Source organism: Pistacia vera, unplaced genomic scaffold (assembly GCF_008641045.1).
Source record: "Pistacia vera cultivar Batoury unplaced genomic scaffold, PisVer_v2 Contig283, whole genome shotgun sequence".
Lineage (NCBI taxonomy): Eukaryota > Viridiplantae > Streptophyta > Magnoliopsida > Sapindales > Anacardiaceae > Pistacia > Pistacia vera.
Genome location: NW_022196094.1, coordinates 499389 through 563646, shown reverse-complemented (window position 1 = coordinate 563646; position 64258 = coordinate 499389). Strand labels below are relative to the sequence as shown.

At 36.7% G+C, this 64258-nt stretch overlaps 5 protein-coding genes and 2 pseudogenes across 5 annotated transcripts; 4 read left to right on the top strand and 3 right to left on the bottom strand.

Moving 5' to 3' along the window:
- Positions 1-17648: 17648 nt before the first annotated feature.
- Positions 17649-39203, bottom strand: LOC116134106 (annotated as a pseudogene).
- Positions 39204-39995: 792 nt separating this feature from the next.
- On the bottom strand, positions 39996-42834 carry LOC116134181 (annotated as a pseudogene).
- A 1023-nt stretch (positions 42835-43857) lies between these two features.
- LOC116134140 lies at positions 43858-44677 on the top strand. Its single transcript, XM_031419825.1, has 2 exons — positions 43858-44518; positions 44610-44677. Exons 1-2 carry the CDS (start codon positions 44002-44004, stop codon positions 44675-44677), a joined length of 585 nt encoding a protein of 194 aa, XP_031275685.1. The 5' UTR covers positions 43858-44001.
- A 353-nt stretch (positions 44678-45030) lies between these two features.
- Positions 45031-47730, top strand: LOC116134139 (30S ribosomal protein S9, mitochondrial-like). The gene is made up of 4 exons (XM_031419824.1): positions 45031-45045; positions 45141-45621; positions 47074-47154; positions 47347-47730. Exons 1-4 carry the CDS (start codon positions 45031-45033, stop codon positions 47436-47438), a joined length of 669 nt encoding a protein of 222 aa, XP_031275684.1. The 3' UTR covers positions 47439-47730.
- A 1443-nt stretch (positions 47731-49173) lies between these two features.
- On the bottom strand, positions 49174-52722 carry LOC116134176 (silicon efflux transporter LSI2-like). The gene is made up of 3 exons (XM_031419859.1): positions 51532-52722; positions 51184-51373; positions 49174-49573 (listed from the first exon to the last, which is right to left on the bottom strand). Exons 1-3 carry the CDS (start codon positions 52720-52722, stop codon positions 49311-49313), a joined length of 1644 nt encoding a protein of 547 aa, XP_031275719.1. The 3' UTR covers positions 49174-49310.
- An 867-nt stretch (positions 52723-53589) lies between these two features.
- On the top strand, positions 53590-56110 carry LOC116134137 (30S ribosomal protein S9, mitochondrial-like; the record flags this gene model as incomplete). The annotated part of the gene is made up of 3 exons (XM_031419823.1): positions 53590-54115; positions 55539-55619; positions 55812-56110. Coding segments are annotated over 3 exons (699 nt in total), but the record flags the coding sequence as incomplete, so codon positions are not given.
- A 508-nt stretch (positions 56111-56618) lies between these two features.
- On the top strand, positions 56619-58069 carry LOC116134136 (UPF0496 protein At3g49070). The gene is made up of 2 exons (XM_031419822.1): positions 56619-56677; positions 57006-58069. Exons 1-2 carry the CDS (start codon positions 56626-56628, stop codon positions 58067-58069), a joined length of 1116 nt encoding a protein of 371 aa, XP_031275682.1. The 5' UTR covers positions 56619-56625.
- Positions 58070-64258: the final 6189 nt, after the last annotated feature.

The window sequence follows — 64258 nt, the reverse complement described above, 5'->3', positions numbered from 1 at the left end:
AATGAATACCGATTTTGCTCAGTCATTTCTCTAGTCCTGTCAAATTCGAACCAGTCCTACATAAAATATGAAAGAGACATATCTGCAACTTAAAATTTTGAAAATACAACAGTGGATTCAGATGAAGAGGCTCATGAAATATAACCTGTTGTTGCTTTAATTTCAAATTGATATCCTCTGCAACTTGGTATGGTAAGCTCTGTTGTAGCTTGAAATTATGGCAATAATCTCCATAGCATGCAGTGACTTAATCAATGCAATATATTCTTATATTACCTCTTCTCTGCTATATTTTAGATGAAACTCTTTCTGTTGCATAAGCTCATTGTCTGCGCATTTAAAGAACAATGTGAATAAAGAATATACACCCTGAGATTGAAGAAACATATTCTTCAACAACCCATTATTAGTAAAGAAGAATACATACAGAAACAGAAATTCCCCACAATCAGATATTATAGGATTATGGCAAGTTAGGGTTGACACAAAAATGTTATCAGAACAAGACTATTCCAGCCCAATAATTATAGTATACAACATGAAAGATGGTTGTGCGGGATTTTCTATCAGTAGTCTAGTCTTCATTGTGTAAAACTTCTAGCCCAAACGTTTTACCAAGCAAGATGGCATAAAATAAAAGAAAGTGCACCATCGACAACAGTGTTCTATATCAATTCAGGTTTACCGTGCAGGTGTTCTCGTTCATGCAAGTAAGCTACTCAAGGGTGAAAAAAAGGAAAAAGAAAATGTCCCATAACAGGGATATTGTAGGCTTCCAACTAGAGGGTCATTCCAACTCCCGCACAAAGACACACAAAAATGATCTCCACGGTTAATGTGGAGAATCAGACTCCAGAGAAGCAATTTTCTCTGTTTTGCCGATATTTGTGCACATATCTGACCCTTCCTTGTTCTCTTCTCAGCTCTTCTCTCAGTAACTTTGTGTCAGACTTTGCTGCAAAAATAGTGGGAAACAGTTCAGCCAATCAAAGCAGCTACTATAAAGAACTAAATATAAATACAATTGTTTCCACAACTCTATAAATGGATTGAACCTACATAAATGTATCAAAATCATCCGAAAAATTGTATCATGTGGATATTAGAGGTAAAAGGCCTCTGAAAGCAAATTCAAATTTCTAATATCACTGAAAAAATTGTCCTAAATTTGCAGTGTACACAAAAAACTTTAAAGTACTAATTAAGGAGACATCAAACTCAAGGTAATCACATGAACATGCACAAGAAATGATTATTATTCAGATAAGTTTTAGAGTGCTTTCAATAGCAGCACTCTGAAATTCATCCACTCTTTTCCAAAGCAAAACAAAAGGCAAAAGGTTTTCAAATCACTTAATTTTTGTTAATGACCATATGAACAAGATTGATGTCATAAAAGCACCAAAAAAAAAAAAAAAAACACAATTGACCAGAAACGAGGTAGTTTCCATGGATAATTGTGGTGATCAGCATTTGCTCTTCAACCGTGACTTCGCGGTCTGATTCTCCACCTCTGTTTCATTAAATTCGATGAAAAAAAAAAAAAAAAAAAAAAAAAAGAAGGTTACAATTCGAAGCGATTTTGAAGCGTGAATGAGAGAAAGAGAGGGATAAAGCCCAAGCATTGCCATGTGGAGGGAGTTATGAAGCCCAAATATCTCTACAGCTCTGAAGGTTCTTGAGATCAAGTGATTATGATCTTTACTATATTTTCCTTTAAGTGTTTTATTCTAATCGTTAATGCAAAAGCAAGGATAAAGTATTATACTACAACTTGTGAGATATTTCAATTGTAAAGTACAAAAAATACTAAATATAGAATAATGTGGAATGTAAATTTGTGTACATGGCATAATTTCCTTATTAAAATCTTAAAAACAATCTTGAAATAACATTTCAGAAATATAAGCAAAAGATGTCTAAAGGTAAAATGCTAGACCAACCATATGATACAAGAGGTATAGTTTTATTTGCAGATGGTATGGCAAAACTTACCATTTCATCATATTAAAAGCATCATCCTGAAGTATTCTTTCAATATTAACAACAATAGATGAAGCAGTACTGTTTTTGCAAATATACTACTCAAAACAACTGAACTAGATCCGAGCTAACAACTAAAGTCATTTATCATATAATCCCTTCATAGTATAAGTTCTAAGGATCAATTCCTAGTTTTGTTTCACATTTGATTACCTGTCAACTACGAATTTGTTTCTTCAGCCTTTTGAGTTGTCTAAGTTTCATTGCTATTATACTTTTCTAAAATTAAAGATTCACTTCCACCTTGTATTCCTCTCCACAATCGCATTTCAGCACATAGGAAAGTCCCTATAACAAGCAGAAGCATCAATTAGAATATGATAGTTTGATATAGAAAAAGTAATCACACGTTTACTATAATTAGGAATTACTTTTAGCAAATGGAAGGCAAAAACTTTCCCAACCGTAATTGAGTTTGACAACCATGAGCAACAAAACCCCACAGTATTAAGAGTTTCATTTTAGCCACCAACTGAGGACCTTTTCTTTTTAAACCTTGCTTTGGTCAAAATCCAAAGGCCATTTCAGGTTTTGATCAAGTAAATCCTAAAATACTTTAGTTTCTGTATGATAAAGAAAAAGCTACCAACTGTATTTACCTTGACTTGCTCAATTTGGTCCTTTAGGCATTCCCAAAACTCAGATTCTCAAGCCTTACCTGATAGAAGATCAGCGTGTTCCTCTTCCAAGGTCTTTATATCCATTGCCAACATCTCTGGCTATAGTTACCAATATTTAAAATAAGAAGCCAATAATTAGTTTCTATATACGAGTATATGAAATAGAAAACTAAGAGCCACCACCCACCGCTCAACTACTATCCAAAAGATATGGATGTTGAACAATATTTCTATTGGGCAACCTGATCTCTCCGCAAAGAAAAACATTATATTTGGCCAATAGTTGATTTCATTCTATAGTGATAATCTGTGCACAAGCCTAAGGCCAATCACATGAAAACATTTACATGATACTGGTTAGAGAACTAACCTTCAATTTGTTTGCCCTGCCCTAAAAGACCATAATTGGTTTAGGACTTTATTAAGTAAAATAGGAGAATAATTTAATTGAAGAGTTCTAATAGAATAGGAATATGAATCCTAGTAGAATAAGAATTCTTATTTTACATACATAGTGAGTTAACCAATTCAAGGTTATGAGAGAGGAAGTATAGAGAGAGGAGAATGTGAGGATACAAGAGATTTTGATATAAGGGTGCTACTGTATCGAGTAATATCAAAGGGTATTAGACATCAGGAACGATGTCTGTCTAAGTAAGGTACTAGGTTGATGGTGTGATGAAACATTGTATCGTTTCCTAATTATTTAGTGAAAACCCTCTTATCGTGGATGTAAGCGAGTTATGCCGAACCACGTAAAATATCGTCCTATTTTATATTGTTATTTGTTCCTTATTTTTATGTTTTACTCTCCTTTCAACATAGATCAGAGCAGATTTAATTCTACTGACGATATCAGACACAATTGTGTGTATCTGTACGATTTTAACATTGGTAACCGTTCGAGTTTACGGGAGACAGGAAGCAATCAAAAGCTGCCCAGAATATGAAGATTTTGATGCAATAATATGCAACAATGGAAGTGAACTATATTACCTGTGGAGAGATACGGTGGCTGATTTGGACTAGAGCCCATGTAGAATCACAATGCCTGGTGAGAATGAAGATCAATGGTGATTAGGCTTGCAAAGAAGAACATGGAGCTCAGGTTTGATGACATTGCAGAGAACGTGGATGCGTGCGTTTCCAGATGCTAGTCTTACAGCAAAAAACTAGGAGCCAATGTAGATTTTTGTGACAATTTCAAAAATACTAATATAAATTGCAGGTAATACCTTGACAGATGCATTTTTGGTGAAAAACTAGGACGAATTAACATACAAATGGAAACTCGAAGTGTAGATGACCTTGCCGAAGGCTGCAGATGAAGGATTCCGATGCAACCTGTTCTACACACTGCAGCATCAAGGTTAAACGTGGTACCACATTGCATCAAGAAACAACCTCTAAGGTCGACTTCTTTTCACTGCATATCATATATTGTACAGAATCATAATATAAGACCAAACCAATCATTTAGTAAAGTGAAAATTGAAATCTCCAGTACGTTTGTGTTGCTACCATGTTCCGTGCAGTATCTTTAATCAGGTGGGGAATGATCTTTCAAAAACAGATGTTTTTGTGTAGATAGAGGGACACAGACTATGAAAACCTGCTGGTGGCCTCCAAAAGCTGTAATTGTAAGAGGCACCGTGGAATGTAGCAGTGAGAAACTTCTTCATGGTGAAGGAGTTCAAACAGAAGATTCAGTTCCACAAACAGCCCAACACATTGCCATACGGAGGGAAGTTATGAGCCCAGGATATCTTTGCAGCTCTGAAGGTTCTTGAATCAAGTGATTATGATCTTTACTATATTTTCCTTTAAGTGTTTATATTCTCATCGTTTAATGCAAAGCACGGATATAAGTACTATACAACAAGATATACATCCAACTTGTGAGATATTTCAATTGTACAAGTACAACAAATACTAATATAGAATAATGTGGAATGTAAATTGTATACTGGCATAATTTCCTTATTAAATCTTAAAAACAATTGAATAACATTCGGAAATACTCTATAAGCAAAGATGTCATAATTGTAAAATGCAACTCAAAACAATTGAACTAGATCCGAGCTAACACTAAAGTCATTTATCATATAATCCCTTCGCAGTATAGTTCTAAGATCATTCCTATTTTGTTTGCATTTGATTACCTGCCACAATTTGTTTCTTCAGCCTTTTGAGTTGTTAGTTTCATTGCTATTATACTTTTCTAAAATTAAAGATTCACTTCCACCTGTATTCCTCTCCACAATCACATTTCAGCACATAGGAAAGTCCCTATAACACGCAAGAGCATCAATTAGAATATAATATTTGATATAGAAGTAATCACGTTTACTAAATTCGAATACTTTAGCAAATGAAGGCAAAAACTTTCCCAACGTAATTGAGTTTGACACCGAGCAAACAAACCCCACTTATTAAGAGTTTCATTTTAGCCCCAACTGAGGACCTTTTCTTTTTAAACTTTGCTTTGGTCAAAACCAAAGGCATTTCAGGTTTTGATCAAGTATCCTAAAATACTTTAGTTTCTTATATAAGAAAAAGCTACCAACTGTATTACCTTGACTTGCTCAATTTGGTCCTTTAGCATTCCCAAAACTCAGATTCCTCCGCTTATCTGATAGAAGATCTGCTGTTCCTCTTCCCAAGGTCTTTATAATCCATTCCTCTTATTTGGAGCACACTACATTTTCTGGAGAATAAAAAAAAGGTAATCAATGAATTTAACAAAAGTTAGCAAATGAATACCGATTTATGCTCATGTCATTCTCTAGTCCTGTCAATTCGAACCAGTCCTACATAATATGAAAGAGAACATCATCTGCAACTTAAAATTTTGAAAAACAACAGTGGATTCAGATAAGAGGCTCATGAAATATAACCTGTTGTGCTTTAATTTCAAATGATACCTCTGAACTTGAGTATGTAAGCTCTGTTGTAGCTTAGAAATTATGGCAATAACTGTCCATAGCATGCAGAACTTATCAATGCAAATATTCTTAAATGTACCTCTTCTCTGCTATTATTTGATACGAAACTCTTTCTTGTTGCATAAGCTCCATGTCTGCGCATTTAAAGAACAATGATGATCAAGAATACACCCTGAGATTGAAGAAAATATTCTTCAACAACCCTTTCCCATAGTAAAGAAGACATACATACAGAAACAGAAATTCCCCACATCAGATATTATAGGATTATGGCAATTTAGGTTGCAACAAAAATGTTCAGAACTAAGTCTATTCAGCCCATAAATTATTTTATAGTATACAACATGAAAGATGGTTGTGCGGAGTTTCATCATTATGTCTAGCTCTTCATTGTGTTAAAACTTCTAGCCCAAAGCTTTTACCAAGCAGTATGGCAATAATAAAAGAGTGCCACCTACGAACAGTAGTTCTTATCAATTCAGGTTTCCGTGCAGGTGTTCTCGTTCATGCATAAGCTACTCAAGGGTGAAAAAAGAAAAAGAAAATGTCCATAACAGGATATTGTGCCTTCCAACTAGAGGGTCATTCCAACTCCCGCACAAAGACACACAAAAAGATCTCACCTGGTTAATGGTGGACGAATCAACTCCAAGAAGCAATTTTTCTTTTTTGTGCCGATATTTGTGCACATATCTGACCCTTTCTGTTCATCTTCTCAGCTTCTCTCTCAGTAACTTGTGTCATGACTTTGCTGCAAACATGTGGAAACAGTTCAGCCAATTCAAAGCAGCTACTATAAAGACCTAAATCATAAATACATTGTTTCCACAACTCTATAAATGGATTGAACTCTCATAAATGTATCAAAATCATCCGAACATTGTATCATGTGGATATTAGAGGTAAAAGGCTCCTGCAAGCAAATTCAAATTTCTATATCACTGAAAAATTGTCCATAATTTGCAGGTGTAACACAAAAACTTTAAAGTACTAATTAATAGACATCACATCAATAATCCACATGAACATGCACAAAGAAATGATTATTTCCAGATAGTTTTAGAGTGCTTTCAATAGCACCTGGAATCATCCACCTTTTCCACAAGCACACAAAGGCAAAAGGTTTTCAAATCACTTATTTTCTGTACATGACCATATGAACAAGATTGATGTATAAAAGCCCCAAAAAAAAAAAAAAAACACAATTGACCAGAAACGAGGTAGTTTCTCCATGGAGTTAATTGTGTGATCAGCATTTGCTCTCAACCGTGACTTCCGCGGTCTGATTCTCCACCTCTGTTTCATTAAATTCGATGAAAAAAAAAAAAAAAAAAAAAAAAAGGTTACAATTCGAAGCCGATTTTGAAGCGTGAATGAGAAAGAGAGAGAGATAAAGCCCAAGCATTGCCATGTGAGGGAAGTTATGAAGCCCACAATATCTCTACAGCTCTAAGGTTCTTGAGATCAAGTGTTATGATCTTTACTAATTTTTCCTTTAAGTGTTTATATTCTATCGTTAATGCAAAAGCAAGATATAAGTATTATACATACAACTGTTGAATATTTTCAATTGTACAATACAATAAATACTAAATATAATATGTGGAATGTAATTTGTGTACAGTGGCATAATTTCCTTATTAAATCTTAAAACAACATCTGAAATAACATTTCATAATATATCACAAAAATGTCATACCGGTTGAGTTAGAACCAATTCAAGGTTATGAGAGAGGAAAGTAAAGAAAGAGAGAATGTGAGGATACAAGGGATTTTGATGTAAGGGTACTACGTGTATCGAGTAAATATCAAAGGGTATTAAACATCATAGGAACAGGATGTCCGCCTAAGTAAAGGTACTAGGTTGATATGTAATGAAACATTTGTATCATATTCATATTATTATAGTGAAAACCCTCTCATCCGTGGATGTAGGCGAGTTATGCTGAACCACATAAAAAATCATGTGCCTATTTTATGTTGTTATTGTTGTTCTTTATTTTTATGTTTTACTCCTTCAATTTTAACATGGTATCAGAGCTTATTTTCTTAAGGGACCTATGGGAGAAGGGGCCTAAGGAAGATGAAGCAAAAATTGCAAGGTGATGGTCTGCAAGAATGTTGGGGACAGGATTGACGAGAGAAAGCCATCGAGACTCCAACCAAAGGTGGAGATGAAACTTGGGGCCTATCAGAGCCAAACTATCCTCGACCCGACTCATGCCAAGTGCCTCAAGGGAGAGGTCGACAGGATGACCATGACGACAAAGGTGTCATCGAATTTGGGTGGGAGAGAGTGTCACGCCGAGCGCCCGAAGCAGAAGAAGGTAGGCAGGGTGGTCAACTCCAAAATTCTCACATTGGGCAAGAAGGAGGTTCTTGAGAAAATGAACCTGAGGAAGAAAATGAGAGACTCTAACACGGGCTGGAGAGAAGAAGCCAGCACTAAGGATGGTAGGCTGAAGAAGAAAAAGCCAACACTAAGGGTGGAAGGCTAATGTTGTAGAAGAAAGGAGGAGTAAGAGAATGAAGAACAAGCTGAGAAGATGAATTACCAAAAAGGTTCAAAGAGAAGTGTTGGAATATGAACACTTTTTGGTAATTCATGAAGAAAAGGCAATCAAGAAGGAAAGGCAAGTAAGAAGAAAAGGCAAACAAGAAGAAAAGGAATTTAAGTTTTAAGCAAATTTCTAGTTTAGGAATTTGTAATTGAAGAATATTTGTTTTCCTTTTACTTTGAGTTTTACTATGTAAAATAAACGTAATGAATATTCACACTTCTTATTATTAGCTTAAAAGGATACATATTTATATACACTTGTAATGTTCTAAACTAGGTAGGTGATCAATCTAAATTAGGATAATAGTGATCCCTATAATCAAGGATTTTAATGTGATCCCCATCATCTAGGAAGTCATGTATATCTGTAACATACTAGAAAATAAGAATTGGTTTAGGACTTTATTTAAGTTAAAATAGGAGAATAATTTAAATTAGAAAAGTTCTATTAGGAATAGGAATATGAATCCTAGTAGAATAAGAATGTCTTATTTTACTTATAAATAAGTGAGTTAGAACCAATTCAAGGTTATGAGAGAGGAAAGTAAAGAAAAAGAGAATGTGAGGATACAAGGGATTTTGATGTAAGGGTGCTACGTATCGAGTAAATATCAAAGGGTATTAAACATCATAGGAACGGGATGTCTGCCTAAGTAAAGGTACTAGGTTGATGGTGTGATGAAACATTTGTATCGTATTCATATTATTATAGTGAAAACCCTCTTATCTGTGGATGTAGACAAGTTATGCCGAACCATGTAAAATATCGTGTGCCTATTTTATGTTGTTATCGTTGTTCCTTATTTTTATGTTTTACTCCTCCGATTTTCAACATAGTATCAGAGCAGATTTAGATTCTTAACATGGTATCAGAACAATGGGTTGTATTACTGTACGATTCTTAACATTGGTAACCGGTTCGAGTTTATGGGAGACAGGAAGCAATCAAAAGCTGCCCAGTAAATATAGAAGATTTTGATGCAATAATATGCAACAGTGGAAGTGAACTATATTACCTGTGGAGAGATACAGTGGCTGATTTGGACTACGAAGCCCATGTAGAATACAAATGGCCTGGTGAGAATGAGAGATCAATGGTGATTAGGCTTGCAAGGACAGAACATGGAGCTCAGGTTGATGACATTGCAGAGAACGTGGATGCNACCCAAGAACGTAGGATGGTGACCCATCTACTAAAGTCACATTCGAAAGGGTTTTTGATTGGTAAGTAGCAAAGAGACTGGGATTACCTGACATGTGATCTGTTGCACCAGAGTCAATGACGAATTTGGAGGATAAGGAAAGGAGACATGTATTTGGCTTACCCGAGTCAGCCATAGCCGTGACAGGAGTAAGTGAAGCCTGTAATGATTCTTGGTACAATGAAAACTTGGCAAATTCATCTGCAAAGATGAGAACTGACTGATCTGAAGTATCATTGGTGGATTCAACATGGGTAGAGGGATTTCTTCTATTTCAGTTCTGAAGCTTTCTATAATCACGCTTCATGTGTCCTAGCTTATGGAAATAGTGACACACAATTCCTCCCATATTACTATTTGACCCTCCTCCTTTGTTGCCACTTCCAAATTGTGATCGCCCAGATTCATAATCATTCTTTTGATTGACGAGAGCATTACTAAACTGAACCAGTGGGGTACCTTCTGTGCGAAGTACCCTACTAAAGACATCCTGCAATGACGAGATCTCTGGACTGGCTAGAACTTGAGACTTAGCAGTCTCAAATTCGGAAGGAAGACCTGCAAGAAAACTCATGACTGTCATTTGCTCCCGTTGTTTTTGTTGAACTTCGACATCAGCATTGAAGGGTAACAACATGTTCAACACTTCATAAGTCTTCTTAAACTCCATAAAATAAGCTATAAGAGACTTATCTTGTTTCTCTGCACGGTAGAATGTCTTACACACTTCATAAATATGAGAAACATTCCCTTTTCCAGAATACAAAAACTCCAAATAATTCATCAGTTCTTTAATAAACTCACAATAATTAATTAGGCCAAGTACCTCACCGTCAATAGAGTTCTGTATTTGTAGAATCAACCGAGCATCATCCTGAAGCCATGTCTTTTTCGAATCATCCTCAGGTGGATCATCAGTCATATGATCATCTTTATGAATACTCCGCAAATACAGTATAATAGTTTTACGCCAATCATGGTAATTAGTTATACCAATGAACTTATGTTCTGTAATTTTCGACATCGTCGGTATCATTTCTATCACTGGCTTTGTATTAGACATGTCTTAAACAGATGATAATCCCAATGCACACCAACAAATGGTTAAAACAAAGCAAACTAACTAAATTTCAGTGACACACCAAATCAATCAACAGTCACCACCAACCAGAGGCCACAGCAAGCAAAAAACCAATAACCAAACGAAAACAAAGTGCCGAAAGATCACAACTAAGTCCTCAGAAATATCCAAACAAAGAACAGCAATGAACTAGTAAGAGATTACCTAATCCAGCACGAAAATGTGCTGTAAAAGTACCGACGAAGTAGACGAAGAGAATCGGAGGAGAAGTCAACTGTGCATGTGCTCTCACGCGCCGACGCGTGTTACTGTTCACCAGAGTTTCGAGTGGCGTGTGGAGCTCATGCGCGGTGATTTTGATGGTCGGAACTCAGGGTTTTGTCGATTGGAGGCTTCTGAATCTCCCTTGGGTGGCGGTGTTGAACAAATCTCAACCTAAACAGGTTTTCCCAATTTGAAACCCAAACCAAAATTTCCCAATTTTGAGACACAAACCCTAATTATCTTTTAAGGCTCTGATACCATGTAAAATAAACGTAATGAATATTCACACTTCTCATTCCTAGCTTAAAAGGTACATATTTATATACACTTGTAGTGTTCTAAACTAGGTAGGTGATCAATCTAAATTAGGATAGAAGTGATCCCTATAATCAAGGATTTTAATGTGATCCCTATCATCTAGGAAGTCATATACATCTGTAACACTATTCAACACTTGAATCTTCTTTCTTGGAATCTTAGTCCTCAAAATGTGATCCACACAAGTCAAGGAAGAGAGAGCCGAGAGAGTGAGAGAGAAAATGAGAGAGTGATTTTGTTTTAATTGATTCAAATTGCATTAAAATTGTATAATACTTAATTTATATACCATGGGCACAAAGTGTAATTTTAAATTATTTTGGGAAGGCCTCAAACAATTTTAAATTAACTTGAGAACAAACATTTATGTCAAGTCCTTGGTTTTACATATTTAAATAAAGAATAGACAATACAAAGCCTTTGATGAGAAAAGAAAGATGGATGATTTGAAATAAATAGTTTAATTTAAAGTTCATCTAAGAATGTCAAGCCAATAGCAATGACATATCATGAAGGGAAGCCAAATTTGTGATGGTTCCAAAAGGTTAAAGTGTAGCCACTAGGAACAACTGGTGAGCCTGCTTGCAAACTACCAAGTTGGCAAACTGATCCTATAGTGACAGGTTTCCGGCACCGTGCTCACCCATGCCAAAAATAGCCAGCGCTTTTCTCTCACTGCCCCAAGAAATCATGGCTGCAACCGTTGCCATCCGGTGTTCCCAACAAGAGAATTGAGACAATGCAAACATATTCACTTTAATACATGATACAATGTTGGGATTCATGCATTTTGGACATGGAAATGGTGTAAAATGGGAATGAACAAGGATGGATGCAAGATAGAACACAAACATTAACACATAGCCAAAAAATTTCAAGGTAAGGATGGAATATACCTACTCCTTTGCTATTGTAAAATAAACGTAATGAATATTCACACTTCTCATTTCATAGCTTAAAGGATAAATATTATATTAAACTTGTAGTGTTCTAAACTAGGAGGTGATCAATCTAAATTAGGATAGAAGTGATCCCTATAATCAAGGATTTTAATGTGATCCTTCATAATAGGAAGTCATATACTTGTAACATCCCTCTCAAGCTGGAGTATAGATATCAATCATACCCAGCTTGTTACAAAGATAATCAACTCGAATCCAATTAGAGCCTTTGTGAAGATTCTCCCAATTGTTCTCCAGTCTTCACATACCCAGTGGAAATCAGACCTTGTTGTAGTTTCTACGGCACGAAATGGCAATCAGTCCAATGTGTTTGTTCGTTCATGAACACTGGATTAGATGCAATATGAAGAGCCGCTTGGTTATCACACCATAATTTCGCTGGTACTGAAGGTTCAAGGCCTATTTCAGTCAGGAACTGATAATATCCACATTATTTCAACAACTAGTTTGTGCCATAGCCCTATATTTCGGATCTGCACTTGATCGTGAACAACATTCTGCTTCTTGCTCTTCCATGATATTAAATTTCCTCCGACAAAGACCACAAAGCCTGATGTGGATCTTCTATCTACCTTGGAACCTCCCACTCTGCATTTGAGAAACATTCAATATGAGGTGATATGATTGGCATATAAGATACCGTGTCTAAGGGCTCTTTTCAAATAACAAAAGATCTGCTCCAAGCCACCCAATGTGAAATGATTGGGGAGGCCATAAACTGACTGACAACACTACTGAATATGCAATATCTGGACGAGTCACCGTAAGATAGTTCAATTCCCGACCAATCTCTATATTTCTCAGGATCTCAAATAGTTCACCATCTTCGTAAGCTGACATTAGGAACCATCGGAACACTACATGGCTTTGCCCCCATTTTCCTGTCTCAGTTAATAAGTCGAGCACATATTTTCTCTGAGAGAGGAAATATCGTGTTTGCTCCTTGTAACTTCAAACCCCAAGAAGAACTTCAATATCCCTAAGTCTTTTATGTGGAACTGGGTATTGGAGAAAAGACTTAAGAGATGTTGATGCCCACACTGTCATCTAGTAATAACAATATCATCCACATACAACAACTAGAAGAAGATGCCAGTTTCAAAACCATTTGTAGAAAACAGAAATGGTAGTTTTACATTTCAGCATACCAATTCTCAACAGCCTGACAACTTTCCAACAACATAGAATGAGACTCTGTTTATATCTACAGAGATTGCGAAGATAGCATATTTTCCATATCCCCTTGAGCAACAAACCCAGGAGGTTGCTCCATGTATACCTCTCTGAAGACGCCGTGAATAAAAGCATTCTTGATGTCTAGCTGATGCAAAGGCCAATCATAAGTAGTGCCATAGAGGAACATCCGATATAGAGGTAAACTTAGCCACAGGGGAAAAAGTATCAGAATAATCATCCATAAGTCTGAGTATATCCTTTAGCAACCAGACAGCTTTAGTTGAGCAACTGACCATCTGGATTAACTTTAAGTGTACACACCATTGCATCCAATTGCTTTTGCCTGAAGGTATAAATTTACCAATTTCCAAGTACCATTGTCATCTAAGGCATTCATTCCTCTATCCTTGCATTACGCAACCAGGATGAGAAAGTGCTTCATGAAGTTTTAAGGATAGTAATAGAATCCAGGGAAGCAATAAAGGAACATGAGTATGTGACAAATGATAATAAGAAACACAAGAAGAAACATAATAAGTACACTGTCGTTTACCTTTTCGCAATGCAATAGGATAATCATCATTGCAACTGGAGCGATGACGAAAAAGTTGGTCCGGACATGAAACAGGAAGGAGGTAGACGTACGAGAGTAAACTTACAAGAGCAGGAGCAGGATAAGAGATAGGAGCCGATGTAGGAAGTGTAGGAATAGTGACAGGGTCAGAGTCAGATGCCGGTTCAGATATTGGTGCGGGGGAAGTGAAGGTTATAAACCAACAAATCTCAGTATCATTCCTTCCGACGATCTGCAAGAGAAGAGGGCAAGTTATGGTGTCTCTAGAAAGGTAACATCATGGAAACAAGGATACTTATTAAGACTTGGACAATAACACCGATATCCTTTCTGAAGTCGAGAATAACCAAAAAAGACACATTTAGACTTGGGATCGAAATTTAGTGACGACTGGTCGAACATCCCGAACAAAGCAAGTTCTACCAATTATCCTAGGTTCAAGAGGAAATAATGCTTTTAGGGAAAAGAATATTGTACGGGGTCTCACCATGAAGGACAGAAAACGGCATTACGGTTAATTCAAAAAATAGGCGGTGGAAACGGCATCAGCCCACGAAGTTTAGGAACATCTTTTGGAATAATAAGGCTCTAGCAGTTTCAAGAATATGTTGGTTTTCCGTTTTGCTATTCCGTTTTGAGATGGAGTATAACACATGAAGTTGATGAAGAATGCCATTTGGGTCAGTTACTTTTGAAAAATAAACTGACAGATTTCTTTTGCATTATCACTGCGCAATGATGAATAGAAACATTGAATGAGTTTTCTCTTAGTTAAAAAAAGCACAGAAATAGAAAACAAATCAGAACGATTTTTTCATTAAGAAATAAACAAGTCATACGAGAGTAATCGTCCACAAATGTAACAAAATATCTAAAACCAGTTTTAGACAGAACTAGATAGGGACCCCAAACATCAGAGTGAACTAACTAAGAGGGAGAATTAGCTCTTTTATTGACTCTGGACTAAAAATGACACGATGATGTTTAGTAAACTAACATGACTCACACTCTAATGTAGACACTTTTTAAATTGAGGGACACATCCTCTCAGTGAAGGAGAGATGGATGGCCCCCCAAAACATAGCATAAGCGACAGGTGTAGATTTTGGTCTGTCGAGAAGTATAAAACCTCCAGATTATGTCCTTTACCAATAATCTTTTCGCGTAAGACATGAAAACAAAGCAATAACCAGGAAAGATAAAACACAACAGTTTAAGAGACGAGTAAGTTGGCTAACAGAAATCAAATGAAAGAAAATCTGGTAAAATGCAAGACATATTTGACAACGGGCAAGCGTGGAGTAGGGGTAACTGTGCAGGCAAAATGAAGAAGAAAATATTTTAATAATGTAAAGATATCTCTAAAAACTATTATTATTTCCATATTTAACCAATTTAGTTTGAATTTTGACTTTAAAATATTTATTATGTTAGTTATACTTATACAACAATTATTTTTCAAAGCATAATGTCAAAAAATTGCAGCTATTTTAATTACTTTGAAACTGGAAGCTAGTTGACTTTTATATAAGTGACAAAGACCAAAATTATGAAGTCTTATTGAAACTATTTATGTGACAACGTTATTTGTCTTTGTGGAATTAAATAAAGACGAACTTGACTAAAAGAGTAGACCAAATTGAGTGTTGTTCTAGGATATGTCTTCTCTATAAATATGGTGGTCCTAATTCCATACTAAATCAATAACACTAATTTTAAAACATAGCAATATTAAAGACGTAAATATCTCGTGTTTTAGTTAGATTTGTCTCGTGTTTCAGTTAGGTTTGTCTGAGTTATACTTATACTTGTGATACATTTAAAACATGTAAATTTAGATTAAAAAAAAAAAAAGGCTAATTTTGAATACTAGACTCATGTATAAATTGTTTGGTCTTTTTTTTTTTTTTTTTATATTCCTGTAATTTTATTTTATTTTTCACATTATTTGATAATAGGAAGAAAATAATTATAGGATTGAAAATAGTAAAATAAGGTAGGGAAATTTAGTAGAAAGAAATTTAAGGTGAGGTTGAAGAGGGGAGATGAATGTAGAGGAATTTAATCACACAAGCACGTGCCAAGTGGCCCACCTTTACTTTCTTATCATCATGTTTGTTGGCTTCGCAGCTTGACACGTTAATTTGCATATACTTATTCTTCTTTCTTCATCACATCATTACAATTTCATCAATTTTTTCTATATATTAAGCTTACCATGTGTTTCTGAGTTGGCTTTTTATTACAAAAGATCTTATCAAAATAAAGTTTGATATTAACAAATATAAAAAAAAAATTATTAACCAATAAATAAATTCCAAAAAACAATACAAACATCTACACAAGTTACCATATTAGTATGATTCAGGATTATTAATGAGATATTAAATGATAAAAAAAAAAAAAATTAGATTTCTATTGGATTATCTAGTTTTGTCTTTTTGTAGACAATGTAACTATCAATAGTCAATAATTTATCTCTTGCTACAAAGTCGGTAAGGTGTTTCCGTAAAGATATTTAAAAAAAAAAAAAAAAAAAAATCTTGGATGATGTAACAGGTTCAAAAAGTCATGAATGCGACGACTACGAGAGTCAGAAACCGAAGAAATTAAATGAAACTATGAAACGAACTCAGAATTAGCCTTGGTGAAAAAAGCCCACAAATTTAGGATCCGTTTTACATAGAATTTAAATACAATTTGTTTGGCAGAAATGTGTTAAAAAAGTTTTCGGAACAGTTTTAAGGTATATCTAAATTCATAGATTTTATAATTTTTAAATATTATATCGAACACATTTTCAAATATTAAAAAGATTAAGATACAATAAAAAAATTGAATTTTATTCTAATATTTAAAAATTATTTTTGGTTTTTTGGGTTTCGCCTTAATCATTTGACAGAGACTTAGGGTGCTTTTGTTTTAGTATTTTTGAAAAAATAAGAGTTAGGTGATAATAACGAGGTAAAATTTAAAAATAAAATAAAAACATTCCTTAGGTTTGTTAATTTAATAAACATTCCTGTAATAAAAAAATTAAAAATTATAAAAACACCCCCACCCACCCATTAAATACCGGCAGCTGACAACCACCGTCGGAGGGTTGTCGGAGTAGCCGTATCAACGCACGACCAACTGGATCTGGCTGGTTATGTGCCGAGATGGCCTTTTTCTAACTAGATCCATTGTGGATCTGGCCGCGTTTGGTCATCAACGATGGTCAAAGATATGGCCGTCGTTGATGGTCAATGAAGGTCATATCTTGGCCGTCGTTGACGACTAGCTACGACCAAAGATCTAACATTTTCCAACCAGATCCACTGTAGTTTTGATTGGAAAATGCTATATTGGTGCACAACCGGCTAGATCCAATTGGTAGTGCACCATTATACCAGATTTCGGCCACCTTTCGACGGTGGTGGCCGGAATCTGGCAAATGTGGTTGGATGGGGGTGTTTTTGTCAATTTCTAAACTTTTTGGTGTGTTTAATTAAATTAACAAACTTAGAGGGTTTAAAAATAATTGAATAAAATATAATAGTATTTTCAGAATAGAGAAACAAATGTGTATTTTGGAAATGATAGGAATATGATAAGGCAAAAATAGGGAAACAAATGCATCCTTATTAGAGTTTCCTTTGGGCTAGGTTTGGGTCATCTGTTAGGCTCTAAAAAACTAACCCGTTCAGCTTCTGAACATGGCCCAAATCAGACCCATCTGAAATATGGTGCAGCCACACAAATTACATAAAAATTCAATCTAAAAAGATGAAATCAAATTGATGAACTCCAGCTTCATGATAAAATTTATCAAAACAATATTTAAATAAATGAATAGACAATACAAAGCTCTTTGATGAGAAAAGAAAGATGGATGATTGAAATAAATAGTTAATTTAAAGTTCATCTAATGAATGTCAAGCCAATAGCAATGACAATTATCATGAAGGGAAGTCCAAATTTGTGATGGTTCCAAAAGGTTAAAGTGTAGCCAATAGGAACAACTTGGTGAGCCTGCTTGCAAACTACCAAGTTGGCAACTGATCCTAATAGTGACAGGTTCCCGGCCACCGTGCTCACCCATGCCAAAAATAGCCATGCTTTTCTCTCACTGCCCCAAGAAATCATGGCTGCAACCGTTGCCATCCGGTGTCCCAACAAGAGAATTGAGGACACTGCAAACATATTCACTTTAATACATGATACAATTGTTGGGATTCATGCATTTTGGACATGGAAATGGTGTAAAATGGATGAACAAGATGATGGATGCAAGATAGAACACAAACATAACACATAAGCCCAAAAAATTTCAAGGTAAGGATGGAATATACCTACTCCTTTGCTATTTGTAAAATAAACGTAATGATATTCACACTCATTCATAGCTTAAAAGGATACATATTATATAACTTGTTGTGTTCTAAACTAGGCAGGTGATCAATCTAAATTAGGATAGAAGTGATCCCTATAATCAAGGATTTTAATGTGATCCTTATCATCTAGGAAGTTATATACATCTGTAACACTCCCTCTCAAGTGGAGTATAGATATCAATATACCCAGCTTGTTACAAAGATAATCAACTCGAATCCAATTAGAGCCTTTGTGAAGATATCTCCCAATTGTTCTCCAGTCTTCACATACCCAGTGGAAATCAGACCTTGTTGTAGTTTCTTACGGACGAAATGGCACATCAGTCTCAATGTGTTTTGTTCGTTCATGGAACACTGGATTAGATGCAATATGAAGAGGCTTGGTTATCACACCATAATTTCGCTGGTACTGAAGTTTCAAGGCCTATTTCAGTCAGGAACTGAATATCCACATTATTTACAACTAGTTTGTGCCATAGCCCTATATTTCGACTCTGCACTTGATCGTGACACAACTTCTGCTTCTGCTCTTCCATGATATTAAATTTCCTCCGACAAAGAACAATAGCCTGATGTGGATCTTCTATCTACCTTGGAACCTGCCAATCTGCATTTGAGAACATTCAATATGAGAGTGACTATGATTGGCATATATATATACCGTGTCTAAGGGCTCTTTTCAAAAACAAAAGATCTGCCTCACAAGCCACCCAATGATGAACTGTTGGGGAGGCCATAAACTGACTGACAACATTACTGAATATGCAATACTGGACGAGTCACCGTAAGATAGTTCAACTTCCCGACAATCTTCTATATTTCAGGATCTCCAAATAGTTCACCATCTTTCGTAAGCTGCACATTAGGAACCATCGGAACACTACATGGCTTTGCCCCCATTTTCCTGTCTCAGTTAATAAGTCGAGCACATATTTCCTCTGAGAGAGGAATATACGTGTTTGCTCCTTGTAACTTCAACCCCCAAGAAATACTTCAATATCCCTAAGTCTTTATGTGGAACTGGGTATGGAGAAAAGACTTAAGAGATGTGATGCCCACACTGTCATCCTAGTAATAACAATATCATCCACATACACAACTAGAAGAATGATGCCAGTTTCAAACCATTTGTAGAAAACAGAATGGTCGTTTTACATTTCAGCATACCAAATCTCAACAGCCTGACTAAACTTTCCAAACCAAGCATGAGACTTGTTTTAATCATACAGAGATTTGCGAAGAATAGCATATTTTCCCATACTCCCCTTGAGCAACAAACCCAGGAGGGTTGCTCCATGTATACCTCTTCCTGAAGATCGCCGTGAATAAAAGCATTCTTGATGTCAGCTGATGCAAAGGCCAATCATAAGTAGCTGCCATAGAGATAAACATCCGAATAGAGGTAAACTTAGCCACAGGGGAAAAAGTATCAGAATAATCAAATCCATAAGTTGAGTATATCCTTTAGCAACCAGACAAGCTTTTAGTTGAGCAACTGACCCATCTGGATTAACTTTAAGTGTAAAACACCATTTGCATCCAATTGCCTGTTTGCTGAAGGTAAATCTACCAATTTCAAGTACCATTGTCATCTAAGGCAATCATTTCCTCTATCATTGCATTACGCCAACCAGGTGAGAAAGTGCTTCATGAACAGTTTTAAGGATAGTAATAGAATCCAGGGAAGCAATAAAGGAACATGATGTATGTGACAAATGATAATAAGAAACACAAGAAGAAACATAATAAGTACACTGTCGTTTACCTTTTCGCAATGCAATAGGATAATCATCATTTGCAACTGGATCGGTGAGAAAAAGTTGGTGCCGGACATGAAACAGGAGGAGGTAGACGACGAGAGTAAACTTTGACAAGAGCAAGAGCAGGATCAGGATAGGAGCCGATGTAGGAAGTGTAGGAATAGTGGACAGGGTCAGAGTCAGATGCCGGTTCAGATATTGGTGCGGGGGAAGTGAAGGTATTAAACCAACAAATCATCATTATCATCTCCTTCCGACGATCTGCAAGAGAAGAGGGAAGTATGGTGTTTCTTCTAGAAAGGTAACATCAATGGAAACAAGATACTTATTAAGACTTGGACAATAACACCGATATCCTTTCTGAAGTCGAGAATAACCAAAAAAGACACATTTAATGACTTGGGATCGAATTTAGTGACTGATGGTCGAACATCCCGAACAAAGCAAGTCACAATTATCCTAGGTTCAAGAGGAAATAATGCTTTGTTAGGAAAAAGAATATTGTACGGGGTCTCACCATGAAGGACAGAAAACGGCATCGGTTAATCAAAAAATAGGCGGTGGAAACGGCATCAGCCCAGAATGGTTTAGGAACATTCATTTGGAATAATAAGGCTCTAGCAGTTTCAAGAATATGTCTGTTTTTCGTTTTGCTATTCCGTTTTGAGATGGAGATATCAACACATGAAGTTGATGGAAGAATGCATTCGGGTCATGTACTTTTGAAAATAAACTGACAGATATTCTTTTGCATATCATGCGCAATGTATGAATAGAAACATTGAATTGAGTTTTAATCTTAGTACAAAAGCACAGAAATAAGAGAAACAAATCAGAACGATTTTTCATTAAGAATAAACAAGTCATACGAGAGTAATCGTCCACAAATGTAACAAAATATCTAAAACCAGTTTTAGACAGAACTAGATAGGGACCCCAAACATCAGAGTGAACTAACTTAAAGGGAGAATTAGCTCTTTTATGACTTAGGACTAAAAACTGACACGATGATGTTTAGTAAACTAACATGACTCACACTCTATGTAGACACTTATTAAATTGAGGACACAATTCCTTCAGTGAAGGAAGAGATGGATGGCCCAAAACACTAGATAGAATAGCGACAGGTGTAGATTTTGGTCTGGCGAGAATGTATAAACCTCCAGATTCATGTCCTTTACCAATAATCTTCTTCGTCGTAAGATCTGAAACAAGCAATAACCAGGAAAGAATAAAACACACAGTTAAGAGCACGAGTAAGTTGGCTAACAGAAATCAAATTGAAAGAAAATCTGGTAAATGCAAGACATTTGACAAGGGAAGTGTGGAGTAGGGGTAACTGTGCCAGACCCAAGAACGTAGGATGGTGACCCATCTACTAAAGTCACATCGAAAGGGTTTTTGATTGGTAAGTAGCAAAGAGACTGGGATTACCTGACATGTGATCTGTTGCACCAGAGTCAATGACGAATTTGGAGGATAAGGAAAGGAGACATGTATTTGGCTTACCCGAGTCAGCCATAGCCGTGACAGGAGTAAGTGAAGCCTGTAATGATTCTTGGTACAATGAAAACTTGGCAAATTCATCTGAAAGATGAGAACTGACTGATCTGAAGTACATTGGTGGATTCAACATGGGTAGAGGGATTTTTCTATTCAGTTCTGAAGCTTTCTATAATCACGCTTCATGTGTCCTAGCTTATGGAAATAGTGACACACAATTCCTCCATATTACTATTTGACCCTCCTCCTTTGTGCCACTTCCAAATTGTGATCGCCAGATTCATAATCATTCTTTTGATTGACGAGAGCATTACTAAACTGAACCAGTGGGGTACCTTCTGTGCGAAGTACCCTACTAAAGACATCCTGCAATGACGAGATCTCTGGACTGGCTAGAAACTGAGACTTAGCAGTCTCAAATTCGGAAGGAAGACCTGCAAGAAAACTCATGACTGTCATTTGCTCCCGTTGTTTTGTTGAACTTCGACATCAGCATTGAAGGGTAACAACATGTTCAACAACTTCATAAGTCTTCTAAACTCCATAAAATAAGCTATAAGAGACTTATTGTTTCTTGCACGGGTAGAATGTCTTACACACTTCCTAAATATGAGAAACATTCCCTTTTCCAGAATACAAAAACTCCAAATAATTCATCAGTTCTTTAATAAACTCACAATAATTAATTAGGCCAAGTACCTCACGTCAATAGAGTTCTGTATTTGTAGAATCAACCGAGCATCATCCTGAAGCCATGTCTTTTTCGAATCATCCTCAGGTGGATCATCAGTCATGATCATCTTTATGAATACTCCGCAAATACAGTATAATAGTTTACGCCCATCATGGTAATTAGTTATACCAATGAACTTATGTTCTGTAATTTCGACCGTCGGTATCATTTCTATCACTGGCTTGTATTAGACATGTCTTAAACAGATGTAATCCCAATGCACACCAACAAATGGTTAAAACAAAGCAAACTAACTAAATTTCAGTGACACACCAAATCAATCAACAGTCACACCAACCAGAGGCCACAGCAAGCAAAAAAAACCATAACCAAACGAAAAAAAGTGCCGAAAGATCACAACTAAGTCCTCAGAATATCCAAACAAAGAACAGCAATGAACTAGTAAGAGATTACCTAATCCAGCACGAAAATGTGCTGTAAAAGTACCGACGAAGTAGACGAAGAGAATCGGAGGAGAAGTCAACTGTGCATTGCTCTCACGCGCCGACGCGTGTTACTGTCACCAGAGTTTCGAGTGGCGTGTGGAGCTCATGCGCGGTGATTTTGATGGTCGGAACTCAGGGTTTTGTCGATTGGAGGCTTCTGAATCTCCCTTGGTGGCGGGTGTTGAACAAATTCAACCTAAACAGGTTTTCCCAATTTGAAACACCAAACAAAATTTCCCAATTTTGAGACACAAACCCTAATTTTTTAAGGCTCTGATACCATGTAAAATAAACGTAATGAATATCACACTTTCTATTCCTAGCTTAAAAGGTACATATTTATATACACTTGTAGGTTCTAAACTAGGTAGGTGATCAATCTAAATTAGGATAGAAGTGATCCCATAATCAAGGATTTTAATGTGATCCCTATCATCTGGAAGTCATAACATCTGTAAAACTATTCAACACTTGAATCTTCTTTCTTGGAATCTTAGTCCTCAAAATGTGGTCCACACAAGTCAAGGAGAGAGAGCGAGAGAGGAGTGAGAGGAAAATGAGAGAGTGATTTTGTTTAATTGATTCAAATTGCATTAAAATTGTATAATACTTAATTTATATACCATGGGCACAAAGTGTAATTTTAATTATTTTGGGAAGGCCTCAAACAATTTTAAATTAACTTGAGAACAAACATTTATGTCAAGTCCTTGGTTTTATGGTTAATTCATAATTAGACCAAATTTTAATTCCATTAAATATTCTAACCCTTTAGAATAAAACCAATACACTTTTGCCCCCATCATGAATCCAATTCAATAATAATATTTAATAAATCATTACCCTTGGTTAGTGCTAGCTATCCATGGATAATCATTCTTCACCAATAAATTAATCGGATGCAATCGTTTACGTCCGAACATCATTAACGATTAATGATATATATTACTCTCTTCTTGAGCTTGGTTTTATGTGTGACCATTTTGGTTCATTGTGATCTAGCCATGGGCCCAATATCGGATTTCGATATGTTTTGTTAAAACTCTTTATAATCGAAACTCCCACTGATTATGGTAGTCGTTTAACAATGTTTCATAACCCCTAAACCACAATGAAGTGTAAACTTCAATAAACCTTTTCTGACCGTATGTATCATATAGTAAAATCTCTCTATCATCTAATCCCAATTAAGAATGGTTCATGGTATGTCAAAACCCTTAACTTAATCTTTAATCGAATTGTCAATCGATACAATGGAACTCGTCAACATGAAACTACTTTTCATCTGACATTCATTATACTCTGGCCAGAGATTTCCCTTTTCCAATGTTTATTGACATTCGTCTGGGAACTCGAGATTGGACTATTTTGAGTTAACGGATCCCATCTTGACAATAAATTGTACTTGCACATAAATAACATATGACCAAACAGGCTTATTACACAAGACATGACTAGTCTCGTGCTTATACTCCATATGAACCATATGCATCCTATGTTGAATTCAACCGTGATGTCTCAGGTCTAAGGATCAGTGGTACACTAGCACGATCTTACGATGCATCATTGACCATGTCCATGTGATTCATCGTAATCGGTCATTTTTTATAAATAGTTCACTAACCGTTTATCCATGCTAATGTCTTAGTGACATATCTCTTATAATCACCCACACTAATATCATCACATGATATTCAATGGAGACATTCAACATGCCTACTATGCAATGTTATTGCTCAATTAACATTACTTGTGTAGGGAATTCTTCGATGATTTGATCTTTTGAAGATCCGTGTCATCCGGATATTTCACATGCAATATTAATTATAATATAAATGAAGCAGTAAATCAACATGTGAAATAAAAACACTTTCTTTTATTCATAATACATTTACAAGATATAATGTCCTTAAACCGACAACACGATTGGTTCCTAGGGCATACACTAACAACAATTAACTTAACATTAATAATATCCACGCTCGAGGTGGGAGACGCACTCTAATCCCACTATATAAAGTGGATTAGAAATAAATTTAAGCTCCACTAATTAAGGTGATTAGACAATTAGTAATGATTGTAACTCTCGGAGTTTCACTTAGTGAGGTCGATAGAGATGTTACAAAACCTCTTGAATATAAAATGATATTTAACTAAGAAAGATCAACATGCCAGTAGGCACATTTGAGATTAGATTTGATAGGAGAATGATGACAAGGGACATGATGGAACTCTCTAGCAAACTCAAGCAATCCCGTAATACAACAATCAAATATGACAAAAAAAGAAAAAAAAAAAAGAAAAAAAAAAGAATAAAGCTCAACGTAATTATGGATCAACTTAATATTGTATTAATGGAATGAGAATAACAATATTTAGAACAATTCTTAATGACAATGAATAAGAAAAGCAACAGATAGTCCCAACAATTCGAGGAGCTGGGGGCCTCCTTTAATGACTATTGATAATTCTCTAAATCTGCCTAAACTTGCACCTCTCTTTTATATTGATCCTTTAATTGAATTATTCCCACTCTAACTAATTGATTTTTCACACACCATGAGCCTCAAACCATCCTCCACCAACGTATGCCTTGTCCTCAAGGTGGAATTGAGGGAATTGAAGCTTAATGGAGTTGGACACTCCCATGTGGCTTCAAATGGGGTTAATTCTTTCCATTTAATAAGGACTTCTTGAGAGCCATCCACCAATGTGCAGACTGCCAATACTGATTGCACTTGTAGCTCCATGTCCTTAGTGAGGAAAGGATGGAAGGGGTTGGATGGGAACCAAGCTATGTAGGCTACACTTAAGCTGCGATACATGAAATACAAGATGCATCTTGGCTGTTAGAGGGAGCTCCAATTTGTAGGCGACCTGCCCAATCTTTTCTAAAATGGGAAATGGTCCATAGAAGCGTGGGCTCAACTTCTTATTGAGTTTAGAGGCCAAGGATTTGAAGCGGTATGGTTGAAGCTTTAAAAACACCTGGTCCCTTGGCTGAAAGGTGACATCCCTACGGTGGACATCGATGTGTGTCTTCATATGGCCCTAGGCGACACTTAAGTTATGTTTCAACTCATCCAAAATGGAGTTACGCTTGGCCATTTGCTGGTTCACTTCTTTGACCAAGGATGGACAGTTGGTGAAGCATAGAAGAGTGGGTGGATCGCGGCCATAAAGTACTTTAAAGGGTGTCATTTTGGCTGCACTATGGAATGTAGAGTTATTCCAAAATTCTGCCTAAGCCAACCATCGTGGCCATTGTTTAGGTTGGTTACTACAAAAGCAGTAAAGATAAGTTTCTAAACATTGGTTGACGACCTCCATTTGTCTGTCGGTTTGAGGGTGATACGCTGAACTGAATCTCAATTTGGTACCCGCTACGTTAAACAATTCTTGCCAAAATTGATTGATGAACACTCTATCTCTGTCAGATACAATTGACTTTGGGAAGCCATGGAGTTTTACAATTTCAGAAACAAAGAGAGCAGCCACATCTTTGGTCGTGTAGGGATGACATACGGGAAGGAAATTACTATATTTGGTTAATCTGTCCACTACCATCAATATCGTGTCCTGACCTTTGGCTTTGGGCAACCCTCCAATAAAATCCATACTAATGTCCTCAAACACCTGGGTGGGAATGGGTAAAGGTTGTAGAAACCCTAGTGGTTAAAGGGCTGATTGCTTATTCAACTGATAGACTGAGCACTTCTGCGCATAAGCTTGAACATCCCTCTTAATTCCCTCCCAAAATACTAGGTTTGTCACCTGCTTATATGTTCTAAAAAACCTAGAGTGTCCTCCTGTTGGACTACAATGAAATTCATCCAACAACCTAGGAATAAACTTAGAGGATTTTGGTAATACTAACTTGTTTTTGTAGAGGAGATAGCCACAACGAAGACTATAGTTTGGGCGGCTATTAGGATCAAACAGCAGGTCTTGGATGATAGTATGGAGCTTTGCATCTGGTTGTGCTTCAACCGCAATATCATCAAAATCTGAGAATGTAACAATAGATACAACAACTAACTCAATGTCTTCTCTTTGGGATAAGGCATCGGCCACTTGATTGGAGCTACCCAGTTGGTAAATGATTTCAAAAAAGTAGCCTAGGAGTTTGGAAAACCATTTTTGCTGCTCAAGTGTCTTCACCCTCTAATCTATCAAAAATTGCAAACTTCGCTAGTCCGTTTTGATAATGAATTTATGCCCGATAAGGTAGTGGCTCCATTTGTGAATAGCGAACACGATGGCCATTAGTTTCCTTTCATATACTAACTTTTGTCTTGACTGGCTGGAAATTGCTTTACTAAGGAAAGCTATTGGACGCTTGTTTTGAACTAATACAACTCCTAATCCTTGCCTCGATGCGTCCGTGTGGACCTCAAAAGCTAAAATTTGGGACAGCCAAGACAGGAACTGATGTCATGGCAGCTTTCAGTTTTTCAAAAGCTTGTTGAGCCTAGTCACTCCATTCAAAGGCATCATTTCAAAGCAATTGAGTCAATGGCTGAGCGATTAACCCATAATCTTTAACAAATCTTCTATAGTAGCATGTCAACCCCAAGAAACCCCTCAAACTTTTGATGGTATGTGGAACAGGCCATGATAACATTTATTCAAACTTTGCGGGATCGACCTCTACTCCATCAAAGGAAATAAGATGACCTAAGTACTCTAACTTCTACTATGCAAAGAGACATTTTTTGTGGTTGATTACTAGCTCATTTTCAGTAAGGATTTGGAAGGCATATTTCAAGTGATCGAGATGAGTTTCTAGGTTAAGGTTGTAGATTAAGACGTCGTCAAAAAACACTAATACAAATTTCCACAAAACTGGTATGAATATTGTATTCATCAAGCCTTGGAAGGTGGAGGGGGCATTTGTCAACCTGAAGGGGATGACCAAGAACTCATAATGCCCCTCATGAGTCCCCAATGCGATTTTCGACACATTTTCTTCTCTCACTCGGATTTGGTGATAACCAGATTTCAAATCCAGTTTAGAAAATACAGTTGCAACCGTTAACTCATCCAGCAGCTCATCCATGGAAAGGGGTAGGAAACTTGTCAGGTATGGTAATGTTGTTGAGGGTACGATAATTGACACAAAAGCGTTAGTTGTCATCTTTTTTCTTAACCAATAACACCAGACTAGCGAAAGGACTAATACTCGGTTGGATTATTCCTGCCACCATCATTTCTCCCACCAATGTAAGGTCATAGGTTAGGGGTTTTGGATTGGTCTTGGAGGATTATGGCATGATCAATAGGCTTTTTCGGAGGTAATTTGTTCGGTTGTTCAAACACATGGTGAAACTTCTTTATTATGGCAGTAACCCCAGGTTCTATTGGTTCAGTCTTCTCTTTTCCCTTACTCTCGATAGAACAAAATTTGACCACATACCTCGGTCCTTCACTCCGTAGTGTCTTGAGCATTGCTTTAAGTGAGACTATAGTCTTGACTAGGGAGTGATCACCTTGCAACATTTTTCTTTCCGTTATTGTCAAAAGCCATGGTCAAGTTTTTCCAATTAGAGCACACATCCCCCAGAGTGCTCAACCATGATATACTCAACACCACATCTGCTCCCCCTAGATTAAATGGGAAAAATTCCTGCTTCAACTCAACCTCCTAGATCTTCATACTCACATTCCTACAAATTCTTTCTCCTCTAACTGTGAATCTATTTCCTACCATAACCCCAAACTGCTTTCCTTTCTCAATTTCCAGACTTAACTTTTGCACTAATTCTTTCGAAATAAAGTTGTGGGATGCCCCACTATCCACCAAAACAATTACCTTCTCAATTTCGATCAATCATATAAGCTACAGAGTCTTATCAGTGGTCATTCCTACAATAGAGTTCATTGACAATGCTAAGGGATTACCTGCCATGGTGACTTTGTTGTCAGTTTCAGGGTTGGACTCCTCATTCTCTAATGCTTCCTCATTAGTTACCAACAAAATCTGCAATGCCCTGCCTTTACATCTATGATTGGGACTATTTTCGTCTTCTAAGACAAAGCTCTCAATCCTTCTTGTTTTGTATTTTGGCGTCAATCATGCACCGGAATCCTTCTCCTCTAAAGCCTGGCGTGGACGTCTTCGTTGATCTCTCTTTACGTTCGCCAAATTTGTTTGGGGTGAGACTTTGCTCGAAATCTGGAGTGTGTGACAAGGGGCTCCACGAATTTGGGCGTCATGGATTTGGGTTGGGAGTGACTCGAGTGTACTGCTCCACTTTAGTGTTTTGGGCCCTAAAAAAATTGGATATGCTCCTCTCCAATACCCAATTTTTCTCCTCCACTCAATGGGCCTGGCCAATTAGTGCAAAAAGTGTGGTGGGTTGGGCCAAACGTAGTTTGACCCTAATCTCCTCTTTAAGCCCATTAAGAAACACTCCCATCAAAAGTTGTTCTCCTACCTCACGCAAAGGTGCAGAATGTGCCTCTAAGCTCTCCCTATACTCTATAACTGTTCTCGTTTGTTTTAGTGCTACCAGTGCTTCATATGCCAAATCTTTGAAGGATGGTCGGAACCTCACAATCACAGCAACCTTAAAAGCTTCCCACGAACTGATTGGCACTCTTGATTCAACCCACTGATAGCAATTCAGTGCATGTCCCTCCATATAAACCACGACAACTTCCACTTTCTCTTCTTCCTCATAATGATTGATTGTAAAGAAATGATCTGCTCTGAAAGTCCACCCATAAGGGTCTTCTCCATTGAACATCGGTAACTCCAATTTCTTACTTTTCCTTTCATCCTTAGAACTCTCTATTTCTTTAGTTTGATCAACAATGTCGCTGTCGTTGCTGTTTGAATTCTCACTTTGAGTTGTTTTGCCCTTATCACGACTAGTACTAGCCTCATTTTCTCCTTCATCCTCATCCATTCTCGAAGCTCAAGGAGATATCCTTTGATACTTCCCAGCTCTTCCTTCACACTCCCCATATCCTTCTCCACTCTACCCATCTCCTTCTCTAATCCCTTAACCTTCTATTCCATTCTTGATTTAGTCATTACCCACACAAGGCTCTTATATCAATTTGATGGAACTCTCTAGCAAACTCAAGCAATCCTGCAATACAACAGGTACATATGGCAGAAAAAAAAGAATAATAGAGCTCAATGTAATTTTGGATCAACTCAATATTGTATTAATGGAATGAGAATAACAATATTTAGAATAATTCTTAATGACAATGAATAAGAAAAGCAACAGATAGCCCTAGCAATTCGAGGAGTTGTGGGCCTCCTTTAATGACTATTGATAATTCTCTGAATCTGCCTAAACTTGCACCTCTCTTTTATACAGATCCTTTAACTGAATTATTCCCTCTCTAACTAATTGATTCTTCACACACCACAAGCCTCAAACCATCCTCCACTGACGCATGCACTCTTACACCTGTTTACCCTTATGCCCTTTGTATTGGTACACCTTCTTGATGGGAGGTCTATCAAGACATAACTGCCACTCCAAAAGCACTTTCAATGTTTGTGTATTGGTCCACAGAGTCCCATAGAAGGCTTGGAATTCTTGTTTTGTCAAAGCCCTCTACTGTGATAAACATTTCGCAAAAGAAAACTAAAAGGGAATATGACACCTAGTTGATCCAAGGACAAAAAAAAAAAAAAAAAAAAAAAAAAAAAAAAAAAAAAAAAAAAACACAGAAGATTGTGAGGTTTCCAACTCCAATTATTAGATATGGGTGGGACACCCATGATGGGACCCCCCCAAAGTATGTTGCAAGTGGAAATTGCCAGAGGCAATTGCCAAGGCAACCGCCGCCCATATATAAGAGAATAAATTCTTTTTAGAACGGTTCTTCAATCTCCCTAAAATTTATTAAAGAAAAACACATACGGTGGTTTTCTCTCAAGATACAATTTTTGCTTCAGAGTTAAGGAGAAAAGGTATTTATGCTGTGAACTTCATTGTCATTCTTTTAAGTAAAATGTGATTGCAATGGGTGACTACTAACATGATCTTGGGATTAATTAGAATATTTGTTATTCTGAGTTTCTCCAACAATGGTATCAAAGCCGTGGTTTTACATCTTTTTAATTTCATACTATTGTGTTAAAACATTCTGCATGTTACTTAAATTTAGTTCTGAAATTTCGTTTTTCATGCTTGTAGAGTTGCCTTTCTAGTAATAATAATTAGATTATTAGATTCCTTATGAAATTATGAAGCAAATGGCTTTTGAATCACAAAAAACGAAGTTAAAATGGCTTAGGTTTGCTTCTTTAAATATTCGGGTTAGTATGGGTTGTTTTTCGGGTCGGGTACCAAGTTGCAGACCCAGGTAGAGGTGGAAGATTACCATATTGACCGACAAGTCATTTTAATTTCAACCTTAGAAATGACTTGTCAATTGTTTTTACTAATTTTTTAATAAATAAATAAAAAAACACAAAAAGAAGGCACCGTGACTTGATCTCAGCCTTTTCAAGGCAATAATCGACCTTAAACCATTTGAGCAATTTTTTGGATTATAGTATAATTTCTAACACATTTTTTTTTTTTAATTTTTAAGTCTACTGCATTTTCTTTATACCATAAGTTAAAAAAAAAGATGGTTGCTGAGTCTTTAGGTGGAAGGCAAATACACTTAACCACTGGGCTACAATTTGCTTTGTGTTAGTCATTCTTGCAAATCGACTATATTTGAGCCCAAACCCAACCCAAAACAAAATAAAGCCATGTTGACCCAAGTATCCGACCCATATGACTAAACGAGTTAGTCAAACCCAGCAAATGGTCAATCGGATCAACCGACCCGATCAACACCCAACCCATATGACTAAACGAGTTAGTCAAACCCGATTAATGGTCAATCGACCCAGTCAACTCCCAACTCGTAAGGTCAAACGAGTAGTCAAACAAAGTCAACAGGTCAAACAAGGTCAAATTGACCCGATCAAAGCTAATACAGGTCAAACCGACCCGAAGTTTAGGTGATGCACATGACAGGTGCGTGGCAACTTTTGCCGACACGTGGAAGCGCGTGGAGGCTTATGGGTGGCTATTGAAGGCACGTGGGGTATTCTAAAATTGTCATTTCCTTTTTCTTTAAAGAATAAAATGCATACTTGGTATGATATTGCAAGTGTATTTTAGTTATTGAGCCATAAACACGTATATATTATTTATCAAATATAATCAACCTTTATTTGATAAATGAATAGAATTTTTTTTGTATTTGTTACAGAAAAATGTTACGTTATAGACGTGCAATGGTTGCTAGAACACCCGCTCAAAAGGAAAGGGTTATGAGCATGATTAGAACTCTACAAACTCTCACCTTAATATTAAGAGACATAGAGGATGAGTTGGTGCAACTCGTAAATCAATTCATTCATGTGAATGAAAAGATTCAGGAAATTGTTTGGAAAGTGGATTAAAGAAAGATGAGTTGAAATACAAAGTCCTTAGAGAGACTCTTAGTTACCCTAGTCTCGTTGGTCTCCTTGATCTGGTTTGGAACAAGCTAAAAGTTCAAAACCTTAAAGATGACAATAAAGATTATAGACATTTAGTCAACAATTACATCAAGGAGTACATAGATTAGGGTGCTAGAAAGACGGTTGGTGCATCTATTGGAGTCTCCACTCGTAAAGGACATTAGAAGACACTGGGAGTTCCCTTGCCTAGGGTTACTTACAAGTTAGATAGAGACCTTAGGATAAGGCTTATCAGATCTTCCCAATTTATGGGATGTGGCAGTACACTTAGTTTTTTTAGACAATTGTTTGTTTTAATGTCATTACATGTTGAATTCTATTTACATAATGGAATCAGTTTTATTTATTTATTTATTTTTCATTAAAATTTAAATTTTTTTATGTGAATTTATGTTGAATTATACTTATATGATTATGTCTTAATATTTTTTTAGAATTGCAATTAATTATATCTATGATAATTGGAGATTATAATTTTGGATGATGATTGTTGACATATTTAACTTTTGATTCTAAATCTAATATACAATTATTATTAATATAATTAATTAAATATATGTATGTTCCGAGCATTGAATAATATGCATTATCCAATGTGTAATTTTTTAGAAATGGCATTTGCATCTAAGAACATTGTCGCCATACTTAATAAAGGAGAAAAATTTAACGGCTAAAATTATGAGATATGGAGCATGAAAATCCAATATGTCTTGGGAGAACAGGAGGTTCTTAAAGCTCTTACCACGACCATGGAAGAGTCTGAAGAAGGAGCCACGACTCAACATAGAAGAGACCGTGCAGCTTATGACATGTGAAAGAAGAAGAATTTCACTACTCGCATCACTTTGTTGAGCAGCATAGACAATGATCTCATGCAAAAGTACCAAGATTACAAATTAGCAAAGGAATGTGGTCCGGCCTTGCTACAAAGTTTGGAGGTATGTCCATTACCAAACTCTGGTCACTTACAATCAAGTTTGACACATATAAGAAAAAATCTGAACATTCTATGAGAGTACACTTAAGGCACTTGTCAAACATGATTAGTGAGTTATGAGATGCAGGTCATGGCTTAACTGATGAACAATATGTTCAAACTGTCATAAGATCATTGCCTAAAAATTGGGAACACATGAAGATACACCTTACGCACAATGAGGGCATCAAAAATTTAGAAGATGTCACACAACATTTGGAACTGGAAGAAGATCGTCTTAATGCAAGCAAGGCAGATACTGATGTGTATATGACTGGTTCCAATTCACATGGTAGGAAAGGATTTAAGTGTAAATTCCAAGGTGGATCTCAAAGAAAAGGCAATACTGATAAGGCTCAAGGGAAGAAAAGAAAGTTTTATAAACATGGAAAAGGAAAACAACCTGCCAGGAAAAAAAATATGGTAAAGGTGAAATTCTATAACTGTGGCAATAAGGGACATTTTGCTCGCAATTGTAGTGAGCCGAAGAAGGTAAATTACTTATTTGCACAAGTAAGTTCTATAAATGTTTCCAGTTTCGTTTTTCTAACTAAATCTCATCCTTTGTGGACTATAGATTCAGCAGCACTAGACCACATAGTGAAAGACATGAGTGCTTTCGTGGAGTTTCAATGAATACCACGGGAAACAAAATAGATATATGTAGGTAACAATTCAAAAGTGGAAGTTAAAGGGATCGGCACATGCAAATTGATCATGCGTGGAGGTCGAATCCTATACCTACATGACGTGTTATATGCACATGATATTTATCGAAATTTGATTTCCGTGTTAGAACTTATTAAACTAGGTTTTAAACTAAACTTTTCTGGTACTGGTGTCCATTTATTTTTGGACACAACATACTATGGTTGTGGTTATATTTTTGATGGTTTTATCATACTTGACATTGCTCATAATTATAGTAATGCTTGTTTTTCCTTCATTACATTTTTCAATAATGATGATGTGAACGTATAGCATGCACAACTTGGCCATATTGGCCAACAATGAATGAATATACTAGTAAGAGAAGGCTTGTTAGAAATCTTAACAAAAGTAGACTTGACTACTTGTGAACATTGCCTAGCTAGAAAAACAGCAAGAAAACCATTTGGAAAAGCGATAAGAGTTGAAGTTCCATTGCAACTAATTCATTCTGACATATGTGGTCCAATGAATGTGAGGGCTAGACATGGGGCTGTTTATTTCATCACATTTATAGATGATTTCACTCGATATGTTGTTTTTTTTTTTTTAAAAAAAAAAAGCTGAAGCTTTAGAATGCTTTAAGAAGTTTAAAAACTTAGTTGAGAATCAATTAGATAAAAAGATAAAAGTTCTACGAACTGATCGAGGTCGTGAATATTTATCTGATCAGTTCAGAAATTTTTGTGATGAAATGGGAATAGAACGTCAATTAACTATTCCAAGAACTCCACAACAAAATGGTGTTGCAGAACGAAGAAATAGAACCCTACTTGAGATGGTGAGGTCTATGATGGCACAAGCAAACTTGTCAATCACCTTTTGGGGTGATGCCTTATTGATTGCCATGTATATCCTCAATCGATTACCCTCCAAATCTGTTACTACTACACCATATGAGTTATGGACAAATCAGAAACCCGATTTGAGTCTCTTGAAGCCATAGGGATGTGTTGCCTATGTTCATGATCCTTCCCATAAATATGGAAAATTAGGTCTAAGGGGGGAAGAAATGTATCTTCATAAGACACTCAAAACATTCAAAGGGATACGTCTTCATAGGAAAAGAAGAAAGTGGTAACATCACTGAGTTTGAATCACGAGATGTCATGTTCTTAGAAACTGATTTTCCTAAGAAGGGCGAGATAGGTCAAGACTTGTTTCTATATGAAACACAAGACCAAGGCAATTCCGCTATCGAAAACCAGTTAGTTATACTACATCATAGTGGGAGCGATATGGAAGTTGATGAATTAGTTTCAGATCCTCCATCATTCCCCATTGACGATCCGAATATGATAGCTGGTCCAAGTGGGAGTAACACCAATCAATCTCCAATACGTCAATCAAACAGGAAACAAGTTCCACGTCGACGACTTGAGATTGAAAGGGGAATTTTTCTAATTACTCCACAAGATGAAGAAGAGCCAAGGAATGTAAATGAGGCTCTCAATTACCCTTCTAAGGAAAAATGGATGAAAGCAATGGAAGAAGAAATTGAGTCTATGAAATCAAACAAAGTATGGGAATTGGTTGATTTACCAAAAGGATGTAAAGCCATTAAGAACAAATGGGTCCTCAAAATCAAGCGTAAAGCTGATGGCAGCATTGAAAGATACAAAGCTCGCTTAGTCGCAAAGGGGTATACACAACAAGAAGGAATAGAATATGAAGAAACTTTTTCGCCTGTTGTGCTGTTTACCTCAATTCGACTCATTCTAGCTATAGTTGCTAGCATGGATCTTGAATTGCATCAAATGGATGTAAAGACTGGTTTTCTCAATGGAGAATTACAAGAAGAAATCTATATGGAACAACCAATAGGTTTTATTAGAGAATGTCAATAACACAAAGTGTGTTGACTTTTAAAGTCAATCTATGACCTCAAGTAATCCTCAAGACAGTGGTATATTCGATTTCACAATGCGATAATGTCATATGATTTAAAAATGATTTATGAAGATCACTGAGTATATACAAAGAGATCCAATAACAAATTTGTTATATTATCATTATATGCTGATGATATACTTATAGCTGGAAATGATAAGAGATTTGTCAATGAAATCAAAGGATGGTTATCATTTCATTTTGAGATGAAAGATATAGGTGAAGCTGTATATATTCTTGGAGTCAAGATTTCAAGAGATCGCTCAAGAAAATTAATATCTCTTTCACTAGAACCATACATTAAGAAAATTCTTGAACGATTTCATATGCAAGATTGTAAACCCATAGACAACCTTATCGTGAAAGGCAAGACTTTGAGTCATAAATTGTGTCTGAATACTCCACAAGAAAAGGAACAAATGAAGAATGTTCCTTATACAAGTGTTATTGGAAGTCTCATGTATGCCATGATGTGCACAAGAACCGACATCTGTTATGTCGCTGGGTTGGTAAGTAGATATCAGTCCGACCCAGGATAAGCACATTGGAAAGCAGTGAAGAGAATCTTAAGATATCTAAAAGGAACAGCTGATTACTCATTATGTTATCAAGGAAATGATTTACACTTGAGAGGCTACATCGATGCTAATTGGGGAGGAGATTTAGATGAAAGGAAATCTACTTTCGGATATGTTTTCTTACTAAATGGCGGGGCTATATCTTGGAGCAGAAAGAAACAATCATGTATAGCCTTTTCTACAATGGAGACTGAATTTGTAGCATTTTCAGCTGTATTGCAAGAAGCCGTTTGGTTAAGACGGTTCATGAATCATATGAGAATAATTAATAATGCTATTGAACCAGTGAGAGTAAACTGTGACAGTCTAGCAGCAATAGCATACACTAAGGATCCCTAATATCATGGTAAAACAAAACACATAGATATCAAATAAATTTTGTGCGAGACTTGGTGGCACAAAAGGAGGTGAACATGAAGTACATATCTACGCATGACATGGTTGCAGATCCATTTACAAAGCCTATACCAAGAGATACTTTCAATAGACATGTTAGATCTCTAGGCTTACGTAGATGTTGAATGTACTCATACTTTGAGAATTCCCAAAATGTTCACGTTTATCTTATGAATAATAAATAACAATACTGTCAATGCTCAATTTCGTTTATTATGAAACATACATGAAGAAGTATATATATTATATATTTGTTATGTAAATATATACATTTATCTTGAAAAGCATATCGGACAGTTAAAAGATTGGCCTTCTCACACAGGCAATCGCCTCCATTACTTTGTAGGAATGGAGATGAGACAATTTTAAACTTGTTATCTATGTGATAATAGAGAGTCAAGCTTAAAATATTTAACGTCGCCTAAAATAGAATTAAAATAATGTTATAATGAAATATGACCATAAATGATAAATGATCACTTTATCTGTCTAATTACCAGATAAGAGTTCTGATGAATTAAAAGTATGTAAAATGAATTCAAGTTAGACACTAGGTATGTCTGAACTAAAATCTGTGCGACATTTACAAGAAAAGAGACATGCACTCCATAGGAAATGAGGAAATGATGTAGCATGTGATTCATATACCACATGTGCAAAATATTGACCAAGGGGGTAATGAAAGTCAAAATCTCAACTTTAACATTGTGTGAGACCTTGAGTTTTTAAGAATAAAATCTCATAGAGTACCTTTATTACTCTATTCTGTTTCTTGAAAACCTTATTTAATGATTGCTATCTTAGAGTGTTACCAAAGGATTAAGATAAATTCAATCTGCTAGGACATTTCTAGAAAAGCAAATTAAATGAAGGTTGCAAGAATTGAGAAAAGAGGAAGATTACAATTTTGAATTATCATACTATAATCATGTGTATTCATTGGTCGACCAATTATGTTTTATTTTTATGTAAAAACAAAATATAATTATGAATACAACTGATGTTTATTATAAATGAGATTGTTAGAAAAAAGATGTGATAAGTAATCTAGGGTATTGCATACAACATACAATATACAACCTAAGTTTCACAATTCGAGAAGTTATATATTTCTAACAGATATATGACTAATGTGCTCTCGACATATGCATGATCACACGACATATTTACTAAAGTATGAACCTTAAAGAAGCACATAGAAAAATAGTCTTATCATGTGTGAGTGTGAGATATTAGATATGGGTGGGACACCCATGATGGAACCCACCCAAAGTATGTTGCAAGTGGAAACTGCCTCTTGTTGCAAGTGGAAACTGCCAAATTGCCGCCCAGATATAAGAGAATAAATTCTTTTTAGAACGGTTCTTCAATCTCTCTAAAATTTATTAAAGAAAAACACACGTACGATGGTTTTCTCTCAAGATACAATTTTTGCTTCAGAGTTAAAGAGAAAATGTATTTATGCTGTGAACTTCATTGTAATTCGTTTAAGTCAAATGTGATTGCAATGAGTGACTATTAACATGATCTTAGGATTAATTAGAATATTTGTACTTGAGTTTCAATTCAAGGCATAAGAAGGAGAAAATAGCATCTCACTTTATGATTTTTACCTTGTCAAAACATGGTGCTGCGTCCTTGAAATCAAGCACCATAAGAGCAAGTGCAGCAGTAATTGTAGTCCATGACATATCTTGACCCGCAAGCAAAGCAATCAACATTCCTAAGATAATAAGATAAACACATGTTTTCCTCAACTTTCCTTTCCATCTTTCCAAAAAATTTCAATTCCTTGATTCCCAGACATCACGAGAGATCAAATGAATTTCGTGCTCATTCAAACTTCCGCGGTTATTTGTAGTTCCAACATGATCTAAGTTCCCATTCACAAAGCCTCGTTCTTGATCATTAGGGGATGTAAAATGTGACGTAGTAGAGGCGAAAACTGATAAGAATACACACTTTCATCATTCTCGACAGATAATAAATTCCAAAACATGTATAGAAGAACTAATGCATTCACAATAACTCCAGTAAGTGTTGCACTGATCATGGAGGATAGAAATTCCGTGAAAGACATTTTACTTTCTAAGCTATCACCAAATTTTGGGGGTTACCAATGGGCAGTAGCTGAAGATCCTATGTTAGCACTTGAGGCAAGAGCAAGTAAGAAGGGGAGGGGTGGGAGATTATTCTCTTGTGCAATATTTAAAACAATTTTTGTCAAAGCTACACAAGCTGTATCATTGGTGAAGAAAGCACTAGTAATGGCAGAAATTAAGCATATTCTACAAATTAGGTCCTTTGCACCGTTGATCTTCCATGTTAGCACCTTACTCAAGTGCTTAAATGCATCAGCTCTTTCAAGATATATACTCAAAACCATTGTGCCGAAGAGAAGAGCAAGGATTGACATATGAAGTGATTCGTACGCTTGTTCCGGGGACATGATTTGAAAAATTACCATAAGTGCAGCACCAAGAAGAGACCCTGCAGTTCTCCCAATTGGTAGAAATGGAACGGCGAGAAAAACTACCAGTAACCAGAATATTGTGAAGGCAAGTAAGCCTAGAATATGTACCATGGTAGAAGAAGATGCCATATTTGCTACTAAATAAGCTTAAAACTTCATCCTGATACAGTATAAAAGAGAGAACCTGGACATGGAAAAATATCAGAGCGATTAGCCTTTTTACAATGCCAGTTCTTCCATTACATTAGTAGTATAATCCAAACAACCCAGAATACAGAAACTTCATAAGATTGTTTACAATCAAATAACGCTTAAAGCAGAGAGAAAAAACTCAAAATGGCACATATAATGTGTACCTAATTAAAGCAGTGTCACTGCAAAATGAGCTTGTTTTTGCTTCAATCGTTGAAGTAAGCGCAATTGTTATTCTGCAGGACTCAAGAAACTTATTTTTTTTTTCAATACCAGATAAGCAATGGACTTAGCTGCATGCATTGTGTTCCATAAAAGTTTTGAGTGTTCTTTTATTTGAGTCATTCATTTCTGATTAGAGGTAGTGAAAAGGGGACCTTAGGATCAGGGTTGCATGATATTATGAGGCTCCATTAATACAGGAGCTTCCCTATTTAAGTCGCCGTTCTTTAAGGCACAGACTTGTTGCCAGCCCACTTGGACCAACTAAAAAGTCTTAAAATAATGCCAAATGCCTGTGTTTTTGTATTGTTCTTTATTTTACTTCTTTTCTTTACTACATCCTTGAGGATTTAATGTTTTTCATGGCTGATAGGTTTTGGAAAACATATGATTTAGGATTTTAATTTAAAGCTGTACTTTAAACCAGCTTTGTTGGAAGAATTGAATTTTGTTCTTGACAATAGAATATTACAGCAAATTTTGAAGCATAGCAGGAAGACTGCCTCAAGCAAAAAATATTTACATGAATAGATTCTACTGAAGGAGATCAGTATCATCTTAACAACATCAAACCAATTGCTGTAACTATCAGGGTTGAGGGCACTCCGAATTTGAGATGATTCCAGAAGGATAAGGTATATGCAAGGTGTGGAGCACGGCGAGCTTGCTCACATACTATCAAGTTGGCAGCTGATCCAAGTAATGAGAGGTTCCCAGCTACTGTGCTGACCCAAGCTAAAATTAGCCACGACTTCTTCTCATCGTCTGCAGAAATTGCAGCTGCAGATGCTGCTACTCGACCTCCAAGCAAGAGAACTAAGGCAATGGAGAAAATTGTTAGTACAAGCAGCCAGTCAAGTATTAGAAGGTTTAATAAAAAAATCAGTCTTGTTTTATAACAATCACGCTAACTTATGAATATACTGGACTTGCAGGAGATATCATGTAACGCTGTAAATATATGCATATAAGACCATCTAAGCAATGTTTCAGCAAAATTCTTTGAATGTGACAATGGTGAAAGAACAGAAGAAACACTACGCTCAATTTCTGTCTTTAACTAGTTGTCAGTATCCCACAAATCATGAAACCATATTGTTGACAGTTCAATGGGGGAGAGTTGTAAGATCAAATCCCAGTAGGACTTCCTTGGAGGAATTTTAGCTCTTACCAACAAAAAAAGTATCACTTTCTTTTATAAAGTACACCTTTTAGCTCCCATTAGCACCATACTTTCTCTAGACATATCTGTTACGAATCACTTAACCCAAAAGCTTAAATTGATAGGTAAGATCCAAGAATAGTATTATGCTCCTGCATGTCCTAGTTCTCATGCACAAAGGCCAGTTGTCATATGGATCAAGCCCAAACACAAACAAACGGAGCCCCAGAATACTATTGAAACTCTTAAAAATATCAGAGGCCTAGTTTAGCGGTTAGCACCTGTTATGCATATTCAACAACTCTGATAAATGCCCAAAAATTAACTATTCACAATTTTTGTGTGTGTGTGTGTGTGTGTGTGTGTGTGTGTGTACAGGATACTTCTTTTGCTATTACCATCACATAGTAGATGCTTATTTTACGTTTGTAAACCCTCCCCGACTATGTCAAGATGTGAAACCACAATTGATTTATGTATTCTGCATGTCAATTGTGCCCTGGGTCCTGCACTAGTCAGGATTTCTTTTAAGAATCTTAACCAACAATGATTATGGGTCTCAACTTTGTCAAGTAGAATGCAGCAATTTTTTAAAAGGAATCTGAGACACATTTGTGGAAGAAGAAAGATCAACATACCAGTTGGTACATTGGATGCCACATTTGACAGGACAAGAATGACAACAGCAAGAACTACTGTCCCACTAACGTGATCAATCTGTGCATAAGGCTCCATGAAATCCCAAAGAGTGCTTGGAATTCCAGTTTTGTTAAAGCCATCAATAGTGATAAACATTCCACAGCAGAAAATTAAAAGCGAATAAGACACCTGGTCAAAAGAAGAGAAAGTTTAACTTAGATTTATATACATGTTCCAACTAGCAATCAACATTCATGATCTACCAAGTAATATGCTTTCAATTTTCCGATTTCCTTTAGTACAAAAAGAAATTACTGAAGCAAGAAGCATCCTTGTTGCAGATTTTACCTTTTCCAGGCATGGTCGAGCATCTTTGAAATCGAGAACCACAAGAGCAAGTGCAGCAGCAATTGCAGTCCAGGACATGTTGAGACCCATAAGCAGAGAAATTAACATTCCTACAGTAACAAGGTAAACACATGATTTCCACAATATTTTTTTCCACCTTGTGGCCAAATTTTCCTGTCCGTCTAAGATCTGCTGTGAAAGAACATTGCTCAATCTAATTATTGATGCAACCCCCTTTGGAGAGAAAGCTTCCTCCCTTCTCTAAGAAGATCCATCAATTAACACCTCTTTTGATTCATTTGAATTTCCTGGTGTTCCGATTGCACCACTATGTACCCTGTGGATTTCATTCTTATTAGAACCAACTCGATTTCTAAGAGTATCAACATGACCTATATTGCCATTCTCATTCGGAGAACTTTGGAAATTAATAGATTCCGCTCTAGAGTTCCATTTGTGAGAATTTAAGGATGTCTCATGTGACATAGTGGCTGGTGAAAACCGATGAGAAGTCACATCCTCTTCTGCTACAACATCAGCAGTTGCATCTTCTTCATCCTTCTGCGAGGATAACAACTTCCAGTACATGAGAAGAATAATTACAGCATTCACAAAAACTCCCATAAGCATTGCAGGGAGGATTCCAATTAGAAACTTTCCAAAACTATTCTTGCTCTGAACAGCTATAACCAAGTTTTGAGGGTTACCAATGGGAGTTGCTGAAGAACCAATGTTAGCACTTGATCTTGATGCAAGAGCAATTAGGAATGGATGTGGAGGGAGATTATGTTGCCGAGCAATTTTCAATACAAACTCAGTCAAGACCACACAAGAGGTATCATTGGTGAAAAGAGCACTTGAAATGGCTGAAATCAAGCAGATTCGACAAATTAAGTCCTTCGGCCCTTTGCTTTTCCAAGAGAGCAACTTACCCAAGTATTTGAACATATCTGCTCTTTCCAGATACACACTCACAACCATTGTCCCAAAGAGAAGACCAAGTATGGGAAGATCAATTGCAGCATAGGCCTGATCAGGTGTTATGACTTGGAATAAGACCATAAGCATGGCGCCTAAGAGGGATCCTGCAGTCCTCCCTACTGGTAGAAAAGGGACAGCTGGGAAAACCGCTAACACCCAAAAGATTGCGAAGGCAATTGAGCCCAGAATCACCTTTACTAGAGATGCTATTGCCATTTTCAATCTCAGATAAGCTTTACAATCTTACTCTTACACCAAAATCCAAAGACTCAAATATTAATCTTTATATGAACTCCTTGGCTTGTACCATCATCGTTTCTTGCCGAAAAAGAAATGCAAAGCATGAACCGATGGGTGATATCATTTTTCTATGAAAATTTGATCTTCGTACTCTGCCACACAGTCAAACAGCCCTTTCAAAATTTAGTTAAGCAGTAACCAAAAAATGAACAAATGCAAATACTATGGCAATTAGGGACTCGATTGAAAACAAATAACAATTTAAAATCAAAGAGAATGATCAGTCAAGTTGCACCAAACTACAAGCAACTCCCAGTAAAAATTTCAACGCAATGAAACAGCATGAATCAATAGAAGATAAAATGAGCAGTCAAACAAAAACAACTAAAATCTAGATTCAAAAGTTACCAGTAATATTGAATCATAACAGGTAGAGTGATAAAAACAAAAAGGGGTCATATCTGAATCAAATTCAATACACAAGCAGCAAAAGCACAGACAAAATTGAAGTCTCACCCGTAAGCAGAGATGAAAAGGGTCTTATCCGTACTTTTGATTGGAAAGCTTAATCGTTGAGATTAGTAATGGTAGGGAATAGATTAAATTGAGCACCCTTTTCAAATATTCATCCACCTCCTCTCTTTAAAACCTTTAAAATTTTTTTTTTTCTTGTCATCAAAATATAAATTTAGATAATAAAATTATATTTTAAAAATTTATAAATAAGAAAATATTATTAAACAATTATTTAAGTGGGTAAAAGTAACTCTAAAAATTATATTGAGTTGTTTTCAGTAGTTCAATCAAATATTGCTTCCATCGGCAATGTGTTATCAAAATTAATATCTTGAATAAAATAAAGTTTGCCCAAATGATTTTATTACTTAAAAAGTTAACCCATTTGTTAAAACTAAGATTAAAATAATACTTGGATCATTGCTTGTTTATATGTGGCTGAAAACCAATAATGCTAATACCCAATGGGCAATTGTTTGTGGCCAGCAGTATTGAATTAGTAAATTCTCTGGCACTTTAATTATAGAAATATTAGTAAGCCAATCTGATCTAACCGTAAAACCCTAAGCCAAACAAAAATAGAAGAAATTGGCAAACCCCACCGTCCCCCGTCTCTTCCCCAAAACAATGCTCTCCCGTCTCCTGCCCCAAACAATGCTCTCCCGTAAACCCTTGCACTTCCGTCTGATAGCACATGTTTATTCAAAATCTCAACCCTATCCCCAAAACCCTTACTTCTCTCCCCTTCTCAACTTATGTCGATTTCTCTCCACCAACAACAACGACAACAACAATAATAGCAAGGATCCGTCCACGTCCAATCCCTGGAACCTTACTCCGGAAAATGAAGGAAAATTCGACCCGCTGTTCAACATCTTGGATACGGAACTTCGTGGTGGCAGTGAGGATGTTTTCAATAAGAGTGGAGGTGATTGGATGGCTCCGGGGTCCAGGGAGGAGGAGTACAAGCCGTGGAGTTTTGTAGAGGAAAAGAAGGATGATGACGTGTTCGATCTCGGGGAGGGTGTACGGCCAGTTGATGAAACTTTGGGTGAGAATAGTGCAAGTATCCGTAGTGAGATGACTCAAGAGGAGAAGGAGATGCTTGAAAGAGAGGAGAAAGAACTTTCTGCTATAGTCAAAGGCAAGCAATTTTTTTTTTTTTTTTTTTAATATAATAAATTTGCTTAACAATAAAGTTTAGCATTAAACTTGTTTTTATTTTTATTTTTTAGTTATAAGCTTGATTTTTACTGCAAAGAATCTTCAATTATTCTTTGCAGTGCACAAAAGATGGGGCTAATATTAATGATTTCATGAAGAATTCACTTCTTCAATATATCAAGTCAATGTGTTCAGCACTTTCACTTTTACATGAGTAGTAACGTCAACTGGCCCATGAACTGTGGTTCAGCGGGTCTTTGATTAGACTGTGAATTTAGCTAGAAGTGGGTCTTGTTGATGGATTTAGTGCAGGAAACTGATGTTCTGTGGTACAGTTGATTATTGGAAGCACACATGACTAAGTGTGATGCCATGATGGCAGATGGATAGGGTTATGAGCCGGAGAATCTAAAGGTTGGAACAGAATGAGATTTCTGATAGTGGAGAGAAGAAAGTAGCTGGAAGGACGAGGGGTAATCATCTATATTGGTCATGAGGATGAAGATAGTGAATCGTCTGTTTAATGTGTTTTTGGAATTGTATTTTATTTGAAGTAATTTTCTGCACAATTTATTTTAATTTCCCATCTAGTCTTCATCCAGATAATAGCTGAAGGTATTGTTTTGCTATGCTTGCTTACAGGTCCAAGTCGAGCATTTGGTGATCTTATTGCAGCATCTGGTATCACGGACGCAATGCTAGATAGTTTGATTGCGCTGAAGGACTTGGAAGGGGTTGAAGGATTGCCACCTCTTAGTGAAATAGAAGAGATTCGTTATGAAAAGAATACAAGAAAATCGTCAAGAGATGAAATAGAACGCCAGAAACAGGAGGAAATTGCCAAAGCAAGAGTGAGACAAGTAGACGATCAGGGTAGGGCTTATGGAACAGGAAGAAGAAAATGCAGTATAGCCCGTGTTTGGATTCAACCTGGTGAAGGAAAGTTCATAGTTAATGATAAAGAATTTGATGTCTATTTCCCAATGCTTGATCACCGTGCTACTCTTCTTCGGCCTTTCTCAGAGACAAAGACCTTGGGTCTTTGGGATGTTAATTGTACTGTTAAAGGTGGTGGTGTCTCAGGTGAGCCTAATGTTTGTAGCTACTGATCATACAATTTTACCTACATAATGTTTAATATCATTCTGAATTTCTTGTTAAAATATTGTTGTTCATCCACCTTTCAGTTATCATATTCACTTTTTAAATAATATTTTTGGTGCATCTTTGAGCATTGTCGATGTGTTCTTCTCACATGTACATTTTGTCTATAAACCTACTAATTTTTGGGCATGTTCTTCTTGTTTTACATTTTAGCTTGAATTACTATAACATTGTTTCTTTTCTTAGCTATGTTTGTTTATGATTTTTTCTTCTGGATAGTTTTTAGTTTGATTTTCTTAGTGTCATAAAGTTGGAACGTGCTTTTTGTGATTTGAAATATTTTCTTGAATTTATCTTTCTTATAGATTTATGAGGCTAGGGCTGAAATTAGACAAATGGCTAAACTTGATTATAAAGAGTGTGAACTGAAAGAGTTGGGCTTCATCAGCTTCATGATTGGCTTGGCTTAGTTTAATAAGGCTAGGCACTTTTTCTTCATTTTTACATCCTTTGGCGAATTGTTAAGATTGTGAGTTAATGGGATAACCTTTCCTTGGCTTTCTATAATTCCTCTTGTGCTATGTGTGCTTGAATTAAGAATGAAACAAATTGGTTAGTCATATGAAAAGGTTTTTCTTAGGTTCTCTTGATACAAAAGTTAGATTTTAATTTGAGTTATGAACTTCCGTTTGTTTAAATTTGAGAAAGATAAATTTATTGTACTTGATTGAAGTCAGTTTGCCTATAATGATGTGTTAACCAGTAATACAACCAATTGTTATTTCCTTGAATCATTTTTCCATCCCACAGTATGTAGCTTGTGAATAACTAAAGCACAAGGAAAGTAGCACTAGAGGTTGATTGAGCTTTTATTTTTTTATCTGAACTGAGTGTATGATTGCAGTGTATTATAGTTGAGCATGCCTCAGGTCTAAACATGGCCTGACGTTCATTGAGTCCAGCTAAACACCATCAAACTGGGTTTGGATTGCTTGGACACCCATATGAAATTCTTAATCTAATAATTCTTTCATTCTTGTTTTATATTTTTTTGTTCATACCAGGATATTCATATGGAATCCTTATCATTTTCTGGTTCATTGTGCTTGTTCCCCCTGATTATTTAGCATGTAAACAACCTGTTGTGAGGAAGATACTGTAATCTAGCATCTGTATCCTGTCTTAGTGCTAGGAATCTCTACTTACATGTGTGCTGGGACCAACATGCCTTGTTTTTATGTTGTAAATTTTTTTGCATTGTGTCTTAATGAGTGACGAACGAAAACCACATCCAGTACAAATTAAAAGTTTAATTGAATGAGCCTGTGGCCTGTTCCTTTCGATGCGACCCCATGTATGAGTTGCGTCTGTGCTTGTGTTTGAATCTCTTGTTGACTAATCTTCTAACCTTCTTTTGGTGAATGGTGACAGGTCAAGTTGGGGCAATTCGGTTGGGTATCAGCAGGGCATTGCAAAACTGGGAACCTGACTTACGTCCTGCACTCAGATCCGGTACTCTTGTTTATGCATACTATCTTTTATCTTTCATCTTGCCTTTTAATTCTATAAATTCTGAGTGATCGTTGTTTACACCTTTTCTGTGACAACAGCCTGTATGGGTATAGTCATCATAAATCACCTGTGGATAAACTTTATATGCTCTGTTAAAATCTTATTACTAAAATCGCTCGTGTGTCTTAACAGTTGGTTTCTTGACGAGAGATCCACGTGTGGTTGAAAGGAAAAAACCAGGGAAGGCAAAAGCAAGAAAGAGCTTTCAATGGGTCAAGCGTTGATCAATTTATTGGGGCTTTTTGCATTTTCAATGCCCACCCTCTTATGGAACATCAGTTTTGTCACCATTGCAATAACTTATTGAGATCATTCAACTTGTATTTTAGCTTGCAATACGGTTTTAACGTAGAAGTGGTGGAAGAACAGTGAAGATTTTCTTGAGCCATGTACTTTTATGAAGCAAAAATTCTCTCCTATTTTTTTCAACGTTCTGTGCGATAATGTGTGTAGTCCAAAACTTTGATGCTGAATTTCAGTGGTCATTATAGCTGTTAACTTTTTATTTCTGGGCGACTTGATGGGTATAATGGGCCGGTAGCTGATCTTGGGCTTCGTTTTAATGGGCCAGGAGACTCAGCCCAATTATGATTCAGATTGCTGAGTTTAATATGGCATCATATCAATATCAAATATTGTCTTAAAAGTTTAAATTTTGGCATATGAATTTCATTTTGATTCCTTCTAAGTTTGCGACATTACACAAACCTTCACTTTCACAAGAAGACTTGGAATTTTATGGACAAAAGCAAAGAGCCCAAGAGTAGTCAATTTGGATTATAAAAGGCGCTCTTTGTTTCCATTTAATACCTTCACCACCTATTACTGAAAAATCTAAAACAGAAATTTGAAATTAGGTCCTTTGCTCCGTTGATCTTCCATGCTAGCACCTTGCTCAAGTGCTTAAATGCATCAGCTCTTTCAAGATATATACTCAAAACCATTGTGCTGAAGAGAAGAGCAAGGATTGACATATGAAGTGATTCGTACGCTTGTTCCGGGGACATGATTTGAAAAATTACCGTAAGTGGAGCACCAAGAAGAGACCCTGCAGTTCTCCCAATTGGTAGAAATGGAATGGCAGGAAAAACTGCCAGTAACCAGAATATTGTGATGGCAAGTAAGCCTAGAATATCTACCATGGTAGAAGAAGATGCCATATTTGATACAAAATAAGCTTAAAACTTCATCCTGATACAGTATAAAAAAGAGAACCTGGACATGGAAAAATATCAGAGCGATTAGCCTTTTTACAATGTCAGTTCTTCCATTACATTAGTAGTATAATCCAAACAACCCAGAATACAGAAACTTCATAAGATTCTTTACAATCAAATAACACTTAAAGCTGAGAGAAAAAACTCAAAATGGCACATATAATGTGTACCTAATTAAAGTGATGGCACATATAATGTGTACCTAATTAAAGCAGTGTCACTGCAAAATGACCTTGTTTTTGCTTCAAACGTTGAAGTAAGCGCAACTGTTATTCTGTAGGACTCAAGAAACATTTTTTTTTCAATGAATAATGCTACACTTACACAACTTTTTTACACCATTTTTATTACATCATGATATGACATATGCCACAACTACACAAATTCTATTACAATATTAAAAATTCAAAATAATTAAAAATTTGTGTGATTGTAGCATATGCTACATCATGATGTAATAAAAATTGTGTGAAAGAGTGATGTAAGTGTAGTATTATTCTTTTTCAATACCAGATCAGCAATGGCCTTAGCTTCATGCATTGTGTTCCATAAAAGTTTTGAGTGTTCTTTTGTTTGGGTCATTCATTTATGATACAGTAATAATGCCAAATGCCTATGTTTTTGTATTGTTCTTTATTTTACTTCTTTTCTTTACTACATCCTTGAGGATTTAATGTTTTTCATGGTTGATAGGTTTTGGAAAACATATGATTTAGGATTTTAATTTAAAGCTGTACCGTAAACCAGCTTTGTTGGAAGAAAAAAAATTGAATTTTGTTCTTGACAATAGAATATTACAGCAAATTTCAAATCATAGCAGGAAGACTGTCTCAAGCAAAAAATATTTACATGAACAGATTCTGCTGAAGGAGATCAGAATCATCTTAACAACATCAAACCAATTGCTGTAACTATCAGGGTTGAGGGCACTCCGAATTTGAGATGATTCCAGAAGGATAAGGTATATGCAAGGTGTGGAGCACGGCGAGCTTGCTCACATACTATCAAGTTGGCAGCTGATCCAAGTAATGAGAGGTTCCCAGCTACTGTGCTGACCCAAGCTAAAATTAGCCACGACTTCTTCTCATCGGCTGCAGATATTGCAGCTGCAGATGCTGCTACTCGACCTCCAAGCAAGAGAACTAAGGCAATGGAGAAAATTGTTAGTACAAGCAGCCAGCATAAGAATTAGAAAGTTTGCAATAAAAAATCAGTCTTGTTTTATAACAATCACGCTAACTTATGAATAAACTGGACTTGCAGGCAGTGGCTGATTTAGGAATTCCCCTCTTAGGGGGCAAAATATAAACCAAACAAAAAAAGAAATTAAAACCAACCATAATTACATTTTTTTTTTTTATTAAGATGAGCTTCAATCAAAAGTTATAAAATAGAAATAAATATCTTCAAAAAAACAAATAAATATCTTTAAAAAACACAATTTTTATAAAGATAAAACAATTTTTTTTATAATTGTCTTTTGGCGAGTTTTTCTATTCTGAAAACGTTAGATAATCATCTCATTGTCAATTGTATCAAATACATATTTCTCAATATAGATGATTAAGCAATCATTCATCTATTGATCTCCCATTCGATTGCATAACCGACTTTTCACAAGATTCATTGTAGAAAAAACTCTTTTAACAGTCGCAGTCACAACTGGTAAAACCAATGCAACTTTTACAAGCTTATACACCAACGTATGCAAAATTTCTTTTTTAAACCGAACTAAATTCTTAACCAAATCACCAATTCTTTGTAACTTAGCAAATTTATCACAAGAACATATTTCAATAACATAAATCCCAGTCTGGTTCTCAAGTACCATCAATTCAAGTGCAGAAAAATCAAATGGATAAATATAATCAAATCAGATATCATGTAATGCTGTAGATATATGCATATAAAATGGCATATAAGACCGTCTAAGCAATGTTTCAGCGAAATTCTTTGAATGTGACAATGGTGAAAGAACAGAAGAAACACTACGCTCAATTTATGTCTTTAACTAGTTGTTAGTATCCCACAAATCATGAAACCATATTGTTGACAGTTCAATGGGGGAGAGTTGTAAGATCAAATCCCAGTAGGACTTCCTTGGAGGAATTTTAGCTCCTACCAACAAAAAAAGTAATCACTTTCTTTTATAAAGTACACCTTTTAGCTCCCATTAGCACCAGACTTTCTCTAGACATATCTGTTACGAATCACTTAACCCAAAAGCTTAAAATGATAGGTAAGATCCAAGAATAGTATTATGCTCCTGCATGTCCTAGTTCTCATGCACAAAGGCCAGTTGTCATATGGATCAAGCCCAAACACAAACAAACGGAGCCCCAGAATACTATTGAAACTCTTAAAAATATCAGAGGCCTAGTTTAGCGGTTAGCACCTGTTATGCATATTCAACAACTCTGATAAATGCCCAAAAATTAACTATTCACAATTTTTGTGTGTGTGTGTGTGTGTGTGTGTGTGTGTGTGTACAGGATACTTCTTTTGCTATTACCATCACATAGTAGATGCTTATTTTACGTTTGTAAACCCTCCCCGACTATGTCAAGATGTGAAACCACAATTGATTTATGTATTCTGCATGTCAATTGTGACCTGAGTCCTGCACTAGTCAGGATTTCTTTTAAGAATCTTAACCAACAATGATTATGGGTCTCAACTTTGTCAAGTAGAATGCAGCAATTTTTTAAAAGGAATCTGAGACACATTTGTGGAAGAAGAAAGATCAACATACCAGTTGGTACATTGGATGCCACATTTGACAGGACAAGAATGACAACAGCAAGAACTGCTGTCCCACTAACGTGATCAATCTGTGCATAGGGCTCCATGAAATCCCAAAGAGTGCTTGGAATTCCAGTTTTGTTAAAGCCATCAACAGTGATAAACATTCCACAGAAGAAAATTAAAAGCGAATAAGACACCTGGTCAAAAGAAGAGAAAGTTAACTTAGATTTATATACATGTTCCAACTAGCAATCAACATTCATGATCTACCAAGTAATATGCTTTCAATTCACCGATTTCCTTTAGTACAAAAAGAAATTACTGAAGCAAGAAGCATCCTTGTTGCAGATTTTACCTTTTCCAGGCTTGGTCGAGCATCTTTGAAATCGAGAACCACAAGAGCAAGTGCAGCAGTAATTGCAGTCCAGGACATGTTGAGACCCATAAGCAGAGAAATTAACATTCCTACAGTAACAAGGTAAACACATGATTTCCACAATATTTTTTTCCACCTTGTGGCCAAATTTTCCTTTCCGTCTAAGATCTGCTGTGAAAGAACATTGCTCAATCTAATTGTTGATGCAACCCCCTTTGGAGAGAAAGCTTCCTCCCTTCTCTGAGAAGATCCATCCGTTGACACCTCTTTTGATTCATTTGAATTTCCTGGTGTTCCGATTGCACCACTATGTACCCTGTGGATTTCATTCTCAATAGAACTAGCTCGATTTCTAAGAGTATCAACATGAACTATATTGATATTCACATTGGGAGAACTTTGGAAATTAATAGATTCCGCTCTAGAGTTCCGTTCCTGAGAATTTAAGGATGTCTCATGCGACATAGTGGCTGGTGAAAACCGATGAGAAGTCACATCCTCTTCTGCTACAACATCAGCAGTTGCATCTTCTTCATCCTTCTGAGAGGATAACAACTTCCAGTACATGAGAAGAATAATTACAGCATTCACAAAAACTCCCATAAGCATTGCAGGGAGGATTCCAATTAGAAACTTTCCAAAACTAATCTTGCTCTGAACAGCTATAACCAAGTTTTGAGAGTTACCAATGGGAGTTGCTGAAGAACCAATGTTAGCACTTGATGCAAGAGCAATTAGGAATGGATGTGGAGGGAGATTATGTTGCCGAGCAATTTTCAATACAAACTCAGTCAAGACCACACAAGAGGTATCATTGGTGAAAAGAGCACTTGAAATGGCTGAAATCAAGCAGATTCGACAAATTAAGTCCTTCGGCCCTTTGCTTTTCCAAGAGAGCAACTTACCCAAGTATTTGAACATATCTGCTCTTTCCAGATACACACTCACGACCATTGTCCCAAAGAGAAGACCAAGTATGGGAAGATCAATTGCAGCATAGGCTTGATCAGGTGATATGACTTGGAATAAGACCATAAGCATGGCGCTTAAGAGGGATCCTGCAGTCCTCCCTATTGGTAGAAAAGGGACAGCTGGGAAAACCGCCAACACCCAAAAGATTGCGAAGGCAATTGAGCCCAGAATCACCTTTACTAGAGATGCCATTGCCATTTTCAATCTCAGATAAGCTTTACAATCTTACTCTTACACCAAAATCCAATGACTCAAATATTAATCTTTATATGAACTCCTTGGCTTGTACCACCACCGTTTCTTGCCGAAAAAGAAATGCAAAGCATGAACCGATGTGTGATATCATTTTTCTATGAAAATTTGATCTTCGTACTCTGCCACAGAGTCAAGCAGTAACCAAAAAATGAACAAATGCAAATGAAAATTTAGGGACTCAATTAAAAACAAATAACAATTTAAAATCAAAGAGAATGATCAGTCAAGTAGCACCAAACTACAAGCAACTCCCAGTAAAAATTTGCTTAACAATAAAGTTTAGCATTAAATTTGTTTTTTTTTTTTTTTTTTTTTTTTTTTTTTTTTTAGTTATAAGCTTGATTTTACTGCATAGAATCTTCAATTATTCTTTGCAGTGCACAAAAGATGGGCTTAATATTAATGATTTCATGAAGAATTTACGTCTTCAATATATCAAGTCAATGTGTTCAGCACTTTCACTTTTACATGATAGTAACGTCAACTGCCCATGAACTGTGGTTCAGCGGGTCTTTATTAGACTGTGAATTTAGCTAGAAGTGGGTCTTGTTGGGATTTAGTGCAGGAAACTGATGTTCTGTGGTACAGTTGATTATGTGGAAGCACATGTGACTAAGTGTGATGCCATGATGGCAGATGGATAGGGTTATGAGCTGGAGAATCTAAAGGTTGGAACAGAATGAGATTTCTGATAGTGGAGAGGAGAAAGTAGCTGGAGGGACTAGGGGTAATCATCTATATTGGTCATGAGGATGAAGATAGTGAATCGTGCGTTTAATGTGTTTTGGAATTGTATTTTATTTGAAGTAAATTTCTGCACAATTTATTTTACTTTCGCATGTAGTCTTCATCCAGATAATAGCTGAAGGTATTGTTTTTCTATGCTTGCTTGCAGGTCCAAGTAGAGCATTTGGTGATCTTATTGCAGCATCTGGTATCACAGACGCAATGCTAGATAGTTTGATTGCGCTGAAGGACTTGGAAGGGGTTGAAGGATTGCCCCCTCTTAGTGAAATAGAAGAGATTCGTTTTGAAAAGAATACAAGAAAATCATCAAGAGATGAAATAGAACGCCAGAAACAGGAGGAAATTGCCAAAGCAAGAGTGAGACAAGTAGACGATCAGGGTAGGGCTTATGGAACAGGAAGAAGGAAATGCAGTATAGCCCGTGTTTGGATTCAACCTGGTGAAGGAAAGTTCGTAGTTAATGATAAAGAATTTGATGTCTATTTCCCAATGCTTGATCACCGTGCTACTCTTCTTCGGCCTTTCTCAGAGACAAAGACCTTGGGTCTTTGGGATGTTAATTGTACTGTTAAAGGTGGTGGTGTCTCAGGTGAGCCTAATGTTTGTAGCTACTGATCATACAATTTTACCTATATAATGTTTAATATCATTCTGAATTTCTTGTTAAAATGTTGTTGTTCATCCACCTTTCATTATCATATTCACTTTTTAAATAATCTTTTTGGTGCATCTTTGAGCATTGTCGATGTGTTCTTCTCACATGAACATTTTGTCTAATAAACGCTCTAATTTTTGGGTATGTTCTTCTTGTTTTACATTTTAGCTTGAATTACTATAACATTGTTTCTTTTCTTAGCTTTGTTTGTTTATGATTTTTTCTTCTGGATAGTTTTTAGTTTGATTTTCCTAGTGTCATGAAGTTGGAACGCACTTTTTGTGATTTGAAATATTTTCTTGAATTTATCTTTCTTGTAGATTTATTAGACAAATGGCTAAGCTTGATTATAAAGAGTGTGAACTGAAAGAGTTGGGCTTCATCAGCTTCATGATTGGCTTGGCTTAGTTTAATAAGGCTAGGCACTTTTTCTTCATTTTTACATCCTTTGGAGAATTGTTAAGATTGTGAGTTAATGGGATAACCTTTCCTTGGCTTTCTATAATTCCTCTTGTGCTATGTGTGCTTGAATTAAGAATGAAACAAATTGGTTAGTCATATGAAAAGGTTTTTCTTGGGTTCTCTTGATACAAAAGTTAGATTTTAATTTGAGTTATGAACTTCCGTTTGTTTAAATTTGAGAAAGATAAATTTATTGTACTTGATTGAAGTCAGTTTGCCTATAATGATGTGTTAACCAGTAATACAACCAATTGTTATTTCCTTGAATCATTTTTCCATCCCACAGTATGTAGCTTGTGAATAACTAAAGCACAAGGAAAGTAGCACTAGCGGTTGATTGAGCTTTTATTTTTTTATCTGAACTGAGTGTATGATTGCAGTGTACTATGGCTGAGCATGCATCAGGTCTAAACATGGCCTGACGTTCATTGAGTCCAGCTAAACACCATCAAACTTGGTTTGGATCGCTTAGACACCCATATGAAATTCTTAATCTAATAATTCTTTCATTCTTGTTTTTATATTTTTTTGTTCATACCAGGATATTCATATGGAATCCTTATCATTTTCTGGTTCATTGTGCTTGTTCCCCCTGATTATTTAACATGTAAACAACCTGTTGTGGGGAAGATACTGTAATCTAGCATCTGTATCCTATCTTAGTGCCATGAATCTCTACTTACATGTGTGCTGGGACCAACATGCCTTGTTTTTATGTTGTAATTTTTTTGCATTGTGTCTTAATGAGTGATGAACGAAAACCACATCCGGTACAAATTGAATGAGCCTGTGGCATGTTCCTTTCCGTGCGACCCCATGTATGAGTTGCGTCTGTGTTTGTGTTTGAATCTCTTGTTGACTAATCTTCTTACCTTCTTTTGGTGAATGGTGACAGGTCAAGTTGGGGCAATTCGGTTGGGTATCAGCAGGGCATTGCAAAACTGGGAACCTGACTTACGTCCTGCACTCAGATCCGGTACTCTTGTTTATGCATACTATCTTTAATCTTTCATCTTGCCTTTTAATTCTATAAATTCTGAGTGATCCTTGTTTACACCTTTTCTGTGACAGCAGCCTGTATGGGTATAGGCATCATAAATCACCTGTTGATAATCTTTATATGCTCTGTTAAAATCTTATTACTAAAATCGCTCGTGTGTCTTAACAGTTGGTTTCTTGACGAGAGATCCACGTGTGGTTGAAAGGAAAAAACCAGGGAAGGCAAAAGCAAGAAAGAGCTTTCAATGGGTCAAGCGTTGATCAATTTATTTGGGCTTTTTGCTGTTTCAATTCCCACCCTCTTATGGAACTTTTCAGTTTTGTCACCATTGCAATAACTGATTGAGATCATTCAACTTGTATTTTAGCTTGCAATACAGTTTTAACGTAGAAGTGGTGGAAGAACAGTGAAGATTTTGTTGAGCCATGTACTTTTATGAAGCAAAAATTCTCTCCTATTTTTTTCAACGTTCTGTGCAATTATGTGTGTAGTCCAAAACTTTGATGCTGAATTTTTTATTTCTTGGCGACTTGAAGGGTTTAATGGGATGGTAGCTGATCTTGGACTTAGTTTTAATGGGCCTGGAGACTTCAGATTGCTGAGTTAATATGGCATCATATCAATATCAAAGCTTGTCTTAAAAGTTTAAATTTTGGCATATGAATCTCATTTTGATTCCTTCTAAGTTTGCGACATTACACAAACCTTCACTTTCACAACAAGATTTGGAATTTTATGGACAAAAGCAAAGAGCCCAAGAGGAGTCAATTTGGATTATAAAAGGCACTCTTTGTTTCCATTTAATACCTTCACCACCTGTTGAAAAATCTAAAACAGAAATTTGTAATTTTTTTCAGGTTCACAGAGAGGTCAGCTCCGCTCCCACCATGTTCAACTCTTTCCTTCTTCTCTCACTCTTTTTCTTTTTTACTAACAATTTTTAGCTTTTCATCGTCGTGTTGTTCTTGCAGAATTTGTTTTAATGAAGAAAAAAGTTTGCACCCGGATCACAAAATTGTTTCTTTCGGCCACAGGTACAGTGCTTATATTTTTGAACTTGTTCCTTTTTTATATTATATTAAATAGTGATTGTATTTTAATTTTTAAATTTATATAAAATCTAGACTCCCTCTTTATTAAATGTATGTAGATTGAAGAATTTTCAAGTTGTTTAATTGGAATTTTTTTATTAAAAAAAAAAAAAAAGTAGTAAATTTTAGGGGCAGTGGTTGTTTGAAACTTTAAAGGTATTGTTGAAATTGAATAAGACCAACGACACTACAGCCAATACATGTGGAATTGAGTATAATACACTCCCTCTCATAAAAATGACAACTCTTTTTTGTACAATTTTGTTATTAGGATCCGGCGGTGACACTTCCGATCAAGAAACGGGTTTGGATGTACGCGAAGAATATGCACACGCGTTTCGAACAGAATCATACAATGAATTTTGGACACGTGTCCTTGCACTCTCAAATGGAAACTCAACCACCAAGTGTATTCCTATTGAGTCCACCACAGCGGCTCGGCTCTCTTCGTATCGTCTCTTTGCGGAGCAACTTTTGGATCCGGATCAACCCACTGTTACTCATATCCTTTCTTTGAAAAAGGCTCATTCCCTTTTAACAAATTATTTCTCTCAAACTGCTGAGGCCTCTCTTTTATGCAGTCTTTTATTCAAAAATATAGATAATATCCGAGAGAAATATCAATGTTTTAAGACCGTTATTCAATCCCTTGAAAATGCTCATTTTTTGCCTTCAAATAATTTATTGTGTATAATAACCCGATTAACTGAATTATCCAACTTATCAAACCCATTAACCTCATCCGCTCCATCTCACTGTCGGGTTCGGATCATTCAAGCCGGGTGCTTGAAATTACTCAAGCAATTTGAATCAAGTCGAGACAAGGCTCGAACCAAGCTACGCCTAATCAACGCATCAAAACATGGCTCGGCTATTTTCTTAGTGGCTTTAACAGCTTCATTAACTGTGATAGTGGCTTCACATGCTCTCGCATTACTAATAGTTGCACCAAGCCTTATAGCAGCTTCGGTTGAGCTGACTTCAACTAGAAGGTTGGCTCGAGTGTCGGCTCAACTTGATGTAGCCGCCAAAGGGACTTATATATTGAACAGGGATCTAGATACAATAAGCCGGCTTGTGGTTCGGCTAAACGATGAGCTAGAACACATGCGTTCAATGGTGAAGTTTTGGCTGGAGAGGGGAGAGGGTGGTCGACTACAGGCCAGTGGCGAAGTGGCGCGCCAGCTAAAGAAGAATGATGCCAGCTTTAGCCAGCAGCTTGATGATCTAGAGGAACATTTGTACTTATGTTTCATGACCATCAATAGATCCAGAAACCTCGTACTCAAAGAGATTCTGGATCCGAGTCAACCCAACTCGCATCCAAGAATTTAAATAACATATAAAAATAATAGTCTATTTAATTCTCTTTTATGTATTTGAATTCTTACTTGGGATTTCTTTTTTCTCTGCATTTATTAATTATGTTAATTAAGCTTCAAATCACCCATTTCAAAAGTAGTCTTAATTACCGCCCATAGGTAGTCCAACGGTAAGGGCGAACTAAGGGGGCTACAAACGATACATCCCACATCCGAGTTTGATTCTTCGATTGAGTACAAAGGTAATACATTTACTATGATTTATCTAGGGGGTCACAGTAGTGGGTTGTTGTAAGATAACTCCTTTTAAGGATTAATTGAGGTGTATATAAACTAACCTGGATATTTCGGATATTGACCCAACACCTCAATTATTTAAAAAAAAAAAGTAGTCTTAATTATGGACATTTCCCAACTAATACCAAAGGCTAATAAATTTTAGTAAATTTATGAAAAGAGTGGGTCATTCCTCCCAAAATTATAAACCTAATAAAGTTTCTGACCTTTATTTTACTGCTCATTTATTATCTACTAAACACTTTCCCACTCATGTTCATTTCATAGTGTTTTCACGCCACGAAAATCTTGTACTTTAAACCTGTAATTAATAATAAAATCTCAATTACTCTATTTTAATTTATTGAAGTTGGTATTTCTCAACTAATTTGCCAATAATTTCAATTTCACCTCTAAATGTGAACTGAACGTATTTTTCCACATGAGAAATCAAATCAGAAATGGAAAAATAAAAATCACAAACTTCCAAAGGCCAGCTGAGCTCTCATCATCCGAGCTCTCGCGGGCTCGCGGCCATTAATTAATTAATTAATGATGCAGACACAAGGTTTGATGACACCATAAGGTTGATTTAATTGATTATAAAATAATTGAGCACAGAGGCAGCTCAAATTCAACTCCTGCTAAACAAGTCGGTCTTTAATAATGAACAGGAAGTTGGAGGCCATTCATATTAATTGTCACCACATATTTAACAACTTCTTATTCAAGCTTTTATTAACTCCATTAAGATAACATATACATATTTCATACTATTAAAATCTAACATTTCCAATTAACATTCAAAGTCCAAGGTCTCAATTTTATACACTTGTCTTATGTGGGTTGGTTCCTTCATCCTTATCATCACACATTCATAATCCGTTTTATTAATTATAATTTATCAGATAATAATTTGACTATGAAAACTACAAGAGGTTGATAACTATTAATGCGATATTAACAACTTTTGAGTGGTCGAGTGGGATGATATGGACTTTTGGGTGTATTACTCAAGAAATATTAGGTTTGATTCTTCTCGATTGCTAACAGAGGTAGCCACTAGAGGGTTTTCACGATCGTTAACTTTAAGATCCCAAAAAATAAATCCAGGTGTGGGCAAACTGATTTGGACACTTCCAATAAAAAAAAAAAAAAATTTAATGCCGAAATGGTTGATAGGCTGACTTTGCAACACAAATAATTAAGATATATATATATATGTTGTGTATGATTTTTCCACCAAGCTTAGAGGATATAGTTCGATCTAGAACCAACTCGACTCTATCGATTGTCCGACCCAACATAAGCTCGTCGAGCTATAGCTCGACCCAGCACAAGCTAGTCACAAACAATTCGAGTGATCGTTCAACCAATTCCCAGCTAACTTCAGATCCCAGATATCTCGGAAATGATCAGATTGACACAATCTTTGGGCCCAATCGCTAGAATATCGGATTTGCATTTCAATTTAATTGTAATCCTTTTACTTTCGCTATTTCCTTTGTACAAACTCTGTATATAAACCCCCTCAAACAATAAGGAAGGGCAGAAAAATATTCCTAGAATTACTATTGTAAGCTCTCACAGTAAATACAAAGATCAATGGATATAGGCTCAAAAGTTCAACTCGCCGAACCACTTTAAAATCCTTTTTGCCATTTACTTTACTGCATCCATTATCCATTCATTGCTAGTCATCCGTAATCACACACACCAGTTTCGATCTCACCAAAGTCGATCAGATCACTCTAGTTGGTACAGATTTATGTATCAACATTTTGACGCAAGAAAGAGGGTCTTCGCCAAAATCTCAAAAATTTCGGCAAAAAACCACAACGATCTAACCACTTCAGGCCCATGATGGTGCGTACAAGATCAAAAACCACCACTGGAAACCACGACGATGTGGAGACCACCCATTAGGAGGTGCAACAGGAAGCCGCTGGGCATCGACCACCATTGCTGTCATCTCAGCATGCCATGAATAACCAAGGGGCAAGAACATCAAACCCTAAAAACGGCCAACTAGTGGAGATGATCAAAACTATGGTTGCATAGGCGGTGCAACAGAACGTAGCTGAGCTAAGAAATCAGCAACCAACTTCCCAGAACCTTGACCAGCTGTGCTTCATTGATCCCACCCTAACGGGTCAAACTTCAGTTGGGGACCAGTCTAGCTTATCGGCGCCAAGGGGCGACCGACACCCCTGACGTCAAAGGGTGCACTCCGCTCACGAGCGTAAGTCACGCAGGCGAACTAACCCTGGGAGGCGGCCAGGGAAACAACCAATAGGTGAAAGCGAAGGTAATGGTTGCCCACGAGATGCTCAACCTACCCGATGAAATCCACAATGTCAGCATGCTAGTCTTAACCCACGCCCAAGATAAGCCTGATCCTCGCAAGCTTGCAAGATGAGTAATGTGAGCCAATTTGGCAAGGACCAACGTTCCGGTTATAACCGACGTCATAAGCAACGCACTAACGAGTATGATAGCACTTATCAATCGAGCCATCATGACTCAACCTCACGCATCAATGCATGTAACGGAAGGGTTCACAAGTGACAGATTTGTGAACTCACTTGCTCGAGGTAAGATTGAACAGAGCTAGACAGGGCAATCATAATGAAGACTTGAATCATGTGCAGAAAATGCTTGACGATCTAAGGGCCCGCCAGAACGATGTAGCAAAAGAAATAGTGAGTTCCCCATTCACATAGGAGGTTCACCAGGCCCCACTTCTATAGGGATTTAGGGCGCTAGAGAGTAAGTTCGATGGGAGAGGAGACCTTAGAGACCACCTTGACAATTTCAATGACCTGATGGAGCTGCACCAGGTTTGTGTCCTAGCGAAGTGCCGCTACTTCACAGTCACATTGGTAGGGGATGCCAAGAGGTGGTACAAAGTACTCAAGGCAAACTCCATCAGTTATTGGCAACAATTCTCCTCGTTGTACTTGCAACAATTCCAAGTGAGGAGATAACTTGCAATGCTGCTCAACTACTTGAGTAATATTCATTAGGAGAGAGAAAAAACCTGACCTCATATTTAACGAGTTTCCATAACAAGCAACCAAAGGTCGCGGATGCACCCGAAGAGTCAATCCGGACTTTGCTAATTGCAAGCATCAGGCCGAACATGGAGCTGTGGAAAGAGCTCCAAAGCGAAAATCACGTGAGCTTGGCGAAGTTTTATCAGATGGATATAAAGCACCAGCGAGTCGAAAGCTTGTTAGCAGCCCTAGCCAAAAGCTCGCCACAAAGATCCTTAGACAGGCGACAAGATCGCCCATCAGATAAGCGGAGGGGCCAAGACCGTAATGATAGGGACCAAAATAGGTCTCAAAAAAGAAAAAAAACAAATAACCACAAGGACATGCAGCCTTTCCCGCAATGTGCAGAATATACCTTCCTCACATAAGACATAGCTCACATTTACGAAGTTTCTCGTGAGGCAAGGAGATTGTCTACTCCAGAAAGGATGAGAAGGGTTTCGGGCAAAAGAGATCGACATAAATATTGTCGATACCATTGGGGAATCAGGCACAACACTAATGAGTGTCGGACTTTGAAAGATGTCATCGAAAACCTTATACGAAGAGGCCACCTAAAGGAATTTGTCAAAGAGGCACCGGCTCGCTAAAATACTAGCGAGCAGAATAACTAGGTCTAGCAGGCACCGGCCAACGCCAACCATGAGGTCCTGGTGGGTATGATCTACGGCGGGCCTGACATAGCAGGAAGCTCAAGGTGCGTCCGTGAGCAATATGCTCGCGAGGCCAGAATAGATTTGGTCCCCTAGGTAATGAGCTACGAACAAAAGCCGCCAAAGCAACTTAGACATGAGAGCAAGGTGGTAGGATTCATTGTTGAAGAATGTGAAGAATCCCCTTGCTATAACATGATGCGATTGTAATCGCAACCAAGATCGACAATGCCAGAGTGCTGAGGGTAATGGTCGATAACGAAAGTGCAGTGAACATCATCTTCTTGGGAGCCTTTCGAGAGATAAGGTTCACAAAGAAGGACTTGAGGGTGTGTCCTTCACTGTTGTATGGATTCACCGGGGACAGTTTGGTCCTCAAGGGAATGATCGACCTTCCTATGACTCTAGGGGTAGAACCCAAAATCTAGATAGTAATGGCTAAATTCTTAGTGGTAGATTGTCTAACTACATACAACGTCATCCTCAAAAGACCGGTCTTGGATGATTTGAGTGCATTCACATAAGTGCGCTGCCAAGATATGAAATTTTCGACTCCTAGGGGAGTCGCGACGATTAGGAGATGTAGGAAAGAATCTCGAGAATGTTACAACCGGGCCATAAATGCTGTATTAAAATGGCCACTCTTGAGAACAATGGTTATTACAAAGTCTAAACCACACCCTAGACCTCTCGAGGATACTATAAATCCTCATATCCATAAAGAAGAGCCCGCAACAGGGTCGACAGAAGAGCTGTAAGAAATATGTCTTACCGAAGAAGATCCAACTCACATATTGAAAATTAGCAGTAGCCTAACCAAAAGAAATAGTCGATAATCTGATGGGATTTATAAAGAAAAACCTCGACGTGTTCACATGGGTGCATGTAAATATGGTGGGGATCAGCCTCAAGGTAATGTATCACAGGCTGAACATTGACCCAAAGGCTTAGCTAATAAGACAGAAAAGAAGGTTTATGAATGCAGAGCGTTCTAAAACACTCAAAGATAAAGTTGACAAACTCCTGAACATCAACTTCATTAAAGAAGTAAAGTATCCGGATTGGCTCACCAACCCTGTCCTGGTTAAGAAGTTGAATGGCAAATGGTAGACTTGTGTCAACTTCACAGGCTTGAATAAAGCATGTCCCAAAGACAACTTTCTGCTACCACGGATCAACCAACTAGTAGATGCGACAATTGGAAACACACTACTTAGCTTCATGAACCCATTCTTGTGATATAACCAAATCCTGATGTATAAGCCCGATGAAGAGCATACCTCTTTTATTACTGACTGTGGGATTTATTATTAGGGTTATACCGTTTGGCCTGAAGAATGCTAGAGCGATCTACCAGTGCTTGGTGAACAAGATGTTCGCAAACCAGATTAACAAAACTATAGAGGTATACATCGATGACATGCTCGTCAAATCAAAGGTCGCTGAAAGCACCATTCAACATATGGGGGAAATGTTTGACATCCTCAAAAAATACAGAATGAAGCTCAACCCCCTAAAATGTGCTTTCGGAGTAACCTCGGGAAAATTCTTAGGTTCCTTGTAAATCAACGGGGTGTTGAAGTCAATCTAGAGAAGATTCAAGCTTTATTAGATCTGAAAAGACCGACTAGCATAAGGCAGGTATAGAACTTGACAGGGCATGTGGCCGGACTCAGCAGGTTTGTTTCCTAAGCCACAAACAGATGGTTACCATTTTTTAAGACTTTGAAAGGGAAGAAAGGTTTCAAGTGGATAGAAGAGTGAGAGAAAGTCTTCTAAGAGCTAAAGAAACATATATGACAACTTCATTTGTTGTCAAAGCCCGTTTAGGGTGAGTCACTGCTATTGTATTTGTCGGTATCAAAGTTCGCCATCAACAAGACATTGGTATATGAAATGGGAGGAGTGTAGTGACTGATATACTATGTGAGCAAGAGACTGCTCAACGTAGAGACGAGATACCTGAGAATAAAGAAGCTCTCCTATGCCCTTGTCATCACTGCTAGGAAGTTGTGACTTTACTTCCAAACGCACTCCATCCATATGTTGACCAACTTTCTGTTGAGGAAACTAATGCAAAAACCCAAGGTATCGGGTAGATTGATTTAATGGACAATGGAAATGAGTCAGCAGATATAAAGTACATCTTGAGAACAACAATCAAAGGTCAAGCTTTGACAGATTTTATATAAGAATTCTCCTATCAACCCAAAGGGG

What these genes read in the sequence shown, in the direction of transcription:
- LOC116134139 (XM_031419824.1), top strand. An exon ending in TAAAGGTGGTGGTGTCTCAG is followed by an intron (nt 45,622 to 47,073) that starts GTGAGCCTAATG and finishes GAATGGTGACAG; the next exon opens with GTCAAGTTGGGGCAATTCGG. An exon ending in ACGTCCTGCACTCAGATCCG is followed by an intron (nt 47,155 to 47,346) that starts GTACTCTTGTTT and finishes GTGTCTTAACAG; the next exon opens with TTGGTTTCTTGACGAGAGAT.
- LOC116134140 (XM_031419825.1), top strand. Translation starts at nt 44,002, where the DNA reads ATGCTCTCCCGTCTCCTGCCCCAAACAATGCTCTCCCGTAAACCCTTG. An exon ending in ACTTTCTGCTATAGTCAAAG is followed by an intron (nt 44,519 to 44,609) that starts GCAAGCAATTTT and finishes TTTATTTTTTAG; the next exon opens with TTATAAGCTTGATTTTTACT.
- LOC116134176 (XM_031419859.1), bottom strand. Translation starts at nt 52,722, where the DNA reads ATGGCAATGGCATCTCTAGTAAAGGTGATTCTGGGCTCAATTGCCTTC. An exon ending in CTCGACCAAGCCTGGAAAAG is followed by an intron (nt 51,374 to 51,531) that starts GTAAAATCTGCA and finishes TCTTTTGACCAG; the next exon opens with GTGTCTTATTCGCTTTTAAT. An exon ending in GGCATCCAATGTACCAACTG is followed by an intron (nt 49,574 to 51,183) that starts GTATGTTGATCT and finishes CCATTGCCTTAG; the next exon opens with TTCTCTTGCTTGGAGGTCGA.
- LOC116134136 (XM_031419822.1), top strand. Translation starts at nt 56,626, where the DNA reads ATGAAGAAAAAAGTTTGCACCCGGATCACAAAATTGTTTCTTTCGGCC. An exon ending in ATTGTTTCTTTCGGCCACAG is followed by an intron (nt 56,678 to 57,005) that starts GTACAGTGCTTA and finishes TTTTGTTATTAG; the next exon opens with GATCCGGCGGTGACACTTCC.